The following is a 72089-nucleotide window of genomic DNA, read 5'->3' as shown; positions in this document are numbered from 1 at the left end:
AACGAGCCCACCAGAGAACCAGACTCCTCCGGTGGGCCCTGGCTTCTCCATCAGGGGAGTTGAGAGTGCGAAGGTGAGGACCATGATGATGATGATAGAAGTTAGCAACTGGTTTGTTTTCTTGGAATGCAAGCGTAAATGTGCAATCTGCCACCCACCCACCCCCAGGCTGCAATACCATACTGCTAGCTTGCACTTGAAATAGGGCCTTTAGTTTGGAGAAGCCTGAAGCTGGCCACTACCTCATGGCTGCTTCGGCAGCGAGGTAACCATACTCAGTCCCCAGCCGCCCAGCGGCCGGGTGTCCACGCTCTGTCCCCAGCTGCCAGGGGGCGGCCGGGTGTCCATACTCGGTCCCCAGCCACCCCGCAGCCGGGTGTCCACACATGGTCCCCAGCTGTCTGGGGGCGGCCGGGTGTCCATAAACGCAGCCTCCCCTATTTCTCCTGCCACCTTCCCAGGGCCTGCGTCAGCACCCGGTGCACCCGGGCAAGTGTCGGGGCCCTGAGTAGGCAGGGGGGCCCACTGGCAGTCGCACACCCCGCTGGGCTATGGGCGGAGGAGAGCGGTGTCAGCGCCGCTCCCTCCCGCTTTCTCAGGGCCCCGGCAGCTGGATACTTACCTCTCCCCATGCCTCGGCAGATCTGCCGTCTTCCTGCTCTGCGCTCCCTGTGGCATCTCAGGTCAGAGGGTGCGGTGACGTCTTTCCACCGCGCGCTCCCCTGAGCCGTCACAGGGAGCGCAGAGCGGGAAGACGGCGGCGACGCTGGAGTCCGGACCCGAGCAGCTGCAGCAGGTGAGGAGGAGGGAGGTGAGTATTTGATTTTTTTTTTAATGTATGGAGGCATGGGGCATGATATGGGGGGGTGACATCCTGCATGGGGCATTATAGAGAGAGGGGGTGACATCCTGCATGGGGCATTATAGAGAGAGGGTGTGACATCCTGCATGGGGCCTTATAAAGAGGGGGGGTACATCCTGCATGGGGCATTATATGGGGGGTGACATCCTGCATGGGGCATTATAAAGAGAGGGGGGTGACATCCTGCATGGGGCATTATAAAGAGAGGGGGGTGACATCCTGCATGGGGCATTATATGGGGGGTGACATCCTGCATGGGGCATTATATGGGGGGTGACATCCTGCACGGGGCATTATAAAGAGAGGGGGGTGACATCCTGCATGGGGAATTATATAGATAGGGGATGACAGCCTGCATGGGGCATTATAGAGAGAGGGGGTGACATCCTGCATGGGGCATTATAAAGAGAGAGGGGGGGTGACATCCTGCATGCGGCATTATAGAGAGAGGTGGTGACATCCTGCATGGGGCATTATAGAGAGAGGGGTTGACATCCTGCATGGGGCATTATAAAGAGGGGGGTGACAGCCTGCAAGGGGCATTATAAGGGGGGGAACAGCCTGCATGGTGCATTATAGGGGGGGACAGCCTGCATAGTGCATTATGTGTAGGGAACAGCCTGCATGGGGCATTATAAGGGGGGGACAGCCTGCATAGTGAATTATGGTGGGGGGAACAGCCTGCATGGAGCATTATAAGGGGGGGGACAGTCTGTATGGGGCATTATGTGGGGAGTAACAGCCTGTATGGAGCATTATAAGGGGGGGACAGCCTGTATGGGGCATTATTTGGGGGGTAACAGCCTGCATGGAGCATTATAAGGGGGCCAGTATCCTGTATGGAGCGTTATATGGGGGCCAGTATCCTGTATGGAGCTTTATATGGGGACCAGTATCCTGTATGGAACTTTGTAAGGGGACCAGTATCCTGTATGGAGCGTTATATGGGGGCCAGTATTCTGTATGGAGCCTTATATGGAGGCCAGTATTCCATATGGAGCCTTATATGGGGGCCAATATTCCGTATGGAGCCTTATATGGGGGCCAGTATTCCGTATGGAGCCTTATATGGGGGCCAGTATTCCGTATGGAGCCTTATATGGCGGCCAGTATTCCGTATGGAGCCATATATGGGGGCCAGTATTCCGTATGGAGCCTTATATGGGGGCCAGTATTCCGTATGGGGCTTTATATGGGGGCCAATATTCCGTATGGGGCCTTAAATGGGGGACAGTATTCCGTATGGGGCCTAATATGGGGGCCAGTATTCTGTGTGGAGCGATTCGCTGGTTTCTGAGCTATTGTGGAATTTACAATAGATATCGCTCATGTAATGTAAGAAGTGAAATCTTTGCATTGTACTATATATATATATTTCTCTGCGGTATCTGTGCATTATGAATCACGGTATGTGTTAAAGGGGCCCACTGAGACTCTTTCGCCCGGGGCCCAGAAAAACCTAGAGCCGGCCCTGCACCTTCCCATACACTTTTCTTAGCCTGGCCTGCTTTAGGACTGCATTGGACGAGCCCACCAGAGAATCAGACTCCTCCGGTAGGCCCTGGCTTCTCCATCAGGGGAGTTGAGAGTGCAAAGGTGAGGAGCATGATGATGATGATAGAAGTTAGCATCTGCTTTGTTTTCTTGGCATGCAAGCGTAAGTGTGCAGCCTACCACCCACCCACCCACCCCCAGGCTGCAATACCATACTGCTAGCTTGCACTTGAAATGGGGCCTTTTAGTTTGGAGGAGGCCGAAGCTGGCCACTACCTCATGGCTGCGTTGGCGGCCTGGTATCCGGGCAGCCGGATGTCCATAAACGGTCCCCAGCCACCCCTATTTCTCCTGTCAACTTCCCCCCACACACTTTTTTTAGCCTGCTTTAGGGCAGCATTGGACGAGCCCATCAGAGAACCAGACTCCTCGGGTGGGCCCTGGCTTCTCCATCAGGGGAGTGCCAAGGTGAGGAGCATGATGATGATGATAGAAGTTAGCATCTGCTTTGTTTTCTTGGAATGCAAGCGCATGCTTGTATTAGTTGCTAGGCCTGAGGTGGTCAGCGTTTTGGCGCATATCCTACCTCCTCCGAGGATTGCTGGATGTTTTCCTGCTACTATCCCAGTTCTATGACTCCCGTTAAAACAAAGCTTCAGGTGATAAATGATGGATGAGGTGGTGGCAAAGGAGAAAGAGCAGGAGGAACAGGGACCATTCACATCAATATCAGACCAGTCAACCACATACTGTATATCTTGTAGGATATGTTTCTGTAGCAAAAGGAGCGGTTCGGCTACACAGTTATATGGAATACAGTGAGTGCAATGCCTAACAAAAATTTTGAGGCACTCCAATGCCCTTTGGAAATGACATGGAGGTCAGAGGGCCTTAACTAAACTATTTTTTCCATTTATAGCAACTGGGTCTCCTGTACACTGTTGGCCTAAGCAGTGAATGGAAGGCTTTCCAAAAATTATGAGGAACTGCAATGCCCCTTGAAAGAGACGTGGATTACAACGTACTAAAAACCTTCTACCCATTATTGGGGAGTGGTTCTCCGTTAGTTTTCGCCTTTGCATTGAAAAGCAAAAGCTGACTAAAATTAGGAGGAAATGCAATGCCTGTTGGAAGAGTCGTGGAGGTTAGAGGTAATTAAAAACAACATTTCAATGCCCCTTGGAAGAGCTGTGGAGTTCAGAGTGTCTTAAGACGACGCTTTTAATGCCCCTTTGAAGAGACGTGGAGGTCACAGTAGTTTAACAAGACGGTTTTAATGCCCCTTGGAAAAGTGGTGGAGGTCACAGTAGCTTAACAAGACGGTTTTAATGCCCCTTGGAAAAGTGATGGAGGCCACAGTAGCTTAACAAGACGGTTTGAATGCCCCTTGGAATAGTTGTGGAGGTCGCAGTAGCTTAACAAGATGGTTTGAATGCCCATTGGAAGAGACGTGGAGGTCCCAGTAGCTTACCAAGATGGTTTGAATGCCCCTTGGAAGAGACGTGGAAGTCCCAGTAGCTTAACAAGACGGTTTGAATGCCGCTTGGAAAAGTGGTGGAGGTCGCAGTTGTTATGATCTGCTACAAGAACTAAGGAGAGATAGGAAAACTGTCCCTACAATAGGACTAAGCTGATTCCCTATGATGCAGCGGGCAACCTGTTCCTTGTGAACAGACCCGCCTTCGTCCTCAGCTAGTCTGAACGCAGACCTATAGATATAAGGGAAGGGTCCCTAAAAGTACTAAGGACTGGGACAAAATTGGACACCTCCTAGCAGAAGTTGTAGCGGAGTAAAAAGACAAACAGACAAAAATACTTAGTGGTCCAAGGACCAAGCAAACTATAGAGATAGGTACAAAGCACCTGGCTAGATTAAGAGTCAAAGTAACACTGAAGTCCAGCAAAGCCAGAAGGGCGGAGCTGGAATAAATAGGCAGCAGGTCACGTGACCACAAAATATAAAAAAATTAACAGGAGGGTTCTAACAGTACCCCCTCTTCTATGAGGATCCTCCGGATCCTGCAGGCCCAGGCCTATCAGGAAACCTCCTGTGAAACGCTCTGATAAGTCTAGGAGCAGAGACATCATCCGCCCTTACCCAGGAGTTATCCTCAGGACCGAAACCATTCCAAGCGACGAGATACTGCAATCTCCCTCTATGCCTTCTGGAATTCAGGATACGAGAATTTTCATATTCACCGTCTTCCACCACCGGAGGAACTGTGACAGTGGCATCCCTATCCCATACATCAGCTTTTTTGAACAAGTAAACATGAAACACCGGATTAATCTTCCAGGAGGAGGGAACCTCCAACCTAACAGCAGACTGGTTAACCACCTGAAGCACCTTAAATGGTCCCACAAACTTCGGACCCAATTTCTTAGAAGGAATCCTCAACCGCAGATTCTTTGAGGACAACCAAACCATGTCACCAACCGTAAACAAAACCTCTTGACGTTTCCTGTTAAAATACTTCTTAGACTTTTTGTTAGCCTCTTGAAGGTTACAACGTACATCAGTCCAAACTCTCTCCAAATCACCGGAAAAATTCTCCTCCTCTGGCACAGCCGACACCAATTTGGAGAACGAACCAAACGACGGAAGTCTCCCAGTACAACAAAAAAATGGAGAACACCCAGCAGAAGAGGATGTATGGTTGTTAAGAGCAAATTCAGCAAGTGGCAGAAACTCAGACCACCCCTCTTGATTGTCTGCCAAAAAACAACGCAAAAACTGCTCAACATCCTGGTTCTTTCTTTCTGTCTGTCCATTAGGCTCAGGATGATACCCAGATGAAAATGACAAATGGACTCCCAACCTGTCACAAAAAGCATGCCAAAAACGAGCCACAAACTGAGGTCCCCTATCAGAAACAATGTCGGTGGGAACTCCATGGAGTCTGACAATTTCCTTGACAAACGCCTTAGTGAGTGTCTTAGCGCAGGGTAGGTTAATGAAAGGAACCAAGTGACACATCTTGCTAAAACGGTCCATGACCACCCAGATGAGAGTGAAACCCTCGGACACGGGAAGGTCATAAATAAAATCCATTGCAAGATGCGTCCAAGGTGCACTAGGAACCTCCAGAGGGCAAAGCAACCCCGCAGCAGGAGCATGTGAAGCCTTTGATCTAGCACACACCGTACATTGACGCACCCATTTAATGATTTCCTTCTGCCACCCAGGCCACCAAAAACTGCGACCTACCAGTTTCTTAGTCTCAGAAATTCCTGGATGACCTGCCAACCGAGACTCATGATACTCCACAATCAACTCTCTCCTAAAGGTTCTAGGTACAAACAACCTCCCATGGGGAGTGTTAGATGGGGCATCCTCCTGGGCTTTCAGAATCCCTTCTTCCAAAACGGGTCCAATGCTGCTATCACAACTCCTTCCTGTAAAATTCTCTCATCCTCCTCGGCACCAACCATGGGAGAAAAGCAGCGAGATAAAGCATCAGCTTTAACATTTTTAGTACCCGGGATGTAAGTAGCAGAAAAATTAAACCGCAAAAAAAAAGTGCCCAACTAGCCTGACGGGCATTCAAGCGCTTGGCAGCATCTAGATAGATCAGATTCTTATGATCAGTGAAAACCTGAATGGGAAATTTAGCACCTTCCAAGAAATGACGCCAATGTTCAAATGCGAGTTTGATAGCCAGCAATTCCCGATTGCCAACATCGTAATTAAGATCAGTTTCAGAAAATTTTTTCGAAAAAAAAGCACAGGGATGAACCCCATCCTTGTTCTCCTGAGACAAAACCGCACCGACCCCCACCGAAGAAGCATCAACCTCGACCAAAAAAGACTTGGTCTCATCAGGCTGCATAAGGATGGGGGCAGAACTGAACCTCTCCTTGAGATACACAAAAGCTTCAATGGCCTCAGTAGTCCACTGGACCATATTCGCACCTTTCCTGGTGAGATCGGTCAGCGGCTTAACAATTATAGAAAAATTCTTAATGAATTTTCTGTAATAATTGGCGAAACCCAAAAATCTCTGTATCGATTTTAAACCAATAGGCCTAGGCCATTCTTGCACAGCCTGAACCTTCACCGGGTCCATCTCAAAGCCCTCGCTGGAGATAATGTAGCCCAAAAAACTAATTCTCTGCACAGAGAACTCGCATTTCTCCTGCTTTGCAAAAAGTGAATTGTCACTTAATAACTGCAATACCTCACGTACGCTCTGCCAATGAGACTCCAGATCTGGTGAATAAATCAAAATGTCATCCAAATACACCACCACTTTCTTACCAATCAAAGGTCTCAGGATGTCATTAATAAGGTTCTGAAAAAACGCTGGTGCATTGGTAAGACCGAAAGGCATAACCAGATTCTCAAAATGACCCACCGGGGGGTTAAAAGCAGTCGTCCATTCATCACCCTCCTTCATTCGCAACAAATTGTATGCCCCCCGGAGATCCATTTTAGAGAACCACTTGGCCCCCACTAACTGGTTAAACAAGTCAGGAATTAACGGCAGTGGGTAGGAATTGCGCACGGTAATTTTATTAATTTTGCGAAAGTCCAGACATGGACGTAAACCGCCGTCCTTTTTTTTTACAAAAAAAATCCAACAGCCACAGGTGACTTAGAAGGTCTAATGTGACCAGCAGCCAAGCTCGTCTGTATGTATTCCTCCAAGGCCTTTCTTTCAGGGATAGTAAGATTAAATAAGCGACTCTTGGGAAGAGTAGCTCCAGGAACAAACTCAATGGTACAATCATAGTCCCTATGAGGAGGTAGAATTTGCGACTCCTCCTCTGAAAAAACCTTCCAAAAATCCTGATTAGGTACAGGTAATTCCCCTCTTTCCACAGCAGCAATGCGACCGTTACAACATTTATCATAACACTTAGGACTCCAAGATTTAATCTCATTAGTAGACCAGTCCAGTAAAGGATTGTGCTGTTTTAACCAGGGCAAACATAAAACTACTGGAGAAGGTAAATTATTTATTACCGCTAAATCCAAATTCTCTTGGTGAATACCATTAATAGTGAGGGGAAATTCAAAAACCTTGTGAGTACGACATTTCAAAGGAGTGTTATCAACAGCAACCACAGAAATAGGAGATGACAAAGGTTTGGGTTCCAATTTAAGTTTTTCCAAAAATCCCTTATCAATCACATTCAGTGTAGAACCACAATCCACAAATACCTGAAATTCAATCAACTCCTCCTGCAATGAGGTACTCCCTGAAAGAAATACTCCCTTAGAGTTTAAACAAGCAATACGGGCGTAACTGATCTTTTTTTTTTCTTTGTTTAACAGAAGCTCACAGTTCTTAACAAAATGGTCAGATTTACCACAATAAAAACACAATCCCTTGGAAAACCTGCGGTCTTTTTCCTGAGAGCGGAGTGACATCGCCCCAATCTCCATCGGTTCTCCGTCGTCCGAGTAGACCCTCTGATGACTAGGAGCTGCCATAGCAGGAGTTTTCTCCTCATTAACCCTGGCACGCAGTCTCCTGTCCACCCGTATAGCTAATTGCAAGGCTTCTTGCAAGGCTTCTTGCAAGGTTCCAGGTGCTGGGAAAGCAATCAGCAGACCCTTTCACTTAAACCAGCAAGAAACAAACATTTTAACGCCGAATCATTCCATCTCACTTCAGAAGACCACCTTCTGAAGTGTGTACAATAATTTTCAACATCACCTGACCCCTGCTTTAAACGTCTCAGTTGTGTCTCAGCAAAAGAGACTCGATCAGGATCATCATACAACAACCCCATAGCAGAAAAAAAATCTTCCACTGATCTAAAACACGGATCATTAGGTTGGAAAGAAAAGGCCCATACCTGTGGTTCCTTGCGCAAAAGTGACATGAAAAACCCAATGCGCTGTGATTCATTCCCAGAGGACCTGGGTCTCAAACGAAAATATAATAAACAAGCATTTTTAAAGGAAAAAAAATCTTGTTGTTTACCATAAAAAAAATCAGGCAGTCCTACCTTCGGTTCAACAAAATGCTCTCCAGTACAGCTACTCACGTGTTGCTGGAGCTTGGCCACCTCAAGAGACAATCCCTGCAGGCGTTGAGCCAATTCCTGAACAGACACAATGCTGATCTCCGGATCTCTTTCCTTAGGATTTCTTTTGATTTTGGGCTGGACTTACTGTTATGATCTGCTACAAGAACTAAGGAAAGATAGGAAAACTGTCCCTACAATAGGACAAATTGATTCCCTACGATGCAGCGGGCAACCTGTTTCTTGTGAACAGACCCGCCTTCGTCCTCAGCTAGTCTGAACGCAGACCTATAGATATAAGGGAGGGGTCCCTAAAAGTACTAAGGACTGGGACAAAATTGGACACCTCCTAGCAGAAGTTGTAGTGGAGCAAAAAGCCAAACAGACAAAAATACTTAGAGGTCCAAGGAACAAGCAAACTATAGAGATAGGTACAAAGCACCTGGCTAGATTAAGAGTCAAAGTAACACTGAAGTCCAGCAAAGCCAGAAGGGCAGAGCTGGAATAAATAGGCAGCAGGTCACGTGACCACAAAATAGAAAAAAACTAACAGGAGTGTTCTAACAGCTGTAGCTTAGCAAGACGGTTTGAATGCCCCTTGGAAGAGACGTGGAGTTCCCAGTAGCTTAACAAGACAGTTTGAATGCCCCTTGTAAGAGACGTGGAGGTCCCAGTAGCTTAAAAAGACAGTTTTAATGCCTCTTAGAAAAGTGGTGGAGGTCACAGTAGCTTAACAAGACGGTTTGAATGCCCCTTACAAGAGGCATACAGTACATCATTTTAAAAATCTTATTCCCATTATTGAGGATTGGGTCTCCCACAGTCTTTGCTTATGCCTTCCAAGAAAAAGCTGACAAAAATAAGGACGGAGGAACTTTCAATAATGGCAACACGGACCACGGTCATCCTGGTGGTATAGTGGTGGTGGAGGCTGAGGATAAGGAGAAGAACATAAAACAGCCTAAATGAGGAAGCATATACCCATGTGTGGGTGTGAAGCGGTGCATGTGAATACACCTCCCAAAATAACACAGTGGATTTGACTTTATGTTACTCTGCTGTTATTTGGTGGTGATGAGAAGTCTGGCCCAATCCAGCCCTTGTTCATTTTGATAAGGGTCAGCTTATCAGCATTGTCAGTTGACAGGTGAGTGCGCTTATCAGTTATAATTCCCCCAGCGGCACTAAAAACACGCTCCGATAACACGCTAGAGGCAGGGCAGGCCAGGACCTCCAAGGCGTACAGAGCGAGTTCATTCCAAGTGTCCAGCTTGGATACCCAATAATTAAAAGGCACAGAGGAATCACGGAGGATGCTGGTACGGTCGGCAAGGTACTCCCTCACCATCTTTTGAAACTTTCCACTCCTTGTGAGAGTACACCGCGCCTCAGGGTCTGCCTCTGCTGGATTGGAGTTGCATCTCTCTCGCATGTACGCCTTGGTTGGGCAACGAACTGTGACCTCTGCCGCTAGCGTGTTTAGATGGGAATTTTTTTAACAGTTCTGCAGCAAGGGCCTTCTGTTACTGCCCTAATTTTGTAGACCTCTCCACCTCAGGAATAAGAGAGTGAAAGTTCTCCTTGTAGCGGGGGTCTAAAAGTGTCACCAACCAGTAATAACTGTCACCCAACATTTTGACAATGCGAGGGTCATGGTTAAGGCAGCGTAACATAAAGTCAGCCATGCGTGCCAGACTGGTTACGGCCAAGACTTCCGTGTCCTCACCAAGATGACGACTAACCATACTCTCCTCCTCCTCCTACCCCCTTTCCTCCGGCCACCCACGCTGAACCGATGGTATGACAGTTGTACAGGTACTACCAACTACAGCGCATGATACAAGGTTCTGTTCTTCCTCCTCCTCCTCCTCCTCTCCCTCATTGTCCCCCAATGCACGTTGGGATGAGATGAGACTGGGCTATGTGTAATCGACCGCTATGGGTTCTTGATCCATCTCATCATACTCTGGCTGCAATGCCTCCTCTTTAATTCTCTGCAGAGAGCGTTGCAAAAGACAGACAAGTGGAGTGCTGACGCTAATGATGGCGTCATCACCACGCACCATCTTGGTGGACTCCTCAAAGTTTGTCAAGATGGTACATATGTCAAACATACAGGTCCACTCCTGAGGTCTTATGTGTGGAGTCTGACCTGAATATCGACGGCCTTGTTGCAGCTGGTACTCCACAACTGCTCTCTTCTGCTCACAAATACTTTGCAACATGTGGAGGGTAGAGTTCCAACATGTGGGGACATCACACACCAGTCGGTGTGATGGAAGCTGCAAACGCTGCTGCAACACAGCAAGGGCGGCGGAAGCTGTAGCCGACTTGCAAAAATGAGCTGACAGGTGGCGTACTTTGGTGAGCAGATCTGGCAACTCGGAGTATGATTTAAGAAACCGCTGAACCACGAGGTTAAGCACATGAGCCAGGCATGGTACGTGTGTGATATCGCCTCGCTTCAGAGCCGCCACCAGGTTACGGCCATTGTCACACACCACCATGCCTGGATGTAGGTTCAGCTTTCTCAGCCACAGATCTGCCTGCTCTTTCACAGCTGTCCACAACTCACAAGCAGTGTGAGGTTTATCACCTAAGCTTATGAGTTTCAGCACAGCCTGTTGCCGCTTGGCGGAGGCAGTACTGCAGTGCTTCCAGCTTGTAACTGATGTGGTGATATCTGAGATGGAGGCTGAACATGAGGAGGAGGAGGAGGATGATGGGCAGGAGCTGTACACTGTGGGGGTAACTCTGACTGATAGGGCCCGCAATCCTCAGTGTGGGGAGGATGTGTTCTGTCCCAAGGTCCGACTGGGTCCCGGCTTCCACTATGTTTACCCAGTGTGCCGTCAGGGTGATGTACCGTCCCTGGCCGCAAGCACTTGTCCACGTGTCCGTTGTCAGGTGGACTCTCCCAGTAACTGCGTTGTTGAGGGCACTGCAGATGCTTTGGGACACGTGCTTGTGTAGTGCGGGGATGGGACAACGGGCAAAATAGTGTCAGCTGGGGACCGAGTACCGAGGGACGGCCACCGCCATAATGTTGCGGAAGGATTCCGTCTCCATCAGTCTAAAAGGCAGCATTTCCAATACAAGCAGTCGTGAAATGTGCGAATTTAGGACTGTGGCCTGTGGGGCGTTGGCTGCGAATTTCCACTTTCGTTCAAATGTCTGGGATATGGACAATTGAACGCTGCGGTGCGACGTGGACATGGACGTTGATGCTGTTTCTTGAGAAACTGCCATAACAAGTGAATTCTGAGAGGAGGGGTCATCTTTGCATGCAGTATGTACAGGGGATTGCCTTGCACACACAACAGGGGGTTCTATTGCAAGCACAACAGCGGAAGAAGCAGTGGTGACACCCTCTGACACTGGTCGTGAACCCTGGGGTTCACCCCACAAAGTCGGGTGCTTTGCTGCCATGTGCCTGATCATGCTGGTGGTGGTCAGGCTGGTAGTTTTGTCACCCTTGCTGATACTGGCATGGCAGGTGGTACAAATGGCCTGTTTGGGGTTATCAGCAGAGTCTTTAAAAAAATTCCAGACTCTGAAAGACCTACAGGTTATACTGGCAACGTCCCTCATGTTGGTGTTACGGGGAACTGTTGCCTGCCTTCTGTGTGCGGCCACCACACTGCTTTTTCCTGCCTGTTGGGGTACTCTGCCTCCCTCCCCCTGTGTGCTGCTGGCCTCGCTCTGCGTGTCCTCCTGCCATGTTGGGTCAGTTACTAGATCATCCACCACCTTCTCCTCTTCCACTTGCGCACCACGATCCTCCTCCTCACTTCCTGGCAATTGTGTCTCGTCATCGTCCATCTTTTGTGACAAATTGCCAGCGTCTACTTCCTGTGGCCGTGGCTGTTCAAATATTTGGGCATCGCTACATGGGATCTCCTCTTCCACCACTTCAAGCGGAGCAGGCGAGGGGCACAAATATGGAAATGGACCAGTGAACAGCTCTTCAGAGTGTCCAAGTCTGGGATCAGTTGCTGTCTGATGACACTCGGCATGGTGGGAGGAAGGAGCATCAGCGTGAGGAGGAGTATGCGGTCGATACTCACGACTACTAAGAGTCGACCATGTGGAAGACAGACCGGAGGTCGTGGTGCCCAGGTAACTGGAAGTGTTATCTGCTAACCAATTAATAACCTGTTCACACTGATCAGTTCGCAATACTGGTGTTGTTCTGTGCTTCCCTAGTAATTCGGTCAAGAAGTGGGAGCGAGAAGATGTGGCTGTTGGTTGTGGCACATTTTCACCTTGGCCACAGCCCCATCCTCTGCACGCACCATAACCAGAACGTCCAGATCCACGTCCCTTGCCACGCTCCTTGCCCATTGTAAAGGAAGTAAAATAGCTTACACTCGCACTATCAATGGAAAAAGGGTAATAAAAAGTAGATTAGAACCGTGGAAGAGGAAAACCACAGTTCTATTTCTCTGGCCTACACCCGACTCTTTTAAACAATCTGTACAATCAGGGAGAAACTATTACTGTTTTTCTTTACGGAAAAAATTCCAAAAGCTGAATAATAGAGATTTTTTACAGTGGAATGGCAAAACCACAGTTATTGTTTACTGGGGTATGCCAGACATTTTTAAATAGATATATTTGCAGCTGAACAGTAAGCGACACACTCAAACTGTTTTTTTTTAGATACAAATGGCCCAAAAGTGGATAATACAGAGATTTGACCTGTGGAACTGCAAACCCACACTTCTATTTCTCGGGCCTACACCAGACTATTTTCAACAGATATATTTGTGTCTGAAAAATCAGGGAGACACTATTATTTTTTCTTTACGGCAAAAAATGCCAAAAGCAGGATAATACAGAGATTTGACCCGTGGGACTGCAAAACCACACTTCTATTTCTGGGGCCTACACCAGACTATTTTCAACAGATATATTTGTGTCTCAAAAATCAGGGAGACACTATTAGTTTTTCTTTATGGCAAAAAATGCCAAAAGCAGGATAATACAGAGATTTGACCCGTGGAAATGAAAAGCCACACTTCTATTTCTCGGGCCTACACCAGACTATTTTCAACAGATATATTTGTGTCTGAAAAATCAGGGAGACACTATTAGTTTTTCTTTATGGCAAAAAATGCCAAAAGCAGGATAATACAGAGATTTGACCCGTGGAACTGCAAAACCACACTTCTATTTCTCGGGCCTACACCAGACTATTTTCAACAGATATATTTGTGTCTGAAAAATCAGGGAGACACTATTAGTTTTTTTTTTATGGCAAAAAATGCCAATAGCAGGATAATAGAGATTTTTTACCATGGAACAGCAAAACCACAGTTATAATTTACTGGTGTATACCAGACTTTTTTAAATATATATATTTGCGGCTGAACAGTGAGCGACAAACTCAAACTGCTTTTTTTTAGATACAAATGGCCCAAAAGTGGATAATACAGAGGTTTGAACTGTGAAACTGCAAAACCACACTTCTGTTTCTCTATCCAACACCAGACTATTTTCAACAGATATATTTGTGTCTGAAAAATCAGGGAGACACTATTAGTTTTGTTTTTACGGCAAAAAATACCAAAAGCAGGATAATAGAGTTTTTTTACCGTGGAACAGCAAAACCACAGTTATAATTTACTGGTGTATACCAGACTTTTTAAAATATATATATTTGCGGCTGAACAGTGAGCGACAAACTCAAACTGCTTTTTTTTAGATACAAATGGCCCAAAAGTGGATAATACAGAGGTTTGACCCGTGGAACTGCAAAACCACACTTCTGTTTATCTGGCCTACACCAGACTATTTTCAACAGATATATTTGTGTCTGAACTGTCACAGACACGGTTTTTTTTTATTTTGGGGGGGGGACACCAAAAGGTTAATAAGACGGGTATTTGTACAGTGTGAAGGAGGAAAAAAAAAAGAGGATTTAGATGAAAAAAAAAAAGATTTTTCCTGGCCCCCGAGACCTGCAGCTAAGTCCAGCAATTTCAGCAACAGGAGCACACAGGACTGTAATGCAGCGTTTGCTGGTATAACCACTGCATCTCCTATACAGCCTGCCTGCCTGCCTGATATCTGGGATGGATATTAGTCCTGAGAAGGACTGTTTGTTTGATCTGTCAGCCTTTACAGACCCTACACTAACTATTTTGCACTATATATCTCTCCCTAAATCAGCAGCGCTGTCCCTACACTGTCTGATCCCAGCCGTCTGTGTCCAAGATTGCGGCACCCGGTTTTAAATACTCGAGGTGACGCTGTGCGGCCAGCCAATCAATGTAATGCCCACAACCAACATGGCTGCGGCATTACAGTGACTGGCTGGCAATCCCTGCATGTTCATTGGCTCTGTAAAGAGCGCCAAACATGCAGGGCGGAGACCCGAGTAACCCGGAAATGCTCGGTGATCGCCGAACATCCCGAGTAGCGTGATGCTCGGGCGAGTACCGAGCAGTGTCGAGCATGCTAGCTCAACACTAGTAGAAACACAACTCGACCTGTTTGGAGGAGAAAGAATGCTAAGTTGCATGCAAAGAACACATTACTTACTGTGAAGCATGGGGGTGGCAACATCATTCTTTGGGGCTGTTTCTCTGCCAAGGGACCAGGACGACTGATCCGTGTACATGAAAGAATGAATGGGGCCATTTATCGTGAGATTTTGAGTGCAAACCTCCTTCCATCAGCAAAGGCATTGAAGATGAAACGTGGCTGGGTCTTTCAACATGACAATGATCCCAAGCACGCTGCCAGGGAAACGAAGGAGTGGCTTCGTAAGAAGCATTTCAAGGTCCTGAAATGGCCTAGCCAGTCTCCAGATCTAAACCCTATAGAAAACCTTAGGAGGGAGTTGGAAGTCCGTGTTGCCTAGCGACAGCCCCAAAACATCACTACTCTAGAGGAAATCTGCATGGAGGAATGGGCCAGCATACCAGCAACAGTGTGTGCCAACCTTGTGAAGACTTACAGAAAAACTTTGACCTCTGTCATTGCCAACAAAGGATATATAACAAAGTATTGAGAGTAACTTTTGTAATTGACAAAATACTTATTTTCCACCAAAATTTTTAAAAAAATTATTTCAAAATCAGACAATGTGATTTTCAGGATTTGTTTTCTCATTTTGTCTCTCATAGTTGAGGTCTACCTATGTCAATTACAGGCCTCTCTCATCTTTTTAAGTGGGAGAACTTGCACAATTGGTGGCTGACTAAATACTTTTTTCCCCACTGTATGCATCTCTACATGCGATCTCCTCATTTCCCGCTTGAAGAGGGCAGGGCAAGAGGCCAGAATCTATAAATGGAAATGTGAAAAGCTCTTCAGAGTGTCCAAGTGTGGGATCACTTATCTCTACATGATGTGGGTGTTTGCTGTGCTCCCGCAGCAGGCACAGTTTCACCTTGCCCATGGCCTTCAGCCTCTGCTTGCACCATCAGCATCACATCCACTTCCCTGTCCCTTGCCACGTGCCTTGCCCATTTTAAATGAAATATAATATTTTGCAGCTTCAACAAAATGTCACGATTATTATCGCAGTAATATTTGAACACCTCAAATGGACAAGTTTCTCTGAATAGCAGTACAGTGATGCTATTGGTTAGCAACCAACTCTGGATATATGTTTTCAATGCACAACTGGCACACTTTAAATGGAGTATAATATTTTGCAGCTTCAACAAAATTTCACGATTATTACTGCAGTAATATTTGACCACCTCAGATGGAGTAGTTTCTTTGCAATAGCTGATTAACAATGCTGTTTGTTAGTGGCCAAGTCTGGATGGATGTTTTGAATGCACAACTGGTGCACTTTAAATGGAGTATAATATTTTGCTGCTTCAACAAAATTTTACGCTTATTATCACAGTAATATATGACTACCTCAGATGGACAAGTTTCTTTGCAATAGCAGTATAGCGATGCTGTTGGTAAGTGGCCAAGTCTGGATGGACGTTTTGAATGCACATCTGGTGCACTTTAAATGGAATATAATATTTTGCAGCTTCAACAAAATTTCACGATTATTACTGAAGTAATATTTGACCAGTTCAGATGGACAAGTTTCTCTACAATAGCAGTATAGCAATGCTATTAGCTAGTGGCCAAGTCTGGATGGATGTTTTGAATGCACAACTGTTGCACTTTAAATAGAGTATAATATTTTTGCAGCTTCCAAAAGTTTTTAGAAATATTACCGCAGTAATATTTCACCACCTCAGATGGATAAGTTTCACTGCTTGCACAATATAGCAATGCTATTTAAATCAACCAAGTCTGGCTGTCTGTATGCTGTTAAGAAACAAATGGACCAGTATAAATGGTGTATTATATTGCTTTTCACAAAAATTATCAGGATCAAGAGCAAAGAGAACATTTTTATCCCTGATATCTAGGGCTATTGATCTGAGTTCCAGCAGCAGGAAGAACATGCAATGAACCCTATCCTGTACAACACTATCTCTCCACAAACTCTGCCTAACTACTGCTAATATCAGAATGAGCCATTACAAGGTCTTTTGGTGCATATGAAATAAATACAACTGGTGTAGAATCCCTGCCTAAAATAAGCATAAATTCTGTCCCTTGCTCAGCTGCAGCTCTCCCTACTCTGCCTATTTTCGTGGTAGACTGTGACGAGAATAGGGTCCCAGGTCTCATATGGACCTGATGAAACTGTGCGGCCAGCCAGTCACAGTAATGCCACTACCAACATGGCTATGGCATTACAGTGACTGCATGTTAACTGGCTGCCTATAAAGCGCCAAACATGGGGGGCGTGGCTCGAGCACCTGCTCGAACATTGAAAAAATACTCGCTGAGTTCCCAGCATCTCGAGCACTGTGATGCTCAGGCGAGTAACAAGTAGTGATGAGCATGCTCGCTCATCACTACTAGTGATCATTAATGATTATTTAACCTGGTAATGATTACAATTGATAAAAAATATAAAACAAGTGTATTTACATATGGTTTTCAAATATGCTTCTTTTTTTTCCACTTCTGTTGGAGTACCCTTAGTCTGTATTTTTACTGGTAATTTTTATTATATTAGCACAATTTTTGCTTAGTTCTTAAGCATGCATATGTTTTAATGTTCATTGTTATGGTTTCGCGATGCGGTTTCGGAAAAACTATTTTTTACAGATGCAGCACATTTTTGGAATAGGTTTCACCTCCAAAGATCATGTGTTGTAACTGTGTAGTTCCAGTAGACACAGTAGGCACAAAAGGCAGAAGAATTGGAATACAAACAAAAGACTGACAGATATAGATATAAAAGGAAGACTTATTAAAGCTATTTATATTCGTCCGAGACGAGTGAGTGGCTTACTAAACTTAATAATAAATGTAACTTCCTGTCCACAGCTACAGTGAGAATCGACACAGAGTGAACATTAATTATAAAACTGTTACACTTGTTCTACAAATAGTTGTTGTGATCAATAGAGGATATAGGATACATTGAAAATGTTCCCTTACAAGAAAGCTAGTGGCAGAATCTGATTGAGTGTTATTGATCGCATCCTTTTATCTACAGTTACCTAACACCAGTTATATTAAATGTCCTAAAATAAATGGAGCTCAAGGTATTTTATATAAACCTTAACTAAAAGTATGTACACTGAGTACTTCTACCATGATAAATAAGCCTGGTTTTTGTTTCTCTCACATTGATCGGTTTTGATAAATAGCCCTGTAAGGTCTTTCAACTTGTCTTTGTCTCCAGGCGTATATTTATTCATTGGGCTTGTGATTGTCTTTCGGATTGGACTTTGTGTGTCTTTAAGTTCATTGAGGTAAAAGTAGCAATACGAAGTGTGTTCTGTCCTGAATCCAGGTGTGTCTTCCTACATTTGCTAGCATATACATCATGCCTGAAGAACGTGTTATGTTTCAAATTCTCATATTATATATGACACATTTTTTCTTGCTCTTTTTCTTATTTCTACTTTAAAAATGCATAAAAACAGTTATCAAACTCTGTCAAGTTTAAAATAGATATATATTCCAAATTTCCCAGAATATTGAATGTGCATCTGCTCTTGTCCCATAGCATGCATAGCATAGATAACATGGTTTCAATCTCTTCAATCAGGGCGGTGCATTTGTCTAAGAGAAAGTGTCTCAAAAGCATAGCAGATTAATATTCTTTAGCTAATTATTGTAAATAAAATCCAAATAAAAAAGTAAACATTAATATTCCTCCTGAGATACAACTATTCATTATATACAGGATATTTTTGCAACTACTTAGGCACCCTTTTCTTAAATAAAATACAATAGCGCAATAGAGTCTTATCCAAGTACACAAAAGGAAAGAATGAGTAAATACATTCATCTTTCATGGTTGTGTGCAACACAACCACTGAAAAAACTAAACTCCAGATGCTGCAGCTTCCATATGAGAGTGTCAGGAAAAAGATTGCCAGGGAAATGGAAGTATTCTGCGCTTACTGGAAGGATGACTTCCACAATCGCATATAATATGCGGGTTTATTGTCAATGCGTTCCAAAGTCACATTGAATCCTTATTCAGGACAACCATACATCTATGATTGTCATGAACAAGAAGTCAGTGTGACTCTGAAACGCATTGACAATATACCAGCATATTATATCCAATTGTGGATGTCATCCTTCCAGTAAGCTCACAATGCTACCATTTCCCTGGCATTCTTTTTACTAACCCTTTCTTAAAGGTGTTCTCCAAGAATGGAATCCCTGATATAATTCAAGCTGCAACCCATCCTAGTCATGTGTCGTACGAACTGCAGACCGCTGAAGACATACAGCTCCCGAGACCTGTGTCTCAACTGACAAGAACTGTATCACACATATCCCATCGGCAAACAGAAGCAGGGCTGATATGTGAAGAGAATCGATGGACGTCATGAGAAACCAAAATGGATTATGTCGGAACTGCTGGAATTATTTTTTAATAATAAATGGGTAAACCAGGGTATGTGTGGGGGAGTCTTTATTCAAATACATGTTTTTTTTCTGTGTTTTTTTTTCCTTTTAACTTAGTGGGTTAGTAATGGGGGTGTCTTATAGATGCTCTTCCATTACAAACCCTTGGGCTTGATGCAAGCTGACATTACACAGCTGACATCAATCCAAAAACTATTACCCCAATTGCCACCACACAGAGCAATCAGGAAGAGTCGAGGCTAAGCTCCAGAATTGGACATCTAATGGATATGCCATTTCTGGGCTGGCTGAGGGCTGGTCTTATTAGGCTAGGGAGGGGCCAATTTTCATGGCCCTTCCCAGCCTATTAATATCAGACGCCAGCTGTCTGCTTTGCCTGTCTGCTTTGCCATCAAATGAAAAGCTGGCAACTGGGTCTTATATTAATAGGCTGGGAACGTCCATATTTAAATTGATCCCCTGATCACCCCCCGTCCATATTTAACTGATCCCCCTGACCACATTTAAATTGACCCCCCGTCCTCATTTAATTGATCCTCCAACCACCCCCGTCCATATTAAATTGATCCCCCGACCACATTTAACTGATCGACCCCCCAGCCCATAATCAATTGATCCCCCTTGTCCATATTTAATAGATTCCCCCTGTCCACTTTTACTGATCCCCAGTCCCTATTTATTTGCCTTATCCCCATCCATATTTAATTAACCCCCTGTCCATAATTATTTGATTGATTCCCCAGTCCACAATTAATTATTTCCCCTGTCCATATTTATTGATCCCCAGTCCATAGTTAATTGACACACCGTCCATACTTAATTAATCCACCTGACCTACTTAGCTGATTCCCCCGTCCATACTTGATACTTAATTGATCCCCCGTCCATACTTAACTGATCCCCCGCCGATATCTAATTGATACTCTTGCACATCCCTAATTGATCCTCGTCCATACACCTATATATAAATAATTGTGTTTTGGACTTGTATATATATACTGACTGTATCCCAAATTTAGAATGACGTCCATGTTGGCCGGAGCCGTGCAGTGTACATCTTGCGCAATGTATGCATTCCGTGAGCAACCGCTCGAGGATCCATACTGCTGCGAGAGATGTGAGCATAACGTGCACTTGGAAGCCCAAATTCTGGATCTAAGTGCTCAGATAGCGATACTGAGGAGCATCGACAACATGGAACGGAGTTTGCTGGTCACCGAGCAGACACTCAATGGGTCAATACTGGGGGTGGAGCATAGAGGGGAAGTGCAGGCTGAACAGGCAGGGCGCTGGATAACAGTTAGGAGGGATAGAGGGAAGAAGTATAGGAAGGCTGGTTCAGAACCGGCATTATTGGAGCACGACAGATCCTCTGACCACCGGGGGAGTGTATGCTCCAGTAATGAGGGGGAGGGGGGAAGTGTAGGGCAGGCAAGACAGGTCCTGGTAGTGGGTGACTCTATTATTAGGGGGACAGACAGGGCAATCTGTCACAAAGACCGGGATCGCCGAACGGTGTGCTGCTCCCTGGCGCTCGAGTCCGGTACATCGCGGATTGGGATGACAGGTTACTGGGTGGGGCTGGCGAAGACCCAGCGGTCATGGTCCACATCGGCACCAATGACAAAGTGAGTGGTAGATGGAGGGTCCTTAAAAATGATTTCAGGGACCTAGGTAGGAAGCTTAGGGCAAGGACCTCCAAGGTAGTTTTCTCCGAAATACTACCAATCCCGCGAGCCACACAGGAGCGCCAACGGGAAGTTAGGAAGGTGAATAAGTGGCTAAAGAGTTGGTGCAAGGCAGAAGGGTTTGGGTTCATGGAGAACTGGGCCGACTTCGCGGTCGGCTACAGGCTCTACCGTAAGGACGGGCTGCACCTCAATGGGGAGGGTGCAGCGGTGCTGGGGAAGAAGATGGCTAATTGGTTGGAGGAGTATTTAAACTAGAGACGGGGGGGGAAACCAAGGAGATAGGTGAGATGTGAGGCAAGCAAGGGGGAAGGGGAGAAGTGAATATAATGAGGGTGGAGAGGGGGGTGGGGATAGTACAGTTAGATCGTTAGAGAAGAATAGGATGCTAAATAACCCCAAAGTTTTATCTTGCATGCTGACCAACGCAAGAAGCCTGACCAATAAGGCGGATGAGCTGCGGGCGCTTATATCAGAGGAGAGGTATCACATCGTAGGTATAACAGAGACTTGGCTAGACAATAGCTACGACTGGGTGGTAAATTTAACAGATTATAGTTTATTTAGAAGGGACCAGAAACAGGGGAAAGGCGGAGGAGTCTGCTTATATGTAAAGTCATGTCTAAAGCCCAGACTAAGGGAAGATATAGGAGAGGGAGAAGAGGGGGTCGAGTCAATGTGGGTAGAGATAGAGGGGGCAAAAAATAATAATAAAATATTACTGGGGGTCTGCTATAAGCCACCAAATATAACAGAGGAGAATGAGAATCTGCTATTAGGACAAATAGACAAAGTAGCAAAACATAATGAAGTGATTGTAATGGGGGATTTCAACTACCCGGATATTGACTGGGAAACAGAAACCTGTAGATCTCAGAAAGGAAAAAGGTTCTTGACAAATATTAAGGATAATTATCTCTCCCAACTAGTGCAGGAACCAACGAGAGGGAAGGCCGTGTTGGACTTAAAATTGACTAATAGGCCTGATAGAATAACTAAGGCACAGATAGGGGGGCACCTAGGTAATAGCGATCATAATATTATCGACTTCAAAATGCTTTCAGTAGGGTTATCAATAAGGGAACAACAAAAACATTAAACTTTAGGAGGGCGAAGTTTGATCAGCTGATAGAAAACCTTCAACTTATTGACTGGGACAAAGTTCTTAATCAAAGGAATACGAATAGTAAATGGGAAACCTTCAAAAGAATTCTGAATACTCAGTGCGAGAGGTATATACCGTATGGGAATAAAAGGGTCAGAAATAAGAGGAAACCAATATGGTTGAACAAGAACGCAAAAGGGGCGTTAAATAGCAAAAAAGAGGCATTCAAGAGATTAAAACAGGAAAACAGTAAGGAGGCACTAATGTATTGCAAGGAAAAAGCGAGAACCTGTAAAAAACAAATAAAAATAGCGAAGGAGGAAACAGAGAAACGTATTGCTAGGGAAAGTAGATCAAATCCCAAACTGTTCTTTACGTATATAAATAGTAAAAGGATTAAATCGGATAATATTGGACCGATAAAAAGTGAGGAAGGCAAAATCATAGAGAAAGATGAGGATAAAGCTAATCTATTAAATAATTTTTTTTCGACAACTTTCACAAAGGAAATAGAACTAACAGGAGAAATGAGAAGTGACAAGCTTAATCCTCCACTAAGTATGACTAATCTAACCCAAGTTGAGGTACAGAAACGCCTCAGTAACATTAAAATAAACAAATCACCAGGACCTGATGGCATACACCCACGGGTACTAAGGGAACTAAGTAATGTGATAGACAGACCGTTATATCTTATATTTAAGGACTCTGTTGAGACTGGGTCTGTACCACTTGATTGGCGACAGGCGCATGTAGTGCCAATATTCAAAAAGGGACCAAAAAGTGACGCCGGAAACTATCGGCCGGTGAGTCTGACGTCCGTTGTGGGCAAAATTTTTGAAAGCTTCATTAAAGAGGCAATTACGGAGCATCTTGATGCTAATAATCTTTTAATCCCGAACCAACATGGATTCATGAGGAATCGCTCCTGCCAAACAAACCTGATTGACTTCTACGAGGAGGTTAGCTCTCGAGTAGATCAGGGGGAACCAGTGGATGTCATGTATCTCGACTTCTCAAAAGCGTTCGATAGCGTGCCACATAATAGGTTGGTATACAAAATGAGAATGATGGGGCTGGGGGAAAATGTCTGCAAGTGGGTAGCTAACTGGCTAAAGGATAGAAGGCAGAGGGTAGTTATAAATGGAATATACTCAGATTGGGTAAGCGTCACTAGTGGGGTACCACAGGGGTCTGTACTAGGCCCAATGTTATTTAATATCTTTATTAACGACATAGTCAACGGGATAAATAGTAAAATATCAATATTTGCAGATGACACAAAGTTATTTAAAACAATTAATACAAAAGAGGACAGTGCAGACCTACAGAGGGATTTGGATAAGCTGGGTAGGTGGAGCATTAAATGGCAAATGAGGTTTAACGAGGAGAAATGTAAGGTCATACATATGGGAAGGAAAAATGGAAGTCATCAGTACTCACTGAATGGGAAATCATTGGGGAATTCAGAGATGGAGAAGGACTTGGGCATCTTGATTGATAGCAAACTAAATTGGAGTGCCCAAAGTCAGGCCGCTGCTGTAAGGGCAAACAGGGTAATGGGATGTATCAGAAGAGGTATAGCTGCAAAGGATGAGAACATTGTTCTTCCACTGTACAAAGCACTGGTCAGACCACACTTGGAACACTGTGCTCAGTTATGGGCCCCAATATATAGAAAGGATATAAACGAGCTTGAAAAGGTACAAAGGAGGGCAACAAAATTAATAAAGGGAAAGGAGGGACTACAATACCCAGAGAGGTTGGCAAAACTAGGACTATTTAGCCTGGAAAAGAGAAGGTTGAGGGGGGACATAATAAATGTGTACAAATATGTTAGGGGACACTATAGAGATCTTGCCTGGGATTTGTTCAAAAGGAGGGATATTACGGTAACAAGAGGGCATTCACTAAGACTGTAAGAGAAAAGGTTTCAGCACCAGCATAGGAAGGGGTTCTTTACGGTAAGAGCAGTGAGAATATGGAATTCACTGAGTGAGGAGACGGTAATGTCGGATTCACTAAACCAGTTCAAGCGGGGACTGGATGCATTTCTAGATACCAGGCAGATTTCAGCATATAGTTAAAAATAGAATAAAATAGTAAGTTGATACAGGGATTTATTCTGACTGCTGGTTTCAGAGTCGGGAGGGAATTTTTCCTCAGGTGAAGATTGGCTAAATCATTTGGGGTTTTTGCCCTCCTCTGGATCAACTTTAGCAATTACAGAACTAACAGGTCGAACTTGATGGACACAAGTCTTTATTCGGCTTTACAAACTATGTTACTATATTAGCCCCTTCCCAGCATAATTAGAACAGCTCACAGCTGTCTGCTTTCCCTTGGCTGGTTATTAAAAATACAGGGGACCCCACATCATTTTTTCATTTATTTATTTATTAACAAGTACAGTAAAATACACATGCAAGGTGCTGCTCTACTACTCCACTTGGACTGCCACCTCCTTGTTCAAGATTATTATTTTTATATTTTTTAATTCTACGTTATTTTAAGTCATTTCCCTATCCACATTTGTCTGCAGGGCAATTGTCCTGCTCTTACCCACATTTTCCTTCTGTTTTTCTGCCCCATAGCCCTTACTACAACCATTTTACAGCCATTTTACAGCACCAAAGTTTGGACTAAAGTTTGGCTGAACCTGATAAACCCAAACGTCCACAGGTCCGCTCATCCCTAATTGAGGAGGATGAAGCTGGAAATAATCTCCATTGTGCTCAGCAAGGAAGAGATGTATTTCTTCACATATGAAATCCATGCACTTGGCTGCAGACTGATGTATGTGTGATACAGTTCTTGTCAATTGAGACACAGATCTCAGGAGCTACAGGTGCTTCTCACAAAATTAGAATATCATCAAAAATATAATTTATTTCAGTTCTTCAATGCAAAAAGTGAAATTCGTATAATATATAGAGTCATTACAAACAGAGTGATCTATTTCAAGTGTTTATTTCTGTTAATGTTGATGATTATGGATTACAGCCAATGAAAACACAAAAGTCATTATCTCAGTAAATGTGAATAATTAACAAAACACACATGCAAAGGCTTCCTAAGAGTTTAAAAAGTTCCTCTATTCTGTTTCAGTAGGCTCCACACTCTTGGGGAAGACTGCTGACTTGACATATGTCCAGAAGGCAGTCATTGACACAAGGAGGGTAAGCCACAAAAGGTCATTGCTAAAGACGCTGACTGTTCACAGAGTGCTGTATCCAACTATATTAATGGAAAGTTTAGTGGAAGGAAAAAGTGTGGTAGAAAAAGGTGCACAAGCAACCAGGATAACCACAGCCTTGAAAGGATTGTAAAGAAAAGGCCATTCAAAAATTTGGGGGAGATGCACAAGCAGTGGACTTCTGCTGGATTCATTGCTTCAAGAGCCACCATACACAGATGTATACAGGACATGGGCTACAAGTGTCGCATTCCTTGTGTCAAGGCACTCCTGACCAATAGACAACGCCAGTTGCATCTTACCTGGACCAAGGAGTCCAAGATGTTGTTTTCAGATGAAAGTAAATTTTGCATTTATTTTGTAAATCAAGGTCCCAGAGTCAGGAGGAAGAGTGGAGAGGCACACAATCCAAATTGCTTGAGGTCTAGTGTGAAATTTCCACAATCAGTGATGGTTTGGGGAGCCATGTCATCTGCTGGTGTAGGTCCACTGTGTTTTATCAAGATCAAAGTCAGCACAGCCGTCTACCAGGAAATTTTAGAGTACTTCATGCTTCCCTCTGCCGATAAGCTTTTTGGAGATGGAAATTTCATTCTCCAGCAGGACTTGACACCTGTCCACACTACAAAAAGTACCAATACCTGGTTTAGAAACAACAGTATCACTGTGCTTGATTGGCCAGCAAACTCGCCTGACCTTAGCCCCATAGAGAATCTATGGGGTATTGTCAAGAGGAAGATGAGAGACACCAGACCCAACAATGCAGATGAGTTGAAGGCTGCTATCAAAACAACCTGGGCTTCCATAACACCTCAGCAGTGCCACAGGCTGATCACCTCCTTGCTATGCTGCATTGATGCAGTAATTGATGCAAAGGGAGCCCCGACCAAGTGTTGAGTGCATTTACTGAACATACAGTACATTTCAGTAGGCCAACATTTCGGATATTAAAAACATTTTTCAAGCTGTTGTTATAAAGTATTCTAATTTACTGAGATAATGACTTTTGTGTTTTCATTGGCCATAAGCCATAATCATCAACATTAATAGAAATAAACACTTGAAATAGATCACTCTTTATGTAATGACTCTATATAATATATGAGTTTCACTTTTTGTATTGAGGAGCTGAAATACATTACATTTTTGAGGACCACCATTGGTTTTACCATATCATGTACTGGAAAACGGGATTAAAATTCCAAGTGCAGTGAAATTGCAAGAAAAGTGCAATTCCACAATTTTCAGCCCTGCTATGTATAACAAAAGTGATCATCTGCTATGAGAGCCGACCACGGGGCAGCGCTCATAGAAGTTTGGCAATGACAATAACAGGGGTCTCCAGCAGACCCCAGGTTGTCATGCCAACCCATCGGCGCCTTAAGTTCATGTGACAGCGGCACCGATGGGCGGAGCTAATGACGCGCATCCGGTTTGTTCGAGTTAATTGCCGTTGCCCGAGATTGACAGCGGCATTTAACTAACTAACAGCCATGGGTGGAATGCAACCAGGAGTTTCCACATTTCCAAAAATTAGGGGCAGACACTACCAAAGTGGAATCAATTTCACCAGAGTAGAGCCCGAGTAGAACTAGTATAATAGGGCACTGACACCCCCTCCACTACAGTCAACCCAGCAGATGGAGACCTAATCAGGAGTCTCCACATTTCCAAATATTATTGTTAACATCAGAAGCAGCAGCAACAGCAGGAAGAGAAACAACGCCAAAAATATCACAGACTGCAATAACGCAAGCTTAATTCAGCACACTAAAACAACGCCATCTTCTAGTCTGCACAGTCTGCTATTGGAGTGCAAAAGTCCTTGGAGATCCATGACTTGTTCATCTTGATGAAAGTTAGGTGGTCTACACTTCAGGGGACAGCTGGATGCGCTTATCCATCAGGATAACATCAGCAGCCCTGAAGCCATGTTCTGACTTCTGAGAGAACGCTGGCTACCGGCATCATAAAACCTCTAAGGCGTGACTGGCGAGCTCAACAACTCTTCCATTTTTGAAGGCTAAAATGTAAAAGGGTCCAAACCCTCCCTGATGGCATTGATATTAAGCTCAAGATACTCCTGCACCATCCTCTTCAGTCGTTTACCACTTGCCAGACTTGTACTCTGTTGTGCTGATGGAGCTGATCTAAAAAATGTGTGAAAGGACTCACAGAAATTGCTTTTGCCACTTACACTGTTGCTGCTGCTAATGTTTCTGCGCTGACGAATTGACGTTCCTGAGGTTGGAAGTCTAGAGTTGTGGTGCACACTGTGTGCCCCACTGCTTTTTTGGGGAAAATCTCTCTTAAGGTTGTGTAAAAGCATTCCTTTCTAATATGAACATGTCAGTACTGTGGCCCTGCTCTATGTGTCTTTAAATTGTTAGTTGGGCTTTTCGCAAATTTTGGCGGCCCTTGCAGTTACAGCATGGGCATTAACACTATAGGAGAGTCACTCCTTTATAATGGGAACATTTTTTTTTACTGAGACCCTCCTCTATGTCTCTTCAAAGGGGTATTGGGTTGCATCCAAATTTTTGGCAGGTCTTGCAGTCACTGCATAAGCAATAACAGTATAGGAGACCCACTCATTAATAATGGGAACAACAAAGCATAGTCAACTGCTGGCCTTTTAAGAATAGTAAGGATGCAAAAATAGTGTTTGTGGTCTTCACAATCCCTCCTTCATTAATGAAACAGGATGTGTCTGATGATGTTTCACACATCACATGGGCAGATAAGGTTGTAAAATGTTAAAATTACATTTCCCGGTGAATGCTTTTGTCTAGGTTGAAAGCAATGCAAAAGTGCAAAAAAACGCATCAAAAACTCTACGTGTGAACATAGCCCAAGGTGTGGAGGAGCATTTTTGTTTTTGGTTATTTATTTTGCCTTATATACAAGTCATTACCCTGGAAAGGGTGTTCCTTAACATATTTCCGAGGAAAATCCATTTTGGTTTCGTTTTTGTATGTTTTATTGTGAGTCTGTAAAAGTGGCGTAATACCTCTGACAACATTGTTGACAGCAGTGACCTGGGAGTCAGAAATGCTTCCAGGGGTCTTCACCATGCTGTTTCCATGTCATTTGAGCACTGTTCCCATCAATTTGGGCACTTTTTAGGCCCTCTGCAGACTGCTGGGGGGAGCCGCCTGAAAAATGCTCGAGTTTCCCATAGACTTACATTGGGCTCGCTACTCGGACCGAGCACTTGAGCATTCCAATTTGCTCGACCCAAGCAGCGAGTACCCGAGCATTTTAGTGCTCGCTCAGCACTATTCAAGAGCAACTTCTTCCAATGATAGATGAGCAATATGGTGATGAACAATGCTTTTTCCAGAATGATGGAGCACCAAGTTACAGAGAAAAAGTGATAACTAAGTGGCTTGATGAACGAAACATTGACATTTTGAGTCCATGGCCAGGAAACTCCAGAACACAATCCCATTGAAAACCTGTGGTCAATTCCTCAAAAAGCAAGAGAACAAACAAATGCATAGAAATTGTGATAAACTCCAAGTACTGAGTACACAAGAATGGGTTGTCATCAGTCAGGATTTGGCCCAGAAGCTGATATCCAGCATATCAGGGCGAATTACAGAAGCCTTCAAAAATAAAAGACAATACTGTAAATATTAAGTTTTTGCATAAACTTGATGTATTAGTCAATAAAAGTAAAAAAAATATATCAAGAGCTTATAATTGTACTTCAGTGACCATAAAAACATCTGACAAAGAGATCTAAAAACTTCGAAGCAAGAATCTTTGTGAAAGCTACAATTTGTGCCAGTCTCAAAACTTTTTGCCATGACTGTAGATGAATGAGGCAGTTTAAACAGACATAAAGACAAATGAGCCTTCTGCAATAAATGCTACAGTATCTATTAGTTAAACAAATAACAAAATAACATTTTTTTTCAGACAAATAATAATGTTGACACCAGCCTTAATCACCTTTATTGTAGCCTAGCCCTATTCCCCATTAGCATAAACAATAAATAATAGGAAAAATGCAATAATAGATTTTGCCCCTATATAGTAAAATGTTAATACTTTCTTATATTGTGGAATACCACTGATATGACATAGAATGGTATTCCAGTGGAGAAGCTCTGAGTATTTTATGATAAAGCATTTTAAAAGAAATGATAACGATGGACGTATAAATCAGGAGGCAGTAAGTAGTGTTCAATGAGCTAAGGTAAATAACACATGTGATGGATTCATTGTTCTTCTGTAAAATAAGAGGTTTGGGACACATTCCTCATTAAGTAAAATGCTGATCTGATTTAAATTAAAAATACTTTTATGAAAATATAGATTGAAACATGGCAAACTGCACACAGAAGCCCAATCTGTAGACATTCTGTTGAGTATGCGTCAAGCCCCATTAAGTTCATGTAATAAAATCAGTTTTGCATTACTTTTATCTGGAACATTACTAATTATAGTGGAAGAAATCCATTTGACGTAGACATTGCCGTAATGATTGTTTGGGGGAAAAGAATGGAAATTTTACTGAAATATAAAGTTGTGCTTTGAATTACTATACAATGTGTCTGAGGCAATTTAAAGGACAGATTTTTCTAATATTTTAGCATAGGAAAAAAAAAAGAAATCATACTTTCAGTTTGGCATCCAAGCACCTTCATAATGCTATTAAGCAGCAAATTAACCAAATATCTGCAGGTTAATAGCATTATCTGACCTGATAGGTTTCCTTTTAAAGGATGGTTGACATGGTGAACCCATCACAATACATCCAATACTTGCTAAATAGGTATGGGATTGTAAAGCAGTGAAAGTAATTCCTCACAGAATTATATACAGTAGTGTTCAAAATAATAGCAGTCCAACACGACTAACCAGATTAATCACTGCTTTTTGTATAAATTATGTTACCACATGTCAAACTATTTACTAGTTGATGCAGTCGATTCTAAGAAAACTAACAGACTCAGCATTCATGATCTGCACGTTTTTGAGTCTGTGTATTTGAATAATTACTTGAAAGGGGGGGGTGTTCAACATAATAGCAGTGTGAAGTTCAATTAGTGAGGTCAATCATTCTGTGAAGAAACAGGTGTGGATCAGGTGGCCCTTATTTAAGCACATGATGTACATACATTTCTCCTTGAAAGCCTGAGAAATATGGGTCGTTTGACATATTATTCAGAAGAACAGCATACTTTGATTAAAAAGTTGATTGGAGAGGATAAAACTTATAAGGAAGTACAAACATTGGTAGGCTGTTCAGCTAAAATGATGCTCTAATTCTTTAAAATGGAAAATCAAAACCAGAGAGACGTGGAAGAAAATGGAAGACTACCATTTGAATGGATCGAAGAATAGCGAAGGCTCAGCCAATGATCAGCTCCAGAAGTCAGTCTCAAGTTACCTGTGAGTACTGTGACAGATAGAAGATGCCTGTGTGAAGCTAATCTCTTAGAAAGAAGTCCCCGCAAAGTCCCACTGTTAAAAAAAGACATGTACTGAAGCGGGTACAATTTGCCAAAGAACACATCAACTGGCCTAAAGAGAAATGGAGAAATATTTTGTGGACTGATGAAAGTAAAATTGTTCTTTTTGGTTCCAAGGGCCACAGACAGTTCGTCAGACAACTCCCAAACTCTGCATTCAATCCACAGTACACTCTGAAGCCAGTGAAGCATGGTGGTGCAAGCATCATGATATGGGCATGTTTCTCTTACTATGAAGCCGGACCTATTTACCGCATATGAGGGATCATGGACCAGGGATCATGGACCAGTTTGCATATATTAAAATACTTGAAAAGGTCATGCTGCCTTACACTGAAGAAGATATGCCCTTGAAATGGGTGTTTCAACAAGACAACGACCCTAAACACACCAATAAATGAGCAAAATCTTGGCTCCAGTAAAACAAAATTAAGGTTATGGAGTGGCCAGCCCAATCCCCGGACCTTAATCCGATACAACACTTGTGGGGTGACATCAAAAATGCCGTTTCTGAGGCAAAGTCAACAAATGACAAAAAATTTTGCATCCTGGGCTGGAATAACAGGTGGCAGAAGTTGGTTGACTCTATACAACATAGATGTGAAGCAGTTATAAAAAAAAACTGTGGGTATACAACTAAATATTAGGTTAGTGATTCACAGGAATGCTAAATCCTAAAAAAAAGAGTACATATTGTGAGTTTGTAAAGACAAATGCAGACATTGCTATTTTTTAGAACAGCCAGTTGGAGTTGGAGTTTAGAGTATAACGTGAGCAGTGCTGCCATTGGGGTAATCCACAGTGAGAGGAGACTTAAGGGCAAGAATAGCGGTGACTTATTAGTCACAGTGGCCTTACGGTGGAGGCATTCGTGGGTAGGACACCGAGTCACGAACCTCCGAGATTGCAACATCGAAGGTAATGGACCTAAACACGACTGAGTTCATGGTACTGGCGGAGGTCGTGAGCGGTATATCCAGGGTGCCAGTAGTGGAAGAAATAGGATGCAGAACCACTAAACGAGGAGAGACTTGCTGATCAGGACTGTGGGGTTCAGGCTGGGTTGTGGTGCTAAAGGGCGAAACAGTGTGTCTGCAGAGCCCTGTAGTAGAACTACAGAGGAAGGATATGGTGTGAGGGAGAATGCTCTATGCCATACAGGAAACGACCATAAGACTTTGTGCTCGATGTCACTTGTATATATCCTTTGTCAAATTATTGTTCAGTACTCTATCTTTGATCGAAGGTCTTTTTTATTGAACTGTGGAACCTATGGTCTCGGTCAGCACGCACCACCGGCTACATGCAGCCTGCACAGGCATGATGCTCTTACAGCACAAGTCCATACACTCATCCAGGACCCACACTTTCATGTACGGCGCCAGGGCGTAAAAGGAGATGAGTGCCTTGCTCATGGCTATAGTCCCATGCCGCGCTAAGCCAAAAATCCAAAATTTAATGAAAATTGCAAGCCATTTCATTCATTACGGATTGATTTGCCCATCTCTAATTACAGGTTCTCTTCTTGCACTTATTAATGAAGCCTTTCTTACAGACTTCACAGCTCTCAACAATCTGTGAAATGGCTAGATAAAGTTTCATGTGACCAGACCAGCCCATCAACCTCCTCCAATTGAATAAAAACTTTCCCATGCCTAATGTTTTTCAATTGGAGGATAATGATGGACAGGCCTGGTCACATCCTCTTCCATCACCGACCATTTTGAGAACAGGAGAGCAGTTCAGTCTGTGGGGAAGGCTGCACCAACAACAGGAGGAGAAACTATAGGAATTAAATATTATTAAATTCCATATAATTATGTACCTAATGCATTTGTTGAAATTAAAATCAAAAGGCCATCCACTTTAAGTCATATGTCAATAAGTTCAAGAGCTAGTGCCCCTTTCCTAAAGATGGCTATAAGCACAAGCCTACTGTGCCTAAAGGTAAATCAAATTATTCATCTAATTATAGATAGTAGAACAGTCACATAGCTTTGTGGCTTTTTTATTCTGCAAAGTTTTCATAGGTTTACTTTTCAGGACAGATGATTATCATGTTTATAAGCTACAGTCATCAGTTCCTTACAGCTTTGCTGACATTCATTTGGTTTTTAAATGTGTTTGGAGACCATAATGTTCACTGGGGAAAAATGCAACTTTAAAAAGACTCTAAGGGACAATCCACACTGACTGCTCACGATACTTACTGATAAGTGTGATCTGAGCCCCTGTAGAGAAGGAATTACCTTAAATTCAGTATAAGTGCTCACCTCCTGGAGATTATTACCTTGACTGTTTTCTTGCTCTACTTACTGTTTTACTATTTTATCATTTAGCAATTAAACTCCTATACAGCTAATTACCAGAAGCCTCAGGTTGTGAAGAAACATTCTTTTAAAAGAGAGTCTTACTTGACAGTAAAACACAAATAACCTTACTAGAAACCTAATTGATGACATATTTAGCAAGTACTAGAAATGCGTGTCAAATTACATTTAAAGGATAATTCCACTTGTGCGCTTTGAAAGCCTAAACATAAAGTATGTGAATGATTAATACCATAGATTAATACCTTTCAACACCTTCCTACCAAATTTCGTTTTGGCTCTTTTGTTTTTTTCCTCACTTTTTCCAACAGTCAAATATTTTATAATTTTGCATCAAAAATAGTGTTGAGCGAGCACTAAAATAGTCAGGTGCTCGAAGCTCGGACCGAGCTCACCGTGATACTCGGGTGCTCAACCCGAGCAACGAGCCCAATGTTAGTCTATGGGAGACCCGAGCATTTTTGCGGCGGCACCCCCGGCAGTCTGTAGAAAGCCTAAAAAGTGCCCAAAACGATAGTAACAGTGCTCAAATGACATGGGGAATGCATGGGGATTGCCACAGGAAGCATTTCTGACACCCAGGTCATTGCTGTCAACAATGTGGTCAGAGGTATTAAGCCACTTTTACGGGCTCACAATAAAATATCCAAAAACGAAACTGAAAGTGCTTTCCTGTGAAATATGTTCAGGAACATCCTTTCCAGGGTAAAGACTTGTGTATAAGGTAAAATAAATAACCAAAAACAAAAATACTCCTCCACACCTTGGGCTATGTTCACAAGTAGCATTTTTTATGCGTTTTTGCACGTTTGTATTGCTTTCAACCGTGACAAATGCATTCACCGGAAATGTCATTTTAACATTTTACAACCTTATCTGGCCATGTGCTGTGTGACACATGCATACAATGCTGAAAAGACATGGGAACAACATGGGGAAGACCCCTGGAAGCATCTCTGACACCCAGGTCACTGCCTAAAAGTGTGCCCATCAGAAATGATCCTTGCCGCATCAGAAGATGCAGACTTGCAACTATCCCCGTGCAAGTCCTTGTCCCAGGGCAGTGTTCAATTGTACCTCCCCCATTCCTTGCAATGCAAGCGCAAGTATACAGCCTAACACCCACCCACCCCCAGGCTGCAATACCATACTTCTAGCTTGCTTGCACTTGACATGAGGCCTTTTAGGCTTGTGGAGGCAGACGCCGGCCACCATGTCATGGCTGCGTCGGCGGTCTGTTATCCATACTCAGTCCCCAGCCGTCCGGCGGTCGAGTGTCCACAATCGGTCCCCAGCCGCTAGGGGGCGGCCGGGTGTCCATACTTGGTCTACAGTCGCCCCTATTTGTCCCGGTAACCTTACCCACACTTTTCTTAGCCTGGCCTGCTTTAGGGCAGCATTGGCCGAGCCCACCAGACAACCAGACTCTTCCGGTGGGCCCTGGCTTCTCCATCAGGGGAGTTGAGAGGGGCAAGGTGAGGAGCATGATGATGATAGAAGTTAGCATCTGCTTTGTTTTCTTGGAATGCAAGCGTAAGTGTGAAGCCTGCCACCCACCCAACCCCAGGCTGCAGTACCATACTGCTAGCTTGCTTGCACTTGAAATGAGGCCTTTTAGGCTTGTGGAGGCAGACGCCGGCAACCATGTCATGGCTGCGTCGGCGGCCTGGTATCCATACTCAGTCCCCAGCCGCCCGGCGGCCGGATGTTCACACTTGGTCCCCAGCCACCAGGGGGCGGCCGGTTGTCCATAAACGGTCCCCAGCCGCCCCTATTTGTCCCGGTGCACCTTACACACAAGCGCGCATACCATAACATGACCTGTGCCCTCCCCAGTGCATTTAGTGGGAAGGACAGCCTAACCACAAACACCTGGACAAGTGAATGTGGCCAGGGATGGTCCATCTCACTGACGCCTTCACACTGGGTTAATATTGTGGAAGCCAGGACACAGTTGGACACTGGGATGCAACATGTCCTCCAGACATAGATGATTGCTGGTCCTGGGTCAATCAGGCTTCAACACAAAGTTCAGAAGGTAGACAGCAGCAGTTGTCGGCCCTCCTACACAACGAGTAAATTATTCATGATCATGAGGCCATCCATCTCCTTAGCTTTCTTTTCCTTGGAATGCAAGCGCATGTATGTAGTAGGGGCTAGGCTTGAGGTGGTCAGCGTTTGGGCGCATATCCTACCTCCTCCGAGGATTGCTGGATGTTTTCCTGCTACTATCCCAGTTCTATGACTCCCGTTAAAACAAAGCTTCAGGTGATGAATGATGGATGAGGTGTTGTCAAAGGAGAAAGAGCAGGAAGAACAGGGACCATTCACATCAATATCAGGCCAGTCAACCACACATGTTTGTAGGATATGTTTCTGTAACAAAAGGAGCGGTTTGGCTGCACAGTTATAGGGCATACAGTGAGTGCAATGTCTACCAAAAATTTAGAAAGCACTCCAATGGCCCTTGGAAGTGACATGGAGGTCAGAGGGCCTTAACTAAACATTTTTTTCCATTTATAGCAACTGGGTCTCCTGTACACTGTTGGCCTAAGCACTGAATGGAAGGCTTTCCAAAAATTATGAAGAACTGCAATGCCCCTTAAAACAGACGTGGATTACAGCATACTAAAAACCTTCTACCCATTATTGGGGCGTGGGTCTCCCTTAGTGTTTGCCTATGCATTGAAAAGAAAAAGCTGATTAAAATTAGGAGGAAATGCAATGCCCGTTGGAAGAGTCGTGGAGGTTAGAGGTAATTAAAAAGAAAATTTCAATGCCCCTTGGAACAGCTGTGGAGTTCAGAATGGTTTAACAAGACGTTTTAATGCCCCTTGGAAGAGACATGGAGGTCACAGTAGCTTAACAAGATGGTTTTAATGCCCCTTGGTAGAGTGGTGGAGGTCGCAGTGGAATAAAAAGACAATATCAATGCCCCTTGGAAAAGTGGTGAAGGTCGCAGTGGAATAAAAAGACAATATCAATACCCCGTGGAAAAGACGTGGAGGTCACAGTAGTCTAACAAGACGGTTTTAATGCCCCTTGGAAGAGTGGTGGAGGTCAGAGTGGTTTAACAAGATGGTTTTAATGACCCTTGGAAGAGTGGTGGAGGTCAGAGTGGTCTAACAAGATGGTTTTAATGCCCCTTGAAAGAGACGTGGAGGTTACAGTAGCTTAACAAGACGGTTTTAATGCCCCTTACAAGAGCCATCCAGTACAGCATATTAAAAACATTATTTCCATTATTGGGGAGTGGGTCTCCCATAGTCTTTGCCTATGCCTTCCAAGCAAAAGCTGCCAAAAATTAGGACGGAGGAACTTGCAATGCCCCGTACAAGAGCCTTGCAGTACAACATATTAAAAACATTATTCCCATTATGGGGGAGTGGGTCTCCCATAGTCTTTGCCTATGCCTTCCAAGCAAAAGCTGCCAAAAATTAGAACGGATGAACTTGCAATGCTGGCAACACGGACCATGGTCACCCTGGTGGTATAGTGGTGGTGGAGGCTGAGAATAAGGAGAAGAGCAAAAATAAGCCAAAATGAGGAAGCATATACCCATGTGTGGGTGTGAAGTGGTGCATGGGAATACACCTCCCGAAACAACACAGTGGATTTGACTTTATGTTACTCTGCTGTCATTTGGTGGTGATGAGAAGTCTTGCCCAGTCCAGCCCTTGTTCATTTTGATAAGGGTCAGCTTCTCAGCATTGTCAGTTGACAGGTGAGTGCGCTTATCAGTTATAATTCCCCCAGCGGCACTAAAAACACGCTCCGATAACACGCTAGCGGCAGGGCAGGCCAGGACTTCCAAGGCGTACAGTGCGAGTTCATTCCAAGTGTCCAGCTTGGATACCCAATAATTAAAAGGCACAGAGGAATCACGGAGGACGCTGGTGCGGTCGGCAATGTACTCCCTCGCCATCTTTTGAAATTTTCCACTCCTTGTGAGAGTATACCGCGCCTCAGGGCTTGTAAGCTTGGCGGGTCTCAGAAAACTGTCCCAGAACGTTGACAGGGTTCCCCTGCCTCTACTGGATTGGAGTTGCGTCTCTCTCGCATGTACGCCTTGGTTGGTCAATGAACTGTGACTGCTGCCGCAAGCGTCTTCAGATGGGAATTTTTTTAACAGTTCTGCAGCAAGAGCCTTCTGGTACTGCCCCATTTTTGTAGACCTCTCCACCTCAGGAATAAGAGAGTGAAAGCTCTCCTTGTAGCAGGGGTCTAAAAGTGTCACCAACCAGTAATGACTGTCACCCAACATTTTGACAATGCGAGGGTCACGGTTAAGGCAGCGTAACATAAAGTCAGCCATGCGTGCCAGACTGGTAATGGACAAGACTTCTGTGTCCTCACCAAGATGATGACTGACCATGCTCTCCTCCTCCTCCTCCTCCCCCCTGTCCTCAGGCCACCCACACTGAAACGACGGTATGACAGTTGTACAGGTAATACCGTCTACAGCGCATGATACCAGCTCCTGTTCTTCCTCTTCCTCCTCCTCCTCGTCCTCTCCCTCATTGTCCCCCAATGCATGCTGGGATGAGATGAGGCTGGGCTGTGTGTAATCGCCCATTACGGCTTCTTGATCCATCACATCATACTCTGGCTGCAATGCCTCCTTTTTAATTCTCACGAGAGATCGTTGCAAAAGATGGCGTCATCGCCCCTCACCATCTTGGTGGACTCCTCAAAGTTTGTCAGGATGGTACATGTGTCAGACATCCAGGTCCACTCCTGAGCTCATATGTGTGGAGTCTGACCTGAATATCGCCGGCCTTGTTGCAGCTGGTACTCCACAACTGCTCTCTTCTGCTCACAAATCCTTTGCAACATGTAGAGGGTAGAGTTCCAACGTGTAGGGACATCACACACCAGTCGGTGTGCCGGAAGCTGCAAATGCTGCTGCAACACAGCAAGGGCGGCTGAAGCTGTAGCCGACTTGCAAAAATGAGCTGACAGGCGGCGTACATTGACGAGCAGATCTGGCAACTCGGGGTACGATTTAAGAAACCGCTGAACCACGAGGTTAAGCACATGAACCAGGCATGGTATGTGTGTGATCTCGCCTCGCCTCAGAGGCGCCACCAGGTTACGGCCATTGTCACACACTACCATACCTGGATGTAGGTTCAGTGGTCTCAGCCACAGATCTTCCTGCTTTTTCACAGCTGTCCACAACTCACAAGCTGTGTGAGGTTTATCCCCTAAGCTTATGAGTTTCAGTACAGCCTGTTGCCACTTGGCTGAGGCAGTACTGCAGTGCTTCCAGCTTGTAACTGATGTGGTGATATCTGAGATGGAGGCTGAACATGAGGAGGAGGATGATGCGCAGGAGCTGTACACTGTTGGGGCAACTCTGACTGACATAGGGTCCGCAATCCTCGGTGTGGGGAGTAGGTGCCGGCTTCCACTATGTTTACCCAGTGTGCCGTCAGGGAGATGTACCATCCCTGGCCACAAGCACTTGTCCACGTGTCCGTTGTCAGGTGGACTCTCGCAGTAACTGCGTTTTTGAGGGCACGGCAGATGTTTTGGGGCACGTGCTTGTGTAGTGCGGGGATGGCACACCAGGCAAAATAGTGTCGGCTGGGGACCGAGTACCGAGGGACGGCCACCGCCATAAGATTGCGGAAGGATTCCATCTCCACCAGCCTATAAGGCAGCATTTCCAACGCAAGCAGTCATGAAATGTGCGAATTTAGTACTGTGGCCTGTGGGCCGTTGGCTGCGAATTTGCACTTTCATTCAAAGGTCTGGGATATGGACAATTGAATGCTGCGGTGGGCTGTGGACGTGGACATAACAAATGAAAACTAAGAGGAGGGGGCATCTTTGCATGCAGTATGGACAGGGGATAGCCTTGAACGCACAACAGGGGGTTCTCTTACACGCACAATAGTGGAAGAAGCAGTTGTGACACCCGCTGACACTGGTCATGGACCTTGGGGTTCACCCCACAAAGTGGGGTGCTTTGCTGACATGTGCCTGATCATGCTGGTAGTGGTCAGGCTGGTAGTTTTGTCACCCCTGCTGATGCTGGCCTGGCAGGTGGTACAAATGGCCTTTTTGGGGTTATCGCAGAGACTTTAAAAAAATTCCAGACTTTGAAAGACCTACCGGTTGTACTGGCAACGTCCCTCGTGTTGGTGTTACGGGGAACGGTTGCCCGCTTTCTGTCTGCGGCCACCACACTGCTTCTTCCTGCCTGTTGGGGTACTCTGCCTCCCTCCCCCTGTGTGCTGCTGGCCTCGCTCTGCATGTCCTCCTGCCACGTTGCGTCAGTTACTAGATTATCCACCACCTCCTCCTATTCCACTTCCGCACCACGGTCCTCCTCCTCACTTCGTGGCAATTGTGTCTCGTCATCGTCCACCTCTTGTGAAAAATTGCCAGCGTAGCCTTCCTGTGGCCTTGGCTGTTCAAATATTTGGCCATCGCTACATGGGATCTCCTCTTCTACCACTTCAAGCGGAGCAGGCGAGGGGCACAAATATGGAAATGGACCAGTGAACAGCTCATCAGAGTGTCCAACTGTGGGATCAGTTGCTGTCTGACGACACTCGGCATGATGGGAGGAAGGAGCATCAGGGAGAGGAGGAGTATGCGGTCGAGACTCACGGCTACTAAGGCTTGACCGTGTGGAAGACAGACCGGAGGTGGTGGTGCCCAGGTGACGGGAAGTATTATCTGCTATCCAATTAATAACCTGTTCACACTGATCAGTTCGCAATAGTGGTGCTGTTGTGTGCTTCCCTAGTAATTCGGTCAAGAACTGGGAGTGAGAAGATGTGGCTGTTGGTTGTGGCACATTTTCACCTTGGCCACGGCCCGGTCCTCTGCATGCACCATCACCAGAACGTCCAGTTCCACGTCCCTTGCCTCGCACCTTGCCCATTGTAAATGAAGTAAAATAGCTTACACTTGCACTATCAATGGCAAACTGGTAATAAAAAGGAGATTTGAACCGTGGAAGAGGAAAAACACAGTTCTAGTTCTCTGGCCTACACCAGACTCTTTTCAACAGATATATTGGTGTCTGAACAGTAAGCGAGACACTGAAAATGTTTTTTTATGGAAAAAGACAAAAAAATGGATAATACAGAGATTTGAACCGTGGAACTGCAAAACTACAGTTATAATTTCCTCGTGTATACCAGACTTGTTAAAATTGATATATTTGTATTTGAACAGTCAGAGACACACTCAAACTGTTTTTTTTTATGGGAAAAAGGCAAGCAGGTTGATAACACCCACATTTGAACCTTGGAAGAGGAAAAGCACAGTTCTAGTTCTCTGGCCTACACCAGACTCTTTTAAACAGATATATTGGTGTCTGAACAGTCAGCGAGACTCTGAAAATGTTTTTTTTATGGAAAAAGACAAAAAAGTGGATAATACAAAGATTTGAACCGTGGAACTGCAAAACTACAGTTATATTTTCCTGGTGTATACCAGACTTGATAAATAGATATATTAGTGTCTGAACAGTCAGCGACACACTCAAACTGTTTTTTTTTTATGGAAAAAAGGCAAGCAGGTTGATAACACCCAGATTTGAACCATGGAAGAGGAAAAGCACAGTTCTAGTTCTCTGGCCTACACCAGACTCTTTTAAACAGATATATTGGTGTCTGAACAGTCAGCGAGACACTGAAAATGTTTTTTTTTTATGGAAAAAAGACAAAAAAGTAGATAATACAGAGATTTGAACCGTTGAACTGCAAAACCACAGTTATAATTTCCTGGTGTATACCAGACTTGTTAAAATAGATATATTTGTATCTGAACAGTCAGCGACACACTCTAACTGTTTTTTTTTATGGAAAAAAGGCAAGCATGTTGATAACACCCAGATTTGAACCTTGGAAGAGGAAAAACACAGTTCTAGTTCTCTGGCCTACACCAGACTCTTTTAAACAGATATATTGGTGTCTGAACAGTCAGCGAGACACTGAAAATGTTTTTTTTTATGGATAAAAGACAAAAAAGTGGATAATACAGAGATTTGAACTGTGGAACTGCAAAACCACAGTTATAATTTCCTGGTGTATACCAGACTTGTTAAAATAGATATATTTGTGTCTGAACAGTCAGCGACACACTCAAACTGTTTTTTTTTATGGGAAAAAGTCAAGCAGGTTGATAACACCCAGATTTGAACCGTGGAAGAGGAAAAACACAGTTCTAGTTCTCTGGCCTACACCAGACTCTTTTAAACAGATATATAGGTGTCTGAACACTCACAGACACACTCAATCTTTTTTGGGGAGGGGGGGAAATACCAAAAGGTTAACAAGACGGGTATTTGTACATTCTGACTGAGGAAAAAGCAAACAAACAAGATTTAGATGAAAAAAAAAGGATTTTTCCTGGCCCCCGAGACCTGGGGATAAGTCTAGCAATTTGACCAGCAGGAGCACACAGGACTGTAATGCAGTGTTTGTTGGTATAACCACTGCGTTTCCTATATAGCCTGCCTGCCTGATATCTGGGATGGATATTAGTCCTGAGAAGGTCTGTTTGTTTGATTTGGCAGGCTTTAGAGACCCTACACTAACTATTTCGCAGTATAAATCTCTCCCTAGCTCAGCAGCACTGACCCTACACTGTCTGATCCAAAGCGACTGTGTCCAAGATGGCGGCGCCCAGTTTTAAATGCTCGAGGTGACGCTGTGTGGCCAGCCAATCACTGTAATGCCCACAAACAACATGGCTGCGGCATTACAGTGACTGGCTGGCAATCCCTGCATGTTCATTGGCTCTGTAAAGAGCCCCAAACGTGCAGGGCGGAGACCCGAGCTCCCGCCCGAGTTACCCAGAAATGCTCGGTGCTCGCCGAACATCCCGAGTAGTGAGATGCTCGGGCGCGTACCGAGCAGTGTCGAGCATGCTCGCTCAACACTAATCAAAATAGATTATGGCTTGTTTTTTGCAAGGTGAGTCGTAGTTTTGAATGACAAAATTGATTATATCATACAATGTACAGAAAATAGGCAAAAAAGTCCCACCTGAGGAGAAATGGTGAAAAAAAGGCAATTGAGCCAATGTTTTTTTGTTTTTTACGGCTTTCAATTTGCAGTGAGAATGATCTTTTAACAAAATTCTACAGGTCAGTACAACTATGGCGATACCAGATTTGTATAGCGTTTTATTTTAGTGGTAAAAAAAATTGAAAGTAAAAAATAAGTTGACACTTTCTTAGACCAGTCATTTTTTTCTTTTCCTTATGGATTGAACTTTGAGAGGGCTTGTTTCAATATGACAAGCTTAGATTTTTAGGCATCACTCAGATGTCCATTTTTTATGTACGTAATTTTCATGGATAGAACACAAATTGAATATAGTCTATTGGGCTGATCACATGCCCATTTCTTTGAGGACCGCGTGTCCGGGCAAAAAGCATGGAGACAAGTCCGTTTTTTACCAGCATCACAGATGAAAGTATCTATGCAAGTCTATGGGTCCATGAAAATCACACATAGCATATGGATGGCATCAGTATGCAGGCTGTGTGCTATCCGTGAATAACATTGCAATGTATAAAAGAAGTTTTCTAATTTATTCATTTTTCATCCATATGTGTAAAACACTGTTAAAACACTGATGGTAAAAACTGATACTGACCAATCACTGATTACTGATGAAACAAAGCCATTTCATAAAGGTTTTTAATAATGCAAGCACTGCATAGTTTTGCCGATTGATGGGACTCCAGGTCCTGAGATACCCACCGATTGCTCAAAACACTGCTCTGAAGTCCATGGGTCTCTGTATTTAGTTTCAGCTGTGTACAGACCCGTAAATTTATTATTTATCCTGTTCACTGCTTTATGCATGCAGCTCATGCAGAAGTCGTGGACTTCATATAGGTGTTTTGAGCGATCGGTGGAGGTCTCAGGAATCAAACCCCCACCAATCAAACAACAGAAGAGCCTGTAATTGTCATGGATGTGTCAGGTGTAATGTACAGTCGCTCTGGATCTGACTGTAGAAGGTCACTGCACTTGGCATTACAGACGCCTTCTTAATCCTTCTTCCTTTAGTACCCAGCGGCGACCTCCCTTTTTCTGATTGACACACCCTTTCCTGGTGATACTTCTATGTGCTTTTGTGCAGGCTTGGAGCACTAGCTTCTTCTCTTGTGCCCTTGGAGGACAGTTGGCATTACTCCTCTGGTTTATGCTCAAGCTAAGTTTATCCCCTTTGTTTGTGTACCTTGTTGTCTTTAGTTTGTAGTGGGGCCTGACCAGTGCTCACCCCTCCCCTTTCCCTATCTAGGGCTAAGCTCTAGGGACATCTAGGGCTAAGGTTCCTGCTCGGTGATAGATGTGAAACCTATATAGGGACGGGAGGTTCGGCAGGGTGATATTAGATCTGCCTAAGGCTCTCCACTTCCTCTTTCCCTAGTGTTTGGGCTTCCTCCCCCTCTTCCCTTCGTGTTGCACTTTCCCACACCATGCACAATAGTAATATAGAAAAACTTTTAAAAAATCACAATTATGCTTCAAGATATTTTATTACTTTTTGTTGCATTTTTTAGGTGAAGGACAATTGACCGAAAAACAGCAGTTCTAGAGTTTTAGTTTTTTTTTAAGACAATTACTATATGGGTTATATAATTATAGATTTTGTCTTCTATCTACTTGACAATGCTGGATATGTTTAGTTTTTAACCCCTTCACGACCGATGATGCACAACTATGTCATCAGTCATGTCCCTGCATTTGATGCTGGCTCCAGTGCTGAGTCTGCATATTTCACTGCACATGACAGCTGATCTGAACAGCTGTTATCTGACTTTAACAGCCGCAGGTGGAATCGTGATCCACCCGCGGATGTTAACAAGTAAAATGCCACTGTTAATCTCTTAACACACGTCCGGCAGAAACACGTCACAAGACACACCCATTGGTGCCCCGTCATGTGATTGCAGGACCCCGATGGGTTGTCATGACAGCCAGGGTGTGCAGAGGACCCTCGTTCCTGTCATTGTAAATCTACTATTAACGCCGGCAGAAGCCCTGCTATGTGTAGCACAGGAGATCGAACTATCACAGCTTCAAGTCTTCCAAGGGGACTATTAAAGCCAGTAAAAAAGTTTAAAAAAAAAAAAACACAAAAGTTCAAATCACCCCCCTGCTATCCCATTCAAAATAAAACAATTAAACAATACACATATTTGGTATTGCTGTGTTCAGAAATGTCCAATCTATCAAAATATAAAGTTAATTAATCCAATCGGTAAAAGGCATAACGAGAAGAAAAGAATCAAAATTCCAGAATATTATGGTTTTTTGGCCACCGCAACATTGCAATAAAATGCAAAAACATCGTATCTACCCAAAAATGATATCAATAAAAACCTCAGCTTGACTCGCAAAACATAAGCCCTCGCACAGCCCCAAATCATGAGAAATGGAGACCCTATGAGTCTTTAAAAACATTGTTTTTTTTTCATCACTTAAATAAAAAAGAACATATACATGTTTGGTATCTACATACTCATACGGACCTGGAAAATTATAATGGCAGGTCAATTTTAGCATTTATTGAACATGGTAAATAAAAAATTCAACAAACAATTGTGAAATTGCACATTTTTGCAATTTCACCGCAATTTTTTTACTGTTTTCCAGTACATTATATGGTAAAATTAAAAGTGTCATTCAAAAGTACAACTCGTCCTGCAAAAAACAAGTCCCCATATGGCCATATTTACGGAAAAATATAAAAATGATGGCTCGGGAAGGAGGGGCGCAAAAAACGAACGTGAAAAACGGAAAATTACTCAAGGGTAAAGGGGTTAATGTAATTATTTCTCGTGGATAATTCAAATTTTTATATATTTTTTTTGCTCCTCTGGGAAATTTAATATGCAAATTGCCTCTTCAGAGAGGAAGAGAACTTGAACTCTATAGCGCCACCTGTTTGAAGCAGCAATCTTACAAGTCACTATAGATCCTCTAAAGCGAACCTGTCAGCAGGATTTTGCAAAGTAAACTACATACACTGTCAGGTGGGCACCATTACACTGATTAAAATGATACCTTGGTTGATGAAATCCATCCTGTGGTTGTTGTTTAATCTTTATTTGCAGTATGGAGATAATTATATTCTCGTGCTTCGGGGTAGCCTGTGGGCGGGGCTTTATGTGGTGTTCTGCTTACACAGTCATCTATGTGAGCTTATGAAAGGTCAATGTGCTTTCAGTGACCTGCCTCTTATTTTACACAGTATATGCATTATGTGTGGTTAGAAAAAAAAATTACATAAAGCAAAATGGCACAAGCTCTCTCGCAGGCGCTGTAGCATCTATTGCTTGCTAATAAGCAAAAAAAAATTGTCCCCAGCAAAATGGCAGCAGCACGTATGCACTTGCATCTATCAGTAAGCGATACTCCTAATCTGTGCAAGCTCCATCCACTGGTGGGCCGAACTTGCTCAGATTGATAGCATCGCTTGCGGATACTACTGTGCATGCGCCGCTACCATTTTGTTGGAGAAAAAAAATCTGGCTCTCAATCTGGCGATGCTCTCAATCTGCGCAATACTCGCCCACTGGTGGGCAGCGCTTGCACAGAATAAGAGCAACACTTGCCGATAGATGCAACTGCGCACACACTGTAGTAATTTTGCTGGAGACTACAATTTTTTTGCTCCAACAAAATGCCCGGACGAATTTCATTAACCAAGGTATCATTTTAATTAGTATAATGGCGCACACCTGACAGTGTATGTAGTTTACTCAGCATAATTCTATTAACAGGTTCACCTTAATGAGTCTTGCAATATGACGTAGGGTAAAAGCCAAATCAGAATCTCAATTTATCGACACAGTGTTTCGGGATATTGTCCCTCGTCAGTGCAAAGTATGAGAACTGATTTGGCTAGGTGAAAGGCTCTGCCCTGATGTTTAAGGGGTATGTTTCTCCTTGTGGAGAGTGACATACCGGCTCTGGCATACCAAGGTAAGTAGGTTTATAGGAGCATTGCACGGCGAATAAGGTCCTTACAGATCTTTCAGAGCTCCTACTCCTCGTTCTGATGGCTCTCTTTCCTTTCCCTCTCCCTCCTCTCAGTTTTAGGGCTCATTCAATATGCAAATTGCCTCTTCAGGGCGGAAGAGGACTGGAACTCTATAGAGCCTCCTGTTATATTGCAAGGCTCGTTAAAGGGTAACTTGTAGGATTGCTGCTTCCAACAGGTGGCGCTATAGAGTTCAAGTCCTCTTCCTCTCTGAAGTGGAAATTTGCATGTAAACTCATGATATTTGTAGTTTTCCTATATGCCTTAGTATTTATTTTCAAGATCAATGTTTGCTATCAGTGAATGTAAACACTTTTGTGAACATTATTCTGACCTAGTTCTATTTTCTTCCAACTTCAATTGATTATAATAGTTATGGCAGTCTGGTGCTCTAACAGCAGATTTGTGCTGCAGATGTGTTTAACTTGCTAAAACTGGAAATATTGTAAGAAACCTTTTAGGTTACATTTAAAAAATAATTTCTGGTTATCAGTGGCGAATTTTAGTGAAGGTGTGAAGGTAATTTGGACAACTGCCTGGGACCCGAGGCTCCAGGGGCCCAATGGTAGATTGCCTCCATTATAATATCTTTTGTGCAACCATTGGCAGCTTATACTGCCAAGCAAGGAGCACTTCTGTAGCTCCGCTGCCGGCAATACAGAACTGCAGTGTAGCTTCATGAAGCCGAAGCTTTCTCCATGGCTCAGCAGACATGATGATGTCATCGCTTCAGCTGCGTCTTTTAGCGCATACCCACCAGCCAGAAGAGGATGGAAGCAGAGCCGCACGTCATCAACTGGAAAGGTAAGTGAATCTTTTTTTTTCTTTAAATTTAATGAATTGTGGGTGGGACAGAGGACATTATAATGAATTGGGGATGAGGATGTGAGAGAGCATGAAATTGTAATGAATTAGGAGTAGGAAGTGGGATAGAGGAAATGACATTGTAATGAATTGGGGGGATGGAAGAAGACATGAAATTGTAGTGAATTGAAGGTGTTGGGTAGAGAGAAACAGTATGAGGCCCTCACGGCCTTTCATACAATATCATGGCCCTCCAAACAGGCCCCGCCCCCAAAAAATAATAGTTTAATTAAAAATGAGGAGGTACCAACATTTTGAGTAAGGAAGATAAAGGATTCTGGTTTTAGAAATGTCTTTCCTTTTGTGCCCAGCTCTTTCGTGTGTCATTACAGTTGACAGCTATAAAATAGTGATGTTTGTCCCAACCACGGATGAAGAAAGAAAACAGCAGTCATTAAATCACATTAATTTTTTTTAAGTAATGGACATGGATCAGCACTGTTATTACAACAACCAGTAGATGAAGATGATATTGACATTGACCAGGTCCAACTGTGGTATTTAAGACAAACCGAAGGTGGAAAACAATCTCATATTCACCAAAACTGTGAATGATGGTATTATTTATCATGGAAACAATGGCATATTTTTTAAAAAGAGAAGAAAAACACTTTTAGGCAGTGCCACAATTACATTTCAAGAATGTTGAATCATCTTGAATATCATCTCCCAAAGAAAATCCGAAGGACTTGGGTGAAAAGTACTTTACTAAGAAAAGGGAAAATAGTAGAAGTAGGCAAAACAATACTACCCAAGAAAAAGTAATAGAAAGCACCATGAAGCACGAAAAGACCAATGTTGGCGTGAAAGTTTTTAAAGTTGCTTTTCTTCTATGCCTTGTTGCATCCCTGCCTGCTTGTGGCGCAGTTGTCCCTTTTAACAAATTTTTTGTACCCTCTTTCAAGTAAGACAAATGGCATTCATCACATACAAATGGTGGATGCTAAGGTAACACGAGCTCTAGCTGCCATGCTGCATAACGCTACCTCCTCACCCATCCCCCTCTCTGTTGGAGTCCCTCAAGGCTCTGTCCTAGGACCCCTACTCTTCTCAATCTATACCCTTGGCCTGGACAGCTCATAAAATCCTATGGCTTCCAGTACCATCTGTACGCTGATGACACCCAGATCTACCTCTCTGGCCCAGGCGTCACCTCTCTGCTGTCCAGAATCCCAGCATGTCTAGCAGCCATATCCTCCTTCTTCTCCTCCCGCTACCTCAAGCTCAATGTGGACAAAACTGAACTCATTATCTTTCCCCCCATCTCGCATATCTTCCCCACCTGATCTATCTATCACAATAAATGACATCACTCTTTCCGCTGTACCGACAATCCGCTGCCTCGGAGTAACCCTTGACTCTGCCCTGACCTTCAAACCCCACATCCAAGCTCTCGCCACCTCCTGTCGCCTCCAGCTCAAAAACATTTCCAGAATCCGTCCTTTCCTCAACCCTAACTCTACTAAACTGCTAGTGCATGCCCTCATCATCTCCCGCCTCGACTATTGCAACATCCTCCTCTGTGGCCTCCCTGCTAACACTCTCGCACCCCTCCAGTCCATCCTCAACTCTGCTGCACGAATCGTTCATCTCTCGCCTCGCTACTCCTCTGCTAAGCCCCTTTGCAAATCGCTTCACTGGCTCCCAATTGCCCAGCGCATCCAGTTCAAACTACTAACACTGACCTACAAAACCATCCATAACCTCTCTCCTCCGTTCATCTCTGAACTAATCTCCCGATATATTCCCTCACGTAACCTCCGGTCCTCCCACGGCCTCCTTCTCTCCTCCACACTTATCCATTCCTCACGCAATCGCCTCCAAGATTTCTCCCGAATATCCCCCATCCTATGGAATTCTGTGCCTCAACACGTCCGATTATCCACCACATCCGGATCCTTCAGACAGAACCTGAAAACCCATCTCTTCAAGAAAACTTACAGCCTGCAATGACCCTGCTGCCTCCTCAACAATGCCGAAGCTACTACTACTGCAACGCCCCAACCTACTGTCTCCTCCCTATTCCCGTAGAATGTAAGCCCACAAGGGCAGGGTCCTCTTCCCTCCGTACCAGTCTATCATTGTTAGTTTGTTTACTGTAGTGATATTCTTATTTTGTATGTAACCCCCTTATGTACAGCGCCATGGAATCAATGGCGCTATATATATTAATAATAATAATAATAATAATATTATCCATCCCCTCAAAACCTGATGTTGCTCATACAGATGCTGTGACATGCTCAATGATGAATTCCATCACGTTTCATTTTCACAATTCAGTCAGTGGCTCAGTAATAATTCTCTGTTGCTACAAATCTGTTACCATGTAAGAATGGTTGAAGTGCCCATAGACTTTTCTGGCAATGAGCACAAGCTTGTTCCAGTGGGTTTATTTAAAAAAATGTTACATGATCAAATTAAGGGCATGTTTCATATGGAGAATGTGTTACTTTGCCTAATTGCATGACGGCCACAATGTTTTTGTCACTGTCACTTACTAACGTGCCTGGTGTTAGTCGACTAACAGTCATCTTGTGTGACATATGATACGACATTCTGTCCTATTGCTGGTGGGGACAAGTAGATATCCTTTAAGTAGGATTTGCATATGTGTCACCTAGTGTGATGGTAACAATACCAGTAAATAGCGAGAATGCTTTTGGTCATATTTCATCCCCATGCAAAATCGTGACCTAATGGACTATAAAAAGACATGTAAAGTTCTTGGCCATAATTGCTGCTGTCAATGATAGAGCGCAAATTGGAAATGTAAATTTCAAGATGTGCACTACGGTCTCTGTCACAAGAAAGAATAAAGCAGAGATGACTTTATTAGATAAATAATTGTGACTTAGTATCTTCCATTGAGGCTGAGTGCATGTGATTCTTTTGCAAAAGCCAGTAGAATCTAAGTAGTTTGGCATTGCTTGATGAACTTGGACATGTAGGATATAAGTTTCTGCACATATAGACAACTGAATGTATGTTTCTTAGGAAGACAAAAGGCTAAATGAGGGTGAAGAGTACATGAAGCAGTAATGAGGATGATAATGGTGGTGATGAAAATGACAACTTGTGGGTGTGGACTAGCTTCCCAAAATACAATCTCGAGTAGATGAAGCTGGAAACCTTGAGCCTTGCTAATATTGCTGGTAAGTTTGTTTTCTCTATGTGAGCAGGTGATGCCATTTCATGTGCTGACAGACAGATTTCATCTGTACTCAAAGTGGGCAGGATGTCCATGACTGATTTCTAAACAGCAGAGCCTGCACACTGCAATAGAATGGTCCTGCGGCAACTTGGAAGTTAATTCCCACCCCTGAGGTTTCTGGACATAGAAATCGCCATAACCAAGTTAAACAACAGAGTTTTTAGGCACTGATGAGCATCCTACACCAACATCAATTGCAACCTTACCTGCTGCCAAGCTGACCACAGAAGAAACAGATCTTCCTCCATAAGATGTTTTGTCTGGTCATCAGATCTCCTTTTTTAAAGGGAACCTGTCACCACGTTTTTCCCATATAAAGTCAAGCCAGCACCTGTAAGCCCTATGTGACAGCATACTAGAATGCTGTCTATATATTCCGAATGCGCTCTCCATTAAAAAAAAATAGCTTTCATTATACACACCTATGAGTCAGTCCAGTCCAATGGGCATTGCTGTTCTTGATCTGGTGCCTCCTCTCTACTTGCTTCGTGTGGATGACGCTTTCTTTCATCATCTACATCATGTCTTTGGCATCGCACTCTTGCGCAGGTGCACTTCGCTCCCCTGCTGAGGGCATAGTAAAGTGCTGTAATATGCATGCGCACTACAATCCTTTGCAAAGTACAAAAGTACAAAATGAAGTGCGGTCCCCTTCCTTTTAAAAAGCAGCCAAGCGAAAACAGACAGCAGGGGGATGGTATTTTTAGACTGGGAAAAGGCCAATATCCATGGAGCTGCCCAGCCTTTAAATATCAGCCTGCAGCTGTCTGGTTTGTCTGGTTATTAAAAATAGGGAGGACCCTAAAAAAATGATGTGGAGTCCCCCCTATTAATATACAGCTAAGGCAAAGCAGACAGCTGTAGGTTGATATTAATAGGTTAAGAAGGGGCCATGAATATTGGCCCCCTCCCAGCCTAATAACACCAGCCCTCAGCTGCCCCAGAAATGGTACATCCATTAGACGCACCAATTATGGCGCTTAGCCTCTGCTTTTGCCGCTTGCCCTGGTGCATTGTCAAGTTTATGGGGTTGATGTCAACTGTGGTCAGCTGTGTAATGCCCGCTGACATCAAGCCTAGAGGTTAGCAATGAAGAGGCATCTATAAGACACCCCCATTACTAGCCCGATAGTCAAAAGTAATAAAGACATACAGAAAAAAGTCCTTTAATTGTACAAATCACTCCCCGACAATTACCCATTTATTAACATGAAAATAAAGCATCAAAGTAACCCTCACCTGTCCGCCAGGTCCCACGACAATCCCTGACTCTGCCACATCCAGATGCAGTGCTGAGCAGTGACATCAGCAATGTGACCACCCAGCACTACAGTCGGAACACACTGAGAGTATCGTGAGAACCCGGCTACAGTGACGAGCTGTGATGTAATTAAGGTCACCGCAGATCACAGGTAGGAATGTGAACTGCAGTAACCTTACTGTCAGGTCACTTGAGTTCATAACAGCTGGTTCTCACGCTGTGCAGCGCCATTGCCGGACTCATGAAAGATCATGAGTCCAGCACTTGGCACTCCAACACTGAGCAGTTTGGCACTCAAGCTACCGTAAGACCCGGTGGTTGTGAACTTAGTTAGCAGAGTTCACAACCACCAGGTCTCCCGGCAGCTATGAGGCCCAGAAACCTCATGGTAACCTTTGAGGGACACTTTAAGGTTAATGGAGTTTCCAGCTTCTGGAACACCTGGAGGCTGTGTATTAAGGTTATATTGGGTGTGCATTTTACTGTACTTGTTAATAAATATATAAATGAAAACAATTACATAGGGTCCTCCCTATTTTTAATAACCAGCTGAGGGAAAACATACAGCTGGGGGCTGGTTATTCTGGGAAGATGCTAATATCCATAAAGATTTCCAGCCTATTAATATCAGCCCACAGCTGTCTGTTTAGCCTTTACTGATTATTAAAATGGGAAACTCAAAATAAATTACGTGGGGTTGCCCCTGTTTTTAATAACCAGCAAAGGCTAAACAGACAGCTGCGGGCTGATATTAATAGGTTGGGAAGGGTCCATGGATACTGGCCCCCTCCCAGGCTAATAACACCAGACCTCAGCTGCCACAGATATGATGCATCCATTAGATGCACTAATTTTGGAGCTTAGCCTTATCTCTTCCAGCTTGCTCTGGTGCATTGGCAAGAGGAGTAATAGTTTATGGGGTTGATGTCAGCTGTGTAATGTCCACTGACATCAAGCCCAGATGTTAGTAATGGAGAAGCGTCTGTCAGACACCCCCATTACTAACCCCGGTAATTAAAAGAAAAAGATACACACACACACTGGAAAAAACATTTTATTTGAATAAAAATTCCCCACACATTCCCTGGTTTAGCCATTTATTAATAAAAGCAAAAATATCTGCATATCCGATGACATCCAACTAGGTCCCACATCGTCCACCGATTTTCTCACAAGTGATGACATTTTGCCTGTGAAAAATGACCTCTGCCGTCTTGTTCTTGTGATCATGTCATCGCTGTGAGCCAGAATATCGAGAGCAAAACTGATGAGGCTACTCATGGTCATTTCTCACGGGTATAATGTCATTGTCATGAGAAATAACCTCTTAGGCAATGACGTTACTGACGTGATCACCCATGAGATAATCGGTGGTCGACGTGGGACCTAGCTCGATGTCATTGGATCTGCAGAGATTTCTTTTATTAATACGTTGGTAAACTAGGAAAAGTGTGGGTGAGTTATTTTTCATATAAAATGTTTTCTCCTGTGTGTGTGTATTTTTTTCTTTTAATTTCTGGGTTACTAATGGAAGTGTCTGATAGACGCTTCTCCATCACTAACCTCTGAGCTTGATGTCAGCAGACATTAAAAGCTAACATTAACCCCATAAACTATTACCTCGCTTGCCAACACACCAGGGCAAGCGGGAAGAGCCGAGGCTATGAGACAGAATGAATCTGCCATTTCTGGGGTAGCTGAGGGCTGGTGTTATTAGTCTGAGAGGGGGTCAATATCCATGGCCCTTATGCATGGCCCCTTCCCAGAGTAATTAAGATCAGCCTGCAGCTGTCTGTTTAGCCTTTGCTGGTTATTAAAAATAGGGGGGACCCCACATCATTTTTTGATGGGGCCTCAATAGTGTGAGGCTACACAACACACAGTCCAAAATCAATTTACATCAATGCAGACTATTCTTATCAATGTCATGTGTAAATATCCATCAATTCATTGAAAACCACCCAGAGTTAAATCTCATTAGAAGGAAAAGCAGACAGCTGTGAGCTGGTGTTATTATTCTGGGAAGGGTCCACTAGCCATAATGGTTCAAAGTCTATTAATAACAGCTAACAGCTGTCTGCATAGCCTTTACTGGTTATTAAAAACAGTGATGCGAAGTCCCCACTTTTTAATAGCCAGTAAAGACTAAACAGACAGTTGTGAGCTGATATTAAAAGGCTGGGAACCTTTATGGATATTGGCCCCTTCCCAGAATAATAACACGAGCCCCAGCTGTCTGCTTTCCCTCAGCTGATTATTAAAAATAGGGGGGGCTCTACATCATTTTTTTCTGGGTTTGGATATAGTAGTTTGTGCTATGCACACTTTGTGAAGCAGACAATAACAGAATTAAATACATCTGCATTTTTTAGTTCTATTTTGTATTTTTTAACGCAACCCAACACCTCCCGAATAAAGACCAGCTAAGAAATGCTATGTAAACAGCAAAAAAAACCATTGGCAACAGGTTGCAGTATTGGATGTTGTATGCATGTACTGTAGAAAAAAGCTAGACAAATATAATGCCTGTATGAAAAAATCTATAGTTAGGAAAAACATACATTTTGTAAGGCAGTCACAGAATTACATTTTTTTCTTTCAGCAGTATTGGTGCCCTGCCTCTGCATCAATGCACAAAAACGTGTAATTTCAATGCAGCAGCAAAATAACTGCATGATAAAGAAATCAGCAGCTTCCAGCTGCTTGATATCCTGTAGCTTTCACCCGATCAAGTAAATTTATATATTATTCTCTTTTCTTCACACACTAATCTTCTTTACTGTGTACTGTACAACTTTTTTTTATGACTTTCTCTACCTGTCTCTGTGGCTAAGCTATGAGCTATGACGTCCTATCAATATCCATATTTACCACAAAATGGCTACTGCATTCCCTGCTTCTGCTTTTATGTGGGCTATGATAGTCTCAACTGATTGGCTGTTCTATTTCTTGTGGTGTGATAGCTGCAACTATTACAGGAAATTTTGCTTTGCCCCAACTGAGTTCATGCAATCCTAATCTAGATGATCCAGTCATTTGCATTGTGTAAAATGGTGGCAGCATTTTTTGCCAATTTGCAGGATGCAAATCATCAATTGTTCAAAGTCACTAGATTGAATCAACTCCTTCAAATTAAACATGATTTGGATTCACATCAATTCGATACACTTATCTCTACTTCAAGAAAGTTTTTAAGTGCACAAAAAATTATGGTTACAAATAAAGTTGAAATTTTATATATATTCTGCAATGCGCTAAAAAGTGCCAAGCTGAAGATGATTTTTTTCTAGTGGACATAGACTATTTGGTTTCTATTTTGTCATTCATACACACTCAGGTAAAAGGTGTATCGGCATATACAGCTTTAAGGAGAACAGGTGGCAGCGCTGGTGCATACTTTGAAATAGTCTTCAAAGTTGAAATTTTGATTTTGTAGAAACTTTGGAAAATTAGACTGTGTACCTTTGAGAAAATGATAGCAGTGTGTAAGAGCTTCTTTTTACACAAAAGGTCACAGCAGATTATATTGACACTAATCACAAAATATCAAATAGCAAAATCTTTGCAGGTCTGATCAGTTTGCCATAGCATAATGAGAGATGTCACTGCTCTACCAGAAATCCACTTCTCTCATGGTAATATGTACAAAACATTACAGGGCACCAAAAAGGTCAGGAGAACATAATACAAATTGTATTATTAGGACTTTAGTGACCCTTAAGGCCAAAGTACCGGGATTCAAAAGATAGCTTCTAAGTTGTTTTTAACTTACTCATTGTACCAGAAGTACTTTCATAACATGGAGAGCTTTAAACTTCTGAAGCAATGAGAATAAGGAGCTGAAGGTCACAAAAAGGCAAAGGGACACTGAGATTAAAATCATTTATTAGATTCCTAGTTGAGAGCAACAAAGAAAATGGAAATCATAACAGAAATGTATATCTGATATCGGTAGATTGATGAATGCACAAAATGTCTTGCATTTGTTCCTATGAATAAATCCCTTTACTGCTCATATTATTTAGGTTTTCAGAAGACTATTCAAATGTCTTTCCCTGGCCTAGTTGTTATATATATATATATACAGTACAGACCAAAAGTTTAGACACACCTTCTCATTTAAAGATTTTTCTGTATTTTCATAACTATGAAAATTGTACATTCACACTGAAGGCATCAAAACTATGAATTAACACATGTGGAATTATATACTTAAAAAAAAGTGTGAAACAACTGAAAATATGTCTTATATTCAAGGTTCTTCAAAGTAGCCACCTTTTGCTTTGATGACCGCTTTGCACACTTTTGACATTCTCTTGATGAGCTTCAAGAGGTAGTCATCGGAAATGGTCTTCCAATAATCTTGAAGGAGTTCCCAGAGATGCTTAGGACTTATTGGCCCTTTTACCTTCACTCTGAGGTCCAGCTCACCCCAAACCATCTCAATTGGGTTCAGGTCTGGTGACTGTGGAGGCCAGGTCATCTGGTGTAGCACCCCATAACTCTCCTTCTTGGTCAAATAGCCCTTACACAGCCTGGAGGTGTGTTTGGGGTCATTGTCCTGTTTAAAAATAAATGATGGTCCAACTAAACGCAAACCGGATGGAATAGCATGCCGCTGCAAGATGCTGTGGTAGCCATGCTGGTTCAGTATGCCTTCAATTTTGAATAAATCCCCAACAGTGTCACCAGCAAAGCACCCCCACACCATCACACCTCCTCCTCCATGCTTCACGGTGGGATCCAGACATGTAGAGTCCATCCGTTCACCTTTTCTGGGTCACACAAAGACACGGTGGTTGGAACCAAAGATCTCAAATTTGGACTCATCAGACCAAAGCACAGATTTCCACTGGTCTAATGTCCATTCCTTGTGTTCTTTAGCCCAAACAAGTCTCTTCTGCTTGTTGCCTGTCCTTAGCAGTGGTTTCCTAGCAGCTATTTTACCATGAAGGCCTGCTGCACAAAGTCTCCGCTTAACAGTTGTTGAAGAGATCTGTCTGCTGCTAGAACTCTGTGTGGCATTGACCTGGTCTCTAATCTGAGCTGCTGTAAACCTGCGATTTCTGAGGCTGGTGATTTGGATAAACTTATCCTCAGAAGTAGAGGAGACTCTTGGTCTTCCTTTCCTGGGTCGGTCCTCATGTGAGCCAGTTTCTTTGTAGTGCTTGATGGTTTTTGAAACTGCACTTGGGGACACATTCAAAGTTTGCCCAATTTTTCGGACTGACTGACCTTAATTTCTTAAAGTATTGATGGCCCCGCGTTTTTCTTTACTTAGCTGCTTTTTTCTTGCCATAATACAAATTCTAACAGTTTATTCAGTAGGACTATCATCTGTGTATCCACCTGACTTCTGCACAACACAACTGATGGTCCCAACCCCATTTACTGTATAAGGCAAGAAATTCCACTTATTAAACCTGACAGGGCACACCTGTGAAGTGAAAACCATTTCCGGTGACTACCTCTTGAAGCTCATCAAGAGAATGCCAAGAGTGTGCAAAGCAGTCATCAAAGCTAAAGGTGGCTACTTTGAAGAACCTAGAATATAAGACATATTTTCAGTTGTTTCACACTTTTTTGTTAAGTATATAATTCCACATGTGTTAATTCATAGTTTTGATGCCTTCAGTGTGAATGTACAATTTTCAAAGTCATGAAAATGCAGAAAAATCTTTAAATGAGAAGGTATGTCCAAACTTTTGCTCTGTACTGTATATCTATATAGATACATATATATTACTAAACATAAAGATTATTTCATGTTGTATACACTAGACTAGACTGTAGACAAAAAGAGATCAAGAAAAATAATTGGGCCCATAGACTCTCATTATCCTAGGCTAAAGCTAAGGAGTCTTAAAATAACATTGGCAGCACTCATTGCTGGATTATGGAATCAGACTTCTGCTAAGGAAATAATGGAAGCGTAAATGACGTAGTGCTGAGTGTTTGTTAATTTGTTTTGTTTTTTCAGTAGAAAAAAAAAGAAAACCATGTGATGAAATTACACCTCCAATATTTGAGAATAAAGACTTGATATTAGATATCTTAAAGGATAGCATAGGCATACTTATAATACAAAATAGAAATGTTAGAAAAAACATTTAAAGACATGATGAGGAAATTAAGAGTGGGAGAATGAGCCACTGAGATGCTTTTAAAAGTAGAAGTATTAATAATTTATATTAATAAATTAACAAACTGGAAAAAGAATGAACCAAAGAGAAATCTATATCTGTTAGCCTTCAAAACAGCATCAAAGCATCAATTAGTAAAGGTACAATTGCAATAGTTTTTTAAGGAACTCCGTAGATACTGTAAGTTGTTCAAACATCTTAGAGAACTAACCACAGATCTTCTGTGGATGTAGACTTGTGAAAATCCTTCTGTCTCTTTGTATAGTCCCAGACAGAATCGATGATGTTGAGATCAAGACTCTGTGGAGGGAATATCGTATCATCACTTCCAAGATTCATTGTTCTTCTTTACAGAGAAGATAGTTCTTAACGATATTGGCAGTCTGTTTGGGGTTGGTGTCCTGTTCCAAAATAAATTTGGAGCCAATCAGATGTATCCCTGATGGTACTACATGATAGACAACTGTCTGCCTGTATTTCTCAGCATTGAGGACACCATAAAATGGGCAACATTGAGGACAGTTAATGAAGAGTTCAGCCAGGGAAATAGTGCAGCAGATGAAAGACACATCATGTGTACTTACCTTTGAAATCAGAAAATATCCAGCAGTGCCATCAACTCAAAACAGCCAGCAGCCATTAGTACTTAGGTATACACATCTACTACTAAGAGACGTTTGATCACAAATTGTCCAAATTGTCGTCGTCATTAGAGATGAGCGGTGTTCGACTAGAACTGTTCGCCAATCTCAAATTCAAGCTGTTTTTGCAGTGTTCGAGTCGTTCGACGAACGCGAACGATTTGCAAAAAATTTGGCTGTTCGAGGTTATGTTCAATAACTGTTTGTGCACCAAAAGCGTGTCCTGCATGTCTGGCGCTATTTAGAGCCCCATTCATGCAGGGATTGTCTGCCACTCACTGTAATGCCACAGCCATGGTGGTTGTGGCATTACAGTGGTTGCCCAAATCGATGGGAACAGTACTCACAGTGAAACATGAAAAACCGGCAATTCAGCAGCGGCATACACTGGTACCCGACAATTTAGAACAGAAAGAATAGAGCATCACACATAGATTAGATATATAGAAACATGTCAGTCACATATATAAGAAGTACAGTGACAGTGTTGCTTACTGTACTAATCATTTAGTGTTAAAGGATTTATTAAAAAAAATAATAATGTTTTCATGCACCTGTCTCTTTAAAAAAGCCGGCCGGCAATTCAGCATCGGTACCCGACAATTTATAACAGAAAGAATAGAGCATCACACATAGATTAGATAGATAGAAACATGTCAGTCACATATATAATAAGTTCAGTGATAGTGTTGATTACTGTACTTGTCATTTAGTGTTAAAATAAAGGATTTATTAAAAAAAAAAATTGGCGTGGGGTTCCCCGTAATTATAGTCTCTAGCGGAGGTTAAGCAGACGGCTGGGACAGATGTTTGAAGCCTGGGAAGGGGGTAGTACCCACGGAGTTTCCCAGGTTACTAATATTAGCCCCCAGCTGAATACCTAGCCTTTACTAGCTATTAAAATGGGGACCCCCCAAAAAAATGACATGGGTTTTCCCCTATTTTAATAGCTATCAAAGGCTTGGCAGACAGCTGGGGGCTGATATTAATAGCCCAGGAAGGGTGACATGAATATTGGCCCCCTCCCAGGCTAGAAACACCAGCCATCAGCCACCCCAGAAACAGCGCATCCATATGATGCGCCAATTCTGGCACTTAGCCTCGTTCTTCCCACTGCCCTGTGGCAGTGGCAGTGGGGTAATAGGGTTGGGGTTGATGTCAGCTTATAATGCCGCTGACATCAAGCCCAGGTTAGTAATGGAGAGGCATCTATAAGACACCCCCATTACTAACCCCATAGTCAAAGTTAAAAAAAAACACAAACTCCCAGAATAAAGTCCTTTAATTGAAATAAACTTTTGGTCTGTACTGTATATATATATATATATACAGTGTATATATAGATATATATATATATCTATATATACAGTACAGACCAAAAGTTTGGACACACCTTCTCATTTAAAGATTTTTCTGGATTTTCATGACTTTGAAAATTGTACATTCACACTGAAGGCATCAAAACTATGAATTAACACATGTGGAATTATATACATATCAAAAAAGTGTGAAAAAACTGAAAATATATCTTATATTCTAGGCTCTTCAAAGTAGCCACATTTTGCTTTGATGACTGCTTTGCACACTCTTGGCATTCTCTTGATGAGCTTCAAGAGGTAGTCACCGGAAATGGTCTTCCAATAATCATGAAGGAGTTCCCAGAGATGCTTAGCACTTGTTGGCCCTTTTGCCTTCACTCTGAGGTCCAGCTCACCCCAAACCATCTCGATTGGGTTGAAGTCTGGTGACTGTGGAGGCCAGGTCATCTGGCGTAGCACCCCATCACTCTCCTTCTTGGTCAAATAGCCCTTACACAGCCTGGAGGTGTGTTTGGGGTCATTGTCCTGTTGAAAAAAAATTGATGGTCCAACAAAACGCAAACCGGATGGAATAGCATGCCGCTGCAAGATGCTGTGGTAGCCATGCTGGTTCAGTATGCCTTCAATTTTGAATAAATCCCCAACAGTGTCACCATCAAAGCAACCCCACACCATCACACCTCCTCCTCCATGCTTCACGGTGGGAACCTGGCATGTAGAGTCCATCCGTTCACGTTTTCTGCATCACACAAAGACACGGTGGTTGGAACCAAAGATTTCAAATTTGGACTCATCAGACCAAAGCACGGATTTCCACTGATCTAATGTCCATTCCTTGTGTTCTTTAGCCCAAACAAGTCTCTTCTGCTTGTTGCCTGTCCTTAGCAGTGGTTTCCTAGCAGCTATTTTACCATGAAGGCCTGCTGCACAAAGTCTCCGCTTAACAGTTGTTGAAGAGATCTGTCTGCTGCTAGAACTCTGTGTGGCATTGACCTGGTCTCTAATCTGAGCTGCTGTTAACCTGTGATTTCTGAGGCTGGTGACTTGGATAAACTTATCCTCAGAAGCAGAGGAGACTCTTGGTCTTCCTTTCCTGGGTCGGTCCTCATGTGAGCCAGTTTCTTTGTAGCGCTTGATGGTTTTTGCAACTGCACTTGGGGACACATTCAAAGTTTGCCCAATTTTTCGGACTGACTGACCTTCATTTCTTAAAGTATTGATGGCCACTCGATTTTCTTTACTTAGCTGCTTTTTTCTTGCCATAATACAAATTCTAACAGTCTATTCAGTAGGACTATCATCTGTGTATCCACCTGACTTCTGCACAACACAACTGATGGTCCCAACCCCATTTACTGTATAAGGCAAGAAATTCAACTTATTAAACCTGACAGGGCACACCTGTGAAGTGAAAGCCATTTCCGGTGACTACCTCTTGAAGCTCATCAAGAGAATGCCAAGAGTGTGCAAAGCAGTCATCAAAGCTAAAGGTGGCTACTTTGAAGAACCTAGAATATAAAACATATTTTCAGTTGTTTCACACTTTTTTGCTAAGTATATAATTCCACTTTTGTTATTTCATAGTTTTGATGCCTTCAGTGTGAATGTACAATTTTCAAAGTCATGAAAATGCAGAAAAATCTTTAAATGAGAAGGTATGTCCAAGCTTTTGGTCTGTACTGTATATCTATATAGATACATATATATTACTAAACATAAAGATTATTTCATGTTGTATACACTACACTAGACTAGACAAAAAGAGATCAAGAAAAATAATTGAGCCCATAGACTCTCATTATCCTAGGCTAAAGCTAAGGAGTCTTAAAATAACATTGGCAGCACTCATTTCTAGATTATGGAATCAGACTTCTGCTAAGGAAATAATGGAAGCGTAAATGACGTAGTGCTGAGTGTTTGTTAATTTGTTTTGTTTTTTTCAGTAGAAAAAAAAAGAAAACCATGTGATGAAATTACACCTCCAATATTTGAGAATAAAGACTTGATGTTAGATATCTTAAAGGATAGCATAGGCATACTTATAATACAAAATAGAAATGTTAGAAGAAACATCTAAAGAAATGATGAGGAAATTAAGAGTGAGAGACTGAGCCACTGAGATGCTTTTAAAAGTAGAAGTATTAATAATTTATATTAATAAATTAACAAACTGGAAAAAGAATGAACCAAATAGAAATCTAAATCCTTTAGCCTTCAAAACAGCATCAAAGCATCAATTAGTAAAGGTACAATTGCAATAGTTTTTAAGGAACTCCGTAGATACTGTAAGTTGTTCAAACATCTTAGAGAACTAACCACAGATCTTCTGTGGATGTAGACTTGTGAAAATCCTTCTGTCTCTTTGTATAGTCCCAGACAGAATCGATGATGTTGAGATCAAGACTCTGTGGAGGGAATATCGTATCATCACTTCCAAGACTCATTGTTCTTCTTTACAGAGAAGATAGTTCTTAATGATATTGGCAGTCTGTTTGAGGTTGGTGTCCTGTTCCAAAATAAATTTGGAGCCAATCAGAAGTATCCCTGATGGTACTGCATGATAGACAACTGTCTGCCTGTATTTCTCAGCATTGAGGACACCATAAAATTGGCAACATTGAGGACAGTTAATGAAGAGTTCAGCCAGGGAAATAGTGCAGCAGATGAAAGACACATCATGTGTACTTACCTTTGAAATCAGAAAATATCCAGCAGTGCCATCAGCTCAAAACAGCCAGCAGCCATTAGTACTTAGGTATACACATCTACTACTAAGAGACGTTTGATCACAAATTGTCCAAATTGTCGTCGTCATTAGAGATGAGCGGTGTTCGACTAGAACTGTTCGGCAATCTCAAATTCAAGCTGTTTTGGGCAGTGTTCGAGTCGTTCGACGAACGCGAACGATTTGCAAAAAATTCGGCTGTTCGAGGTTATGTTCAATAACTGTTTGTGCACCAAAAGCGTGTCCTGCATGTCTGGCGCTATTTAGAGCCCCAATCATGCAGGGATTGTCTGCCACTCACTGTAATACCACAGCCATGGTGGTTGTGGCATTACAGTGGTTGCCCAAATCGATGGGAACAGTGCTCACAGTGAAACATGAAAAACCGGCAATTCAGCAGTGGCATACACTGGTAACCGACAATTTAGAACAGAAAGAATAGAGCATCACACATAGATTAGATAGATAGAAACATGTCAGTCACATATATAAGAAGTACAGTGACAGTGTTGTTTACTGTACTTGTCATTTAGTGTTAAAGGATTTATGAAAAAAAATAATAGTGTTTTCATGCACCTGTCTCTTTAAAAAAGCCGGCCGGCAATTCAGCATCGGTACCCGACAATTTATAACAGAAAGAATAGAGCATCACACATAGATTAGATAGAGAGAAACATGTCAGTCACATATATAATCAGCTCAGTGATAGTGTTGATTACTGTACTTGTCATTTAGTGTTAAAATAAAGGATTTATTAAAAAAAAAATTGGCGTGGGGTTCCCCGTAATTATAGTCTCTAGCGGAGGTTAAGCAGACGGCTGGGGCAGATGTTTGAAGCCTGGGAATGGGGTAGTACCCACGGAGATTCCCAGGCTACTAATATCAGCCCCCAGCTGAATACCTAGCCTTTACTAGCTATTAAAATGGGGACACCCCAAAAAAAGGATGTGGGTTCCCCCCTATTTTAATAGCTAGCAAAGGCTAGACAGACAGCTGGGGGCTGATATTAATAGCCTAGGAAGGGTGCCATGAATATTGGCCCCCTCCCAGGCTAGAAACACCAGCCATCAGCCACCCCAGAAACAGCGCATCCATATGATGCGCCAATTCGGGCACTTAGCCTCGCTCTTCCCACTGCCCTGTGGCGGTGGCAGTGGGGTAATAGGGTTGGGGTTGATGTCCGCTTATAATGCCGCTGACATCAAGCCCAGGTTAGTAATGGAGATGCGTCTATAAGACACCCCCATTACTAACCCCATAGTCAAAGTTAAAAAAAAACACAAACTCCCAGAATAAAGTCCTTTAATTGAAATAAACACACAATTCTTTATTGTTCTAAATTAAACCATAATTACCATCACGCCCATTCCAGCTGAAGCCAATGTCTTCTGCAATAAAAGTAAAATAATAAACCAACATCATCCTTACCTTTCCATGGTTCCCACGATGGATCCAGCTCTGCTACATTCACATGACAGGCTGGAGCGCAGCCGAAAGCTGCCATCCAGCTTGCCATGCCGCAGACACTGAGAAGCGCAGGCATGCTTGCGCTCCTCAGTGTCTGACTGTGACGGCATCCAGATGAGCCGACAATGAACTTAGCTCACCTCATGCACGTCACTGACAGCGTGGGAGAATTCTCCTGCGCTTGCAGTGAGCATGAGAGAATTCTACTGCTGAAGATCTGAGCGCAGGAGAATTTTCCCACGCTGTCAGTGACGTGCATGAGGTGACCTAATGTCCAATGAACTCAGCTCACCTAATGCACCTCACTGACAGCATGGGAGAATTCTCCTGTGCTCAGTGCTTCAGCAGGAGAATTCTCCCACGCTGGGATGGCATTGAGATGACAGGCTGGATCGCAGCTGAACCCTGCCATCCAGGTTGTCATCCTTCAGAGACACTGCAGAGCGCAAGCAAAGATTTGTGTGCATATTTCAATTAAAGGACTTTATTCTGGGTGTTTGTGTTTTTTTTTTAACTTTGACTATGGGGTTAGTAATGGGGGTGTTTATAGACGCCTCTCCATTACTAACCTGGGATTGATGTCAGCTGGCATTATAAGCTGACATCAACCCCAGCCCTATTACCCCACTGCCACCACTACAGGGCAGTGGGAAGAGCGAGGCTAAGTGCCAGAATTGGCGCATCCTATGGATGCGCCATTTCTGGGGCGGCTGACGGCTGGTGTTTCTAGCCTGGGAGGGGGCCAATATTCATGGCACCCTTCCTAGGCTATTAATATCAGCCCCCAGCTGTCTGCCTAGCCTTAGCTAGCTATTAAAATAGGGGGGACCCCACGTCATTTTTTGGGGGTCCCCCATTTTAATAGCTAGTAAAGGCTAGGTATTCAGCAGGGGACTGATATTAATAGCCTGGGAAGCTCCGTGGGTATTACCCCCTTCCCAGGCTTCAAACATCTACCCCAGCCGTCTGCTTAACCTCAGCTAGAGACTGTAATTACGGGGAACCCCACGCCAATTTGTTTTTTTTAATAAATCCTTTATTTTAACACTAATGACAAGTACAGTAATCAACACTATCACTGTACTTCTTATATATGTGACTGACATGTTTCTATGTATCTAATCTATTTGTGATGCTCTATTCTTTCTATTCTAAATTGTCGGGTACCGATGCTGAATTGCAGGCCGACTTTTTTAAAGAGACGCTGCATGAAAACACTATTATTTTTTTAAATAAATCCTTTAACACTAAATGACAAGTACAGTAAGCACCACTGTCACTGTACTTCTTATATATGTGACTGACATGTTTCTATCTATCTAACCTATGTGTGATGCGCTATTCTTTCTGTTCTAAATTGTGGGGTACCGGTGTATGCCGCTGCTGAATTGCCGGCTGGCTTTTTTAAAGAGAGTGTCTTCTGAGCAGTTTGTAAGCTTTTGGACACCTTTGAAGGTGTTTTCTATGTGTTTTCTATGTGTTTCTAAGTGTTTTTGCTTGCCTGCCATTGGTTTTAACGGTGTTTGACGGTGTTCTAATGTGTTCGGCGATCAGTTCCACGAACATCCTGATGTTCGACGAACCGAACCCGAACACTACGGGGGTGGTTCAACTCTAGTCGTCATAGAAGAATTGAGGACAAAAAACATACCTTTTGAAAACTATTCACACACAGTTTGACATTCCAAGCACATAGTTATATCAATACATTCGAATTAGGCATTTTCAAGACTCTCTCTGACTTTCGACCCCACACTATAATGTAAAGATTTTAAACCTGTTTCAGCTCCTCTCCAAAAATTTAAAACTCCCCAGACCATTTTATGAAATTTTAGGTAACAACCTCCAAGTGTTAAACAATCACACATTTTATCTGTTTTGGGGGAAACTTTTCCAGTAAGCACTTTGCACAAAGCAATTCATATACTTTCATAGTGAAAAACAACAACTGCTTTTCCAGCTATGAAGCAGCCATAGCAGCCATGAAAACTTTGTTGTGATCATATCATACTCCAGATAAACTTGGAGGTTACTCATCTCTTTGATGGAGAAATTGTGCAAGAAAGGGGCATTGCTTCATATTCTATGGTCATACCCAAAAATTCAGGGCTTTTAGCAAAACCTATTTTATCTTTTAACCCTGCTTATGTGTGTCTCCTTTACCAAGGCCAGTGCTTTTGTTTCTAGATAGCTACACATGTCCTTTTAAACTTAGATTTATGATAGATTACATATTGCTGACCGCTAAGCTAGTTATAATGAGGGGGGATATATGGGGGAATCTCGGTACCCAGGCCTTTACCTCCTTGGGATGTCGCTGCAGTCGGCTCCCGGGCCCGTCCTTTGGGTCACTCTTTAAAAAGGGTTTTAGTGTTTTTGTTAACAGTTTGTCTTGTGATGCCACCTGTTGTTTCCGGTAATAGTTACCAGTGCTGCTGCAGACCTCTGGGGGTGATGGGATGGCAGCTGGGATGTTTCTGCTCCCCACAGGCGGAGCGGGCCCCCGGGGCAGAGTTGATAGATGGGATGCAGGTGAGAGAATGCCCGGTCGGGTCAGGGGGACTGACGGACACGCACACAGGGGATTCTCTTCAGTACCTTTACTGGTGTAACGGCAGGTATGGTCCAGGGTACTTGCTAGGAAGGGTGCACTTCAGCACTCTCCCCAGTGAGCGGGTATAAGGCCTCCTGATCCGTTTCTTCCCCTTTCTAAGCTTCTGGCCCATCTGGAACTTGGCCTAGCTTCTATGTTGTGTTGCTCTCTCACCTGACTACTTGGTAGTAGGACTTTTCCTTGGCAACCACGATCCCTGGACGCCGGGGCCTTCGTGGAACCTAGTCCTGTTACTGATGGTAGCTTCAGGATGACCAGGCGTCTGGAAGCCTCCTGGTATGCCGGTTGTCCCTACTGGGTGTAGAGAACCCTGTAGGCGCGGACCCGGTGTCAGGATTGTGTCTTTGAGAGAGCCTGTGATGCTCCTCTGCCCCCTCAACTCCTCTCTCCTCTCCTCTTGCCTTGGCCACACTCGGGGCTCTCAAAACACACAGCAGCTCACGTGCTGCTCTCAGACTGCTCTCTGACTAAAGACTCACTGCCTAACTCCACCCTCCATATATATATCCCTAACAGGGCTCCCTCTGGTGGTCTGAGGTGGAAGAGTGGAGGTGTCTGTTTGTAGTGAGGGCCTCTTGTGGAGAAGTCCATCCACGCACCCTTTTGGGTCATGTGGTACCTGTGGTAGCAGGGTGCCACAATAAGACACTGGAAGTCTCAGAATCCTCATAATATTTCTTCAGTGGCCTCCTCTCTAGAATCCTGTATTTCAGTGTATTTGGGAAGAAGAAATTTTAGGAAATTGGGAACCTTGGGCCAGAATTCCAGAACTATGTCAGACACAGCATTAGTGACCAAATCTTACTTACATGCTAAATACAAAACTGGCTCATAAAAGGACATGAATTCAAAAAACATAATTGAAAAAGAAACAGTCTTACCAACACCAGGTCTGATTACTAGAGATAAGGGGTGTTCGCCAATCTCAAATTCGAGCTGTTTTGAGCGGTGTTCGAGCCGTTCGGCGAACACGAGCGATTTGAAAAAAATCCGGCTGTTCGAGGTTATGTTCGATAACTGTTCGTGCACCAAAATCATAACTGGATTTTTTGACAGTAATGCTGATAATCAATGTTAATACGCAGTTTGAGTGTACAGCGGGGCGGGGGGAGGGGCAGGGGATGGATCTCTGCATAAATAATGAAGATCTCCATTTTTTTTTCTCTTTCACGCATTTACAGTGGGGAGGTGCTATTTGTCAGCCTATCAGCAGCGCACACACGGAGCGAAGTGCTTTTTTTCACACAAGCAAGGGCATGTGTCATTGGCTGTGTATGTCACATGTCCTTGCCCTATAAGACCCAGCCATTTTCCCCGTCGCTACCTTTTTCTCACTGCTGCAGCTGCGTGTTAGACGGCACCGCTGTTGCTGTGTGCGCTATACCTTGTTAATTTCAAGCCAATTTTCTCAGAAATATACAGATAGCTTGGTAGTAGGGAATAGTTGTGATTGCAGTCCTTTTGAGGACTAGGTTACAGCATTTCCTATGACTTTTAGCAGGCAGGTCGGTGCTCTTAAATAGATAGGTTGGGAGTAGGGACAAATTGTAATTGCAGTCCTTTTGAGGACTAGGTTACAGCATTTCCTAGGACTTTTTGCCAGGCAGGTCTGTGCCAGTGCTGTGCAAGTGTTTTCACAGCATTTGGCTAAATCTAGCTAAGCCAATCCTTTTTGGCCTCTTGCAGTGTGTGTTAGTCAGTGGAGTAGCGTATCTGTGTTGCAAACTACACCACCTGTGTATAGAATACAATTTTTTTTACTGCACCTAGCCAAGTAAAACCTTTTGGGCATAGCATCATTCTATTAAACCATCTATACTAAGCTCCACCAGCTTGCAAATTACTAATAATTTTTATCTGCATCTAGCTCAGAAAATAATTTTGGGCTTGCAGCAGTGTGTGGGACTTACTCTTAGTCCATCTATACTAAACTCCTCCAGCTTGCAAATTACAAATAATTTTCATCTGCATCTAGCTCGGAATATAATTTTGGGCTTGTAGCAGTGTGTGGGACTTATTCTTAGTCCATCTATGCTAAGCTCCACCAGCTTGAAAATTACAAATAATTTTTATCTGCATCTAGCTCGGAAAATAATTTTGGGCTTGTAGCAGTGTGTGGGACTTATTCTTAGTCCATCTATACTAAGCTTCCCCAGCTTGCAAATTACAAATAATTTTTATCTGCATCTAGCTCGGAAAATAATTTTGGGCTTGTAGCAGTGTGTGGGGCTTATTCTTAGTCCATCTATACTAAGCTCCACCAGCTTGCAAATTACAAATAATTTTTAGCTGCATCTTGACTGGAAAATAATTTTGGGCATATTAGCAGTGTGTGGTACTCATTCTATTAGGCCATCTATACCAAGCTCCACCGGCTTTGAAATTAATAATAATTTTTAGCTGCATATTGCCTGGAAAATAATTTTGAGCATATTAGCAGTGTGTGGTACTCATTCTATAAGGCCATCTATACTAAGCTCCACCAACTTTCAAATTACTAATAATTTTTAGCTGCATCTTGCCTGTAAAATAATTTTGGGCATATGAGCAGTGTGTGGTAATCATTGTATTAGGCCATCTAAACCAAGCTCCACCAGCTTTGAAATTAATAATAATTTTTAGCTGCATCTTGCCTGTAAAATAATTTTGGGCATATTAACAGTGTGTGGTACTCATTCTATTAGGCCATCTATACTAAGCTCCACCAGCTTTCAAATTACTAATAATTTTTAGCTGCATCTTGCCTGGAAAATAATTTTGGGCATAGTAGTAGTGTGTGGTACTCATTGTATTAGGCCATCTATACCAAGCTCCACCAGCTTTGAAATTAATAATAATTTTTAGCTGCATCTTGCCTGTAAAATAATTTTGGCCATATTAGCAGTGTGTGGTACTCATTCTACTAGGCCATCTATATTAAGCTCCACCAGCTTTCAAATTACAAATAATTTTTAGCTGCATCTTGTCTGGAAAATAATTTTGGGCATAGTAGCAGTGTGTGGTACTCATTCTATTAGGCCATCTATACTAAGCTCCACCAGCTTGCAAATTACAAATAATTTTTAGCTGCATCTTGTCTGGAAAATAATTTTGGGCATAGTAGCAGTGCGTGGTACTCATTCTATTAGGCCATCTATACTAAGCTCCACCAGCTTTCAAATTACTAATAATTTGTAGCTGCATCAAGCCTGGAAAATAATTTTTCTTCCCAATAGTGGTAGCAATAGAAATATGGGGCGCACGCCTGGCTAACAAAAATATACGCTTCATAACAAAAAACACCAGCCTAGCGCACTGCATTAATAAGATGGCATCATCGTCTCTCCCAGTGCTAGGCCTACTACGCCGGCTAGCATTCCTGTGCCTGAAACACAATGTATGGGTCCGCGCTAGCCACAATGCTGAGGGGTCTAAAGCTGCTGCTAACGCTTTATCACAATTCTATTGGCAGATTTTCACAGAGCTCCTCCCCAACGCCCACCCATCGGGCAACAGTTGCCCACCCTCCCTATGGGATGTAGTGGGAAATAGTTGATGCCATTAATAAGAGCGTCAGTTGCCCCGTCGACGTGGCAAGCATACGGTAAGGCATGGGAAGAGTGGACACGACTAGTAGCAGGCAGACGGGTTGACCAATGTGAACAAGCCAGATTACAAGTCACCATAGAATTTCTCCACCAGCTAATGATGAGGTGCATATCAAGGGCGTCAGCGCAGCGGTGTCTGACCGGAGTAGCATTTCACTTCCAACTACTGAATTGGGGAGATGTGACAAAGAGATTCATCATCAGACAATCCATAAAAGGGTGGAAAAGGGGTCAGCCAAGTCAGGAGTGTAGACGTCCCGTCCAGTGTCACTAAAACTGATTTCTCACATCATATCCCTAACACCATTAACATGACACTCACAATTTGAAGCAACACTACTGTCTACTGCATTTGTGATTGCCTTGTTTGGGGCGCTATGCATAAGCGAATTAGTCCCTCAATCCAAAATTACCACCAATGGAGGCTTATTACACCAGGACGTAGTCATAGCCAATAATGCAATACATCTACGCATACGCCAATCGAAAACGGTTCCAGCGGGCAGGGGCACTTGGGTACTTCTACAACCCACAAAAGGTACACTGAGTCGGGTAACAATAGTAAAAACATATATAACCATCATATCACAAAGTAATTTCTTCCTATCACACATTGATGGAATGCCATTATCAAGATACCAGTTCCAAGCTATATTTAGTAAATGCATAACTTCGGCAGGGAATCACCCCAAAGATTACGGGACACACTCATTCCGCATAGGCGCGGCCATGGAAGCAGCAAGAGCAGGACTGTCAGAAACGGAAGTTCAGAGGATAGGGAGATGGCGATCCACGTGTTTGGCGAGATACATAAGACCGGACTTGTTATCCTAATGTGGTTTGTTTCTTTTTCAGGTGACACTAAGTCAACAGTGTGGATGATAGGCCACTCGTATATATATTGGGCAGTAAAAAGGGCGAAAGTCCGCCCAGGCGGGAGGAAATTAGAGTTTCATAACACATATTTCAACTGGAGAGGTATTAGAGGCCTGCTATGGCCACAGGTACTAATGGAGGTAATCAAGGTAGGGAGAGAGGCAAGAGGTCCGGTCATCTTAGTTATACAGGCCGGGGGAAATGACCTAGGTAATCACAAGAGCGCATAACTAATGGCAATAATGAAACTAGACACTGAGAGCTTCAGAGAATTTTTCACAAAACTAACTATAATATGGTCAGAGATTGTGCCCATAGCGGTATGGCAAGGTGCTTGAGACATCACGGCCATCGAACGGACAAGGCGGGTAATAAACATTCGGATGGCAAAATTTAGAAGAGACAGAGGCGGTGTAGTGATACAACACCGACAACTGGAAGGAGATAAAGCAGGCCTCATACGGCCCGACGGTGTTCACTTAATGGATATTGGACTGGACATATTCCTGTCAGGACTCCAGGACGGAGTGGAAGAAGCTTTAAGAGTGATGGATGGGGGTCAGAGTCCAGCATACGCGTACGCAGGATCCTCCGTGGCCTGGAAATAGAAAGGACATGATGGAGAGTTACACTTGTTGGCCAACTTGCCGGTGTGGAGACTCAGGGCATGCTGCAACAAGCTGAATTATTTTAGAAATAAAATGCCATTCTAATGGAATGAGTATAAAGAGTTAATAAAGCTGTGACCGATCCCCACCCATCCAGTTGTAAGAGTTACATTATTGTATTGTCAAGGAAAGGGGGGCGGTAGGGGGGCTGAGCATCTGGGTTTGGTTGGGGGTCCCCACAGTCTGCCTAGGCTAGATGCATTTAAAAATTCTTATTAGATACACAAGCGGTGCAGCTTGCTTCGCAGCTGGGCTACTACGCCCAAAGTATTGCCTAGGCTAGATGCAGTTAAAAATTCTACGCTGACTAGCAGACACTGAAGCTTTGGAGCAGACCTCTGAGTAAACAGCTCTTCAGACTCAACCATCTGTGTTACCCCAAGCCATAGTGTATGTAGTTTCTTACAGTTAAAAGGGGGGGGGCACCCAACCCACCTGGAATTGACGATGCCAACGTCACGTAAAACACAGCAAGGGTACTCCAAAAAGACTCTCCATTTTTTCCAAAAATTGTGGCACAGACACCACTTAAGTGGCATCAATTGCCCCAGAGTTGCTTAAAACGGTTGGTGAGGTGATTTTACCAAATCCTCAAGGATGACACAGGGGTAAAAA

This window comes from Phyllobates terribilis, unplaced genomic scaffold, assembly GCF_046119375.1.
Source record: "Phyllobates terribilis strain yellow unplaced genomic scaffold, ASM4611937v1 Scaffold_3__8_contigs__length_932513732, whole genome shotgun sequence".
NCBI classification, from domain to species: domain Eukaryota; kingdom Metazoa; phylum Chordata; class Amphibia; order Anura; family Dendrobatidae; genus Phyllobates; species Phyllobates terribilis.
The sequence above is the reverse complement of the archived record's forward strand: the minus strand, read 5'-3'. Positions refer to the sequence as shown.